The sequence below is a fragment of the Nymphaea colorata genome, chromosome 8 (assembly GCF_008831285.2).
Source record: "Nymphaea colorata isolate Beijing-Zhang1983 chromosome 8, ASM883128v2, whole genome shotgun sequence".
Classification (NCBI taxonomy): domain Eukaryota; kingdom Viridiplantae; phylum Streptophyta; class Magnoliopsida; order Nymphaeales; family Nymphaeaceae; genus Nymphaea; species Nymphaea colorata.
The window spans coordinates 12,712,870-12,784,739 of record NC_045145.1 but is presented as its reverse complement, the minus strand read 5'-3'; the positions used below and the strand labels follow the sequence as shown (position 1 = coordinate 12,784,739).

The 71,870-nt window shown below is 37.3% G+C and overlaps 5 protein-coding genes across 22 annotated transcripts in view; 3 read left to right on the top strand and 2 right to left on the bottom strand.

Moving 5' to 3' along the window:
• Window positions 1-1,647, bottom strand: part of LOC116259304 (uncharacterized) — a 10,321-nt gene extending 8,674 nt beyond the window's left edge. For 4 of the 5 annotated variants that reach the window (XM_050079270.1, XM_031637052.2, XM_050079271.1 and 1 more), the window contains exon 1: window positions 1,258-1,646. The gene's annotated coding sequence lies outside the window, so the exon portion shown is untranslated. Of the gene's footprint in view, window positions 1-1,257 lie in introns of all 5 variants that reach the window. The other variant, XM_031637048.2, reaches the window with a different exon arrangement.
• Window positions 1,648-17,711: 16,064 nt separating this feature from the next.
• LOC116258744 (probable 6-phosphogluconolactonase 2) lies at window positions 17,712-27,302 on the top strand. 9 transcript variants are annotated; one of them, XM_031636106.2, is made up of 5 exons: window positions 17,720-18,030; window positions 18,911-18,962; window positions 19,410-19,591; window positions 19,773-19,908; window positions 26,638-27,302. In XM_031636106.2, exons 3-5 carry the CDS (start codon window positions 19,419-19,421, stop codon window positions 27,127-27,129), a joined length of 801 nt encoding a protein of 266 aa, XP_031491966.1. In that variant the 5' UTR covers window positions 17,720-18,030; window positions 18,911-18,962; window positions 19,410-19,418; the 3' UTR covers window positions 27,130-27,302. The 9 variants fall into 9 exon arrangements, with proteins under 9 accessions (XP_031491963.1, XP_031491966.1, XP_031491968.1 ...); XM_031636107.2 differs by having other exon boundaries at window positions 17,721-18,030; window positions 19,357-19,591; XM_031636110.2 differs by lacking the exon at window positions 17,720-18,030 and adding an exon at window positions 18,068-18,612.
• Window positions 27,303-38,365: 11,063 nt separating this feature from the next.
• Window positions 38,366-43,690, top strand: LOC116259367 (folate synthesis bifunctional protein, mitochondrial-like). Of its 6 annotated transcripts, XM_031637148.2 has the most exons (5): window positions 38,366-38,513; window positions 38,606-38,829; window positions 41,614-41,700; window positions 41,908-41,984; window positions 42,127-43,685. In XM_031637148.2, the coding sequence occupies exons 4-5, from the start codon at window positions 41,909-41,911 to the stop codon at window positions 43,554-43,556; spliced, it is 1,506 nt and encodes a 501-aa protein (XP_031493008.1). In that variant the 5' UTR covers window positions 38,366-38,513; window positions 38,606-38,829; window positions 41,614-41,700; window position 41,908; the 3' UTR covers window positions 43,557-43,685. The 6 variants fall into 6 exon arrangements, with proteins under 6 accessions (XP_031493008.1, XP_031493010.1, XP_031493012.1 ...); XM_031637150.2 differs by lacking the exon at window positions 38,366-38,513 and having other exon boundaries at window positions 38,522-38,714; window positions 42,127-43,690; XM_031637152.2 differs by lacking the exon at window positions 38,366-38,513 and having other exon boundaries at window positions 38,553-38,829; window positions 42,093-43,686.
• A 4,060-nt stretch (window positions 43,691-47,750) lies between these two features.
• Window positions 47,751-51,435, top strand: LOC116259265 (COBRA-like protein 1). Its single transcript, XM_031636987.2, has 6 exons — window positions 47,751-47,988; window positions 48,868-48,947; window positions 49,144-49,600; window positions 49,748-49,907; window positions 49,996-50,273; window positions 50,804-51,435. Exons 1-6 carry the CDS (start codon window positions 47,919-47,921, stop codon window positions 51,094-51,096), a joined length of 1,338 nt encoding a protein of 445 aa, XP_031492847.1. The 5' UTR covers window positions 47,751-47,918; the 3' UTR covers window positions 51,097-51,435.
• Window positions 51,436-61,824: 10,389 nt separating this feature from the next.
• Window positions 61,825-66,135, bottom strand: LOC116258479 (uncharacterized). Its single transcript, XM_031635644.2, has 3 exons — window positions 65,833-66,135; window positions 63,685-63,948; window positions 61,825-62,199 (listed from the first exon to the last, which is right to left on the bottom strand). Exons 1-3 carry the CDS (start codon window positions 65,870-65,872, stop codon window positions 61,988-61,990), a joined length of 516 nt encoding a protein of 171 aa, XP_031491504.1. The 5' UTR covers window positions 65,873-66,135; the 3' UTR covers window positions 61,825-61,987.
• Window positions 66,136-71,870: the final 5,735 nt, after the last annotated feature.

Here is a 71,870-nt window from a genome sequence, read left to right as displayed (position 1 = left end):
TCAGAAATAGTTTTCGTAGGATTAATGGGAAAGACCAGTTCATGCTCTCTTTCTAAGCAAGAAAAACTAGACGGAGAAGAGGAAGAAAGAGCTGCTTCCACTAAAATTTAAACAAGAATAAAAAGACGAGAAATGATAAAGGAATATCACTACATATTTTAAGTGTCTTCGGCATAAAAGTTGCTGAGCATTCTTGTACTACTCCACGACCAATTAATAGGTTCACCATAAGCTTGAGTTTTTTTTCTCTTCCTTTCCAGTAAAATGATTGGATTGGAATGTCAGCCAAGTGACCATGAAAAGTTTGTTCATGTCTTTTCATTTCATTTTTTTAATCTTCATGTGGAGAGCCGTCCTTAGTTGGAGAAGTGAAGCACGTAACTTGTCAATGTGTTTCTGCAAAAGCCCATCTTGGCTGAGATGATAATTTAGAAGACTGCACGTCCTTATTTCTAGTGCTCCCTCGACACAGTGGAACAGCTTGAGATGATAATTTAGGAAAAGAGAAAGTTAATAGTGAATTAAAAGATACGCATCTTTGAAGATTTGGTTGATGTTCGTATATTAATTTATTTAAGAAACAAAAAAAAAAAACAGAGGCGTATACATATGCAGTAATAAGCCCAACACCTCCTTTCCCCAGCAAAAAGTTCAATAATGAGGATGAGATGGCCGAGCGAAGGTGATCTTTGGTGTCTAGCAGTGTTGGAAAAAATGCATGGTATGGGAGCTTGTTGTTGGATACTTATGCATCGATTTAGATATGAATAGGACATTGAAATGCTAAACATGATCTGAAGATTCCTCATGGACTTTAGGAAGCAAACATGAAGAGACCAAAGAAATTCGAAGAGACTAAAGATGTTCCAAAGTTGAACTTTTGCAGTTACAAGAGCTCGCACAAGCAGTCGTGCAATGCTATTCTAAATCATTGTTGATCAAAGTAGAAATCGGAAAGGCATAGTTCTAAAGAAGATAGTTGGGTGGCGGTTTTGCTGAACTTTACTGTGCAAAGTTTGACTTCTGTGATCAGAGGTGGCGTCTGTGGCTCGCCAGAAATACGCTTAACCCCAATCCCAAAACCAAATCCCCAAAAATCGAAACCCAAGAAACGGAACCATGAAACATTAGAAACCCAAAACAGCAAGCAAGGAAAAAATGTAGAACGGAAAACCGCCAGCGAACTCGAAACCATTCTCAATAGCAAAACAAAATCAAAGGGCAAACAAAGAGCAAGACGGCCGAGCGATTTCTTACCTGAAAAACACAAGCAACGTAGCCGCTGGTATGCTAGAGGGTTTAAGAAGCAGGTCGGATGAGTTGCCTGAGCAGTATGTCGCGGGAGGCCAAAACTATCTGCAGATTTGTCGCTCGCGCAGTGGCATCGGGGGGAGAGAGATCTGCCAAAGCAGGGGTCGAGGGCAGATGAGAGCTTCTCCAATCTGCGGAAGAGCTGCCGTCCCTCTTTTTCTTCCTCTCGCAACGAGACGGAGAAGCAAGCCCGCCAGTAATTTTCTGAATACAACGAACCGTTCCTTCAATTTCCCTTTGACACCTACAACATCGGCATGGGCAAGAAGTAACACACAAAATTTGAAGATCAACTACTACAGGGGCTTTTTAATTGCTAAAACAGCTACATACTGTTCTAGGAATCCAATCATAAAAATAGACAAATTTATCGACAGTGGACACATGGTTTTATAAATCTATCCAATTTTTAAGGAGAGATTCATAAAACATATGTAACTAACTGCCAAACAGCCCCAGAGGACAATGGTCTCTTTTAAAGAGATGAATTTTTTCAGAATTTCTTTCAAACACTATATCGGAGTCGCATGTCGATTCTTAAGTATTAAACATATTTAAGAAAGTAAACCTGCTCGTATTCTTCTTGCACACCAAACACTACAATTTACCGTTTAAAAAAAATTAACTTTAAAAAAAATTAACTGTGGTTTCTTAGTTTATTTACATAGCATGTATTAGATGTTTCACTATACCCTTTTCACATTTAGAGCATGTTTGGTTGGAAGGAAAGGGAGGGATTGAGCAATCCCTCCTGTGTTTGGTTGGCTAATTAGAAAGGAGAGAAATGGAGGAAAAGAGAGAAAGTCTGTTTGGATGGGAGGGGAGGGAAAGAAAAGGAAAGGATCGTATAGTGTAAATCCAATCCCTCCCAAATCGGACGGATTGAGAGGGAAAGGAAATGGAGTAAGTGCAAAAGTGTTGACTACCCACAATACCCCTTCACGTTTTTTTCTCCCTGACAAGCTTTTATAATCACCTCTTTCCATTTCATTCTCTTCCCTTTCATTTCCTTTCATTTCCCTCCCTTTCCCTCCAACCAAACAGGGCGTTAAAGGTGGATTTAAAGACTTACTTTTAAAAAAATCAATTTCATTGATAAATTGGTACAAGAATAGCTTATATAAGTGAAATATGCTTCTTCGAATACATATACTTTAATATGTAGAAGTTACGAATAATTTCTTTGAAAAACTAACACCACTAATGTATTTGTTAGCATTCATCTCCCCATTAACCAACCATCCATGTCTACCATGAAAACACCTTTATGCATTTCGCAACAGGGTCGCACTGGTAAAAGCATTGCCTAGACGAGATTCCTATAATAGAAGGAAGAGTACCATGATGTTGAGCAGAAAGAAGATGACCATGACAACACAAAATGGAAGGAAGAGTATGACTAATACGAGACCACCTATGAGAGAACGAGGTCAAGCACTGAATCTCAGGCGGAAAATAATGACTACTAAAGCACACCATTTGTGAGAGAGAAGATGACCATGAAAACAATGAACCAATGACAACCCAAACAAAAACATGCTTGTTCTCACTGCTCACATCTCAAGTGAATAGGACCTATCAGAGAAGGTCCCTCAATTGAGACACAAATATATTGTCTCCTTTCCACACTAATTATCAGGGGTCTACCCACATGTATCTTCAAGTCATAATATGCAAATTGTAGAAGTATCACTTAGTACCACACTATTTACTTTATGTTGCAAAGAAGAAGTTGGCTATAGAGGAAAATGGATGGCTATTTATGAGCTTGTGATGCCCTCAGTGTTGCGAACTTGGTGCAAGTAGAGTTTTTTAAAAGTCAGATGACATGGTGTAATAGGAAAGAGGGCCCCGGCTACACACACCCTAAGGAGGTGGGTCGCTTCTTGAAAGACATACTTATGAGTATGACTAGTAGGCCACAAGATGACTTGTACATGAATGACATTGCGTGCTTGCATCTTTGATCAGCTTTTGCTTATCAATTTGGCATACAAGCTATTGAAGTGATTAGTTTCTGCAGCAAGCAAAACATCATAGATTCTTCTTGGTGTGATAATAGAGAAAATCTTGGTTGATCTTATTCCTATTTCCCTTCTTTCTAATAACTATAACGGCCCTCTGATTAGGACTCTTAGAAAAAATGATTATCTGAAAGTATGCCTTGAAGATGATAGATGTTGTGTATAGGTCCATTCAACCTGTCATGTGTCCCAACCAATGTCCACTTTTGTGAAGGTACAAATTGCCACTTGCCAAGGTTAGGGTGAAAACTAAAAGGATCATGTATATGAAATGGGAGACTATTTCATTGAAAAGATAGTCCAAGGCAGGATATGATTGGCTTGAGAGATTTTGCCTTACATATGTTTATGTTTCCTCTTTCTTTCCAATCCCTTGCCTCATAGTTTTTTTCCAATAAAAAAAAAGTTTTCTCCTCAAAGTTGGGGAGACCATTGGTCTTCTGACATGATTTTGTATCGTCATGATAAAACGAATCAATCGGTTTATTTCAATCTCCTTTTTTCCTTAGAAAGCCAAGTGGTTTTGTTGTAGTTGCTGCCAATGATTGCCATGTATTCACCTCTAAACTATTATATCTGCAATAATAAAATATCCGACAATGTGTTAGAACGTGTGATAGCAAGCCAATGTCATTTATATTATTCATAGCATTTGGTGATTCACCATTACTTTATACATTTAATATTGTGTTTATTACTCATGTAATCTGCATATGTTTCATCTGACAACTTCAAACTTTACCAAACATGAGATGAGCATTGGTTATCCTCTAGCTTATCTATCGTCTAATGATGTCCATAATACATGACATGAGCAGAAGAGGGGGAACCCATCAGGTTGAAATTTAATGTTTAGATGAAGTTCTTAAAAGAGAAGGAAAGTGATTATGATGTTAAAAAGGAGAAAATTACCATGATATCACTATCATGATTTCACATGCGAAGAATGACTACAAACAATACCACAAATAAGAAGAAAACAATAATTATGATGCCACAAAAGGGGTGAATAACCATAAGATTATGATATCATTCATGAGATAACAAAAATGAATATTACAATTAATAAAACAATGACACTTCAAACATGAAGAGACATATACTAGCTCATCACATCTTAAGGGAGTGTGACCTACTGGAAAAAAGCTCCTTATAGAAAATACATATACCCTTCGTTTTTGTGCTAGTTCTTGTGATTTAAGCATACTTATGTCTTTTGCACAAGATACACATATGGCAAGAATAACATAATCTTATACCAACATACTTTCTTTTTTTGTACTTATATCCATAGGACATTTAACTTCAATACATCAATATACATACAAATTTCTTAAAGTTATAATGCATGCGACGTTAGTTAAAAATGTATGATAGTGAAATGATTTGTATTTGAAGATTTATTATTGCTCGATATATGCCTTGTTGTGTCTATTGTTCAAATAATTCCTACACATTAAGTTTATCAACTTCAAATTTACCAAATGTGGGATGAACATCAATCCTGCTTATCTACCATCTAGCAACATTTCCACCATGCACAATAGGAGTTGAAAAGAGAAGCCTTTGTATCAAAAAGCAATTCAAGAAAATGAGGATGTCTACAAAACTAAGGGAAAAAAGTAATTGTAGTAGCATTAACATAATGCACTTGGGAAGGAAAATATGACCTTAAGATGACACCATGCACAAGAAAAGGACAATTATGATGCCTTAGAAGGAAGATGAAGATAGCTAATGGCACCATTTATAGGAGGAAAATAATGATAATGCAACTAAAATGATGACATCACTATCATTGCTACCACCAAAACACCATGAATAACCAAAAGATGGAATCATCATTGTTGAAGTTCATGTTTCAAATGGCAAAATGAAAATTCCATTGTTAATATGATAGAAATGCATTGTATCTTTACAATATTGAGGACTTTTTTCACTTTCACTTATAATCAAATTACATAGTGAAACAACAAACAACTTCTTCTATTTGGAGATTGAAGAAACACGAACCACAAGGAGAGAGTAGAGAAAACACACACAGTATACGTGGAAAACCTCAGAAAGAGGTGAAAAACCACGGGGAAGCTCTGACCTAGGGGCAAACCGCAACCCTAGGAGAGAGAATATAACATTCACTTAACTCAACAATTACATGTAAGTGAAGAATATATAGGAGGGAGAGAAAGAGTGCCGCCTAGGATACCGAGCCTGCCTCGGTATCCGTGCCCCATAGGACCGGGTCCAGATATGGACCCGGTTCCCCATTACAATATATTCTAACACTCCCCCTCAAGCTTGGCATACATGTCAAACATGCCAAGCTTGCTAACATTTTTCTCAAATTGAGATGTACATAAAGACTTAGTTAAGACATCTGCAACTTGATCTTCAGACTTCATATAGGGCAGAATCAACTCCTTTGAATCTATGCGTTTCCGTATGAAGTGGCGATCGATCTCCACATGTTTAGTCCTGTCGTGCATGACCGGATTATTTGCCAGGTTAATAGCAGACTTGTTGTCACAATACATCCTCATCTTCTCTTCCATTTTAATCCCAATATCTGCCAAAAGAATTTTGAGCCATAGCATCTCTGTAACCCCCACAGCAACCGCCCTGTATTCAGCCTCAGCACTGGACCTGGAACAAACTTCTTGTCGCTTACTTCTCCAGACCACAAGGTTACCTCCAAGAAAGATGCAGTATCCTGTGGTAGACCTCCTAGTATCTGTGCATCCTGCCCAGTCGGCATCAGAGTATCCTTCAATACTTAGTCGATCTTGTCGAGTGTAGAGCAATCCTTTCCCTGGGTCATTCTTTAAGTATCCCAATACTCTTTCAGCACTTTTCCAATGACAATCAGTAGGGGCATGCATAAACTGACTTAACACACCCACAGCATACGTAATATCTGGGCGAGTAAGAGTGAGATAAATAAGTTTACCAACCAGCCGCTGATACCTCCATTTTCCTTCCTCATCCAAGATAGTCCCAGATTTGATACTTATTCTTGTGCCAGACTCCATTGGGGTAAGAAAGGGCCTGCATCCCAGTTTACCTGTCTCTTTTAGAAGATCCAAAGTGTATTTTTTTTTGCTCATAACAAGCCCAGTCTCAGACCGCGCGATCTCAATTCCCAAGAAATACCTTAGTTTGCCCAGATCTTTGAGATCGAATTCTGCAGCTAACGTTTCCTTCATCTTCCTTTTTTACCTTTCGTCGTCACCTGTGACAATCATATCATCAACATATACAAGTAGAAGGCTCACCAGACCATTTCTCTGCTTGATGAAGAGGGTGTGATCACCATTTCCCTGTTTATAGCCATTAGTCTTCATTACAACCCTTAGTCTTTCAAACCACGCTCTAGGGGACTGCTTGAGACCATACAAAGCTTTCTTGAGATAGCAACACTTCCCGTTCCGAGCATATCCAGGCGGCATGCTCATATAGACTTCTTCCTCAAGGTGACCATTCAAGAAGGCGTTCTTGACATCAAGTTGGTCCATGCTCCACTTCTTCTGCACTGCAAGAGCTAGGATGACCCTTACGGTCTTCAATTTCGCCACGGGAGCAAACGTCTCAAGATAGTCAATCCCATATTTCTGGCTAAACCCTTTAGCAACAAGGCGGGCTTTATAGCGTTCTACAGTGCCATCAGGTTTGTACTTCACATTAAACACCCACTTGGAACCAACTAAGTGAGTTCCCTTGGGGATGTCAACAACCTCCCATGTACTGTTCTTTTCCAGGGCATCCATCTCCTCTGTCATGGCCTGTAGCCATTTAGGATCCTTCCTGGCATCTTCCACTGACCTGGGAATAACAGCCATAGATAAAGAGGTAACAAAGCACTTGTAGTATTTACTGAGTTTAGCATATGAAACAAATCTCTGAATAGGATGACAAGTACATGACCTGGTGCCCTTGCGCAGGGCTATGGGAAGTTCTTCATTCATTGGACTTGGATCATCCTGAGAGGTCACAAGATTGGGAAGATTGGGATTGGCAACATCAACATCGACATCTTCCATCACATCCTTCTTCTTCCTGCTGTAAACCTGACCAAATAAGTGACCTCGAGACTGCTGTTCTTCCACAGGGCCCCCCTCCATCTGACTGTCTCTGTCCTTCCTGACAACGTCTTCCACACTTGGAGAACTAACTGTATAATCCAAGAAATCCATGAACTGAATCAACTGATGCGAAGAATACTCTTCCCTTCTGTCACCTAGACACTCCCCCTGAAGAGGAGTCGCAGGAAAGTATGCCACATGTTCATGAAAGGTAACATCCCTGGAGACATATACTCTGGAAGTGCTAGGGTCAACACACTTGTATCCCTTCTGAGTGGAGGAATACCCCAAAAAGACCGCTTTGATGGACCGAGGATCAAGTTTCTTGAGAGTGGGACTATAATCATGGACAAAGCAAACGCACCCAAACACTCGAGGGGTCAAAGGCCAGGGATTCTGAGTAGGCCACAAAACAGAATAAGGGGAATGACCATTCAACACACGAGTAGGCATACAGTTAATGAGATGAGCACTAGTGAGAAGTGCATCACCCCAGTACCGCTTAGGGACATGACGTTGAAACATAATGGCCCGGGTGACATTTAACAAATGACGGTTCTTCCTTTCAGCCACACCATTTTGAGGAGGTGTGTAGCTACAGGATGTTTCATATATAATACCCTTGCTTCGCAGGAAGTCATCAAGGGATTGGGAGACATACTCTCGAGCATTGTCAGTACGAAGAGTCTGAACAGGGGTCTGGAATTGAGTTTCAACAAATGCCACAAAGTTTTTGACAATGTCGGGAACTTCACTACGTTCTTTCAACAGATACACGAACGTACACCGGGAGTAGTCATCAATAAGAGTCATGAAATAGTGAAAGCCACGACAAGTGGGTACTCCCGAAGGACCCCAAACATCAGAATGAACCAAAGCAAAAGGACGGTTGGCTTTATTGAATGAAATAGGGTACGAGGCCCTAACATGTTTAGACAACTGACACACTTCACAGACGAAGGTGTCCAAAGAAACAGAATGAAACATCCTAGGAAACAACTTTTTAAGCAACGGGAATGGAAGATGACCAAGTCTCTCGTGCCAACGCATAATGATGGATCTGTCCTCCATGCCAGGCAACTGTCTACTGGTGGCTGAAATCAAAGCAGAAGCAACTTGTACGGGCAGTCTGTAGAGGCCATCAATAACCGAACCAATCGCAATCTTCTGCCCCGTCCCCAAGTCCTGCAGTAAACAATGATCAGCAGAGAAAATTAGATTACAGTTTAACTCTTTGGTAATACTGCTGACAGATAACAAATTGACAGGAATGTTGGGAACATGTAGGGCATTATGAATTCAATATTTGTTCAGTAATGATAAACTCCCTTTTTCAGCCACAGAGATAGAGGAACCATCAGCCATAGCCACACGCTGCTGCCCAGAGGTCAACCTGTACTCTTGAAACATCGTAGGGTCCCCTGTCATATGATGAGTGGCCCCACTGTCAACAATCCAATCACCGAGGGAGGAATTACCTTGATCACTAGTAGCAACTAGGGCCTGGGCTAACTTAGCCCCCTCAGAAGTAGAAGCATCATCCTGGGTAGACAAACGACTAATGTATGCTTGCAACTCTCTAAGTTGATCTGAGGAGAGCTTGGATTTTGCAACATTGGTCGACCCTGGACAAGGCTCGGGCACAGAAGGAGCACGGCGATGAGGAGGAGGACGACCTCGGACGAGACGCTTCTCAGGATGAAGATCCCAACAAAAATCAACAGAATGACCCACTTTGTTGCAATGGCTGTATCGTCGAGTAGGACGCTGCCCCGTCCCTGAAGTATGGCTCACAAAGGCTGCTGGAGAGCTCCCCTGATGGGAGTCAATATGCATAATCTGGCGCCGTTGCTCCTCAGACTCAATACGAGCATACACCTCTTCGATTCCAGGAATCTCATCACAGTTAAGAATCTGGCTCCGAATGGTTTCAAACTCATCACGCAGGCCTCCAAGGAAGATAAAGGTGCGGTCCATCCATTCCTTTTCTCAATACAGGGCATGATCTACATCACATTTCCAGTCATCATTTACATGATAGTCAAGTTCCTCCCATTTGGTCTTCAGGGCGGCATAGAAGGAGGTAACAGATAAATCACCCTGTTTAAGAGCATATATGCTACGTTTGATTTGATATGCACGTAAAACACGCTTTTTACGACCATACATACGTGCAAGAACAGTCCACATATCATAAGCAGTCGATTTACGCAAGATCAAAGGCTGAATATCTGCGGAAACGGAACTAATAATCCATACTTTAACCTGACTATCTTCCAAAGCCCAGGTCGGCCATTGCGAATCAGTTTTAGAAGGTGGAGGCTTCTCGCCAGTGATATAGTGCAGGCGACCACGACTAGTGATGCCGATTTCTAGGGCAGCAGACCACGAGAGATAGTTATCCTTGTTCAGCCGAATGGAGGTGACATGAACAGGCAAGTTCTCACCCTTGGTATTGCTACCCATGTCCAGGGCATCATCAAGCTTGGAAATCACTGCGTTAGCCATGGCAATCCCCAAAGAAGGTCACAACTGGCCGGCGGCGAAAACAAGACAGCCGGCAGCGACGCGGAAGAAGGGGGCAGCGGAGAAAACCCAGTCGACGGCGGCGCTGGGACCTGTGACGGCAACAGGGCAGGGCGGCGCTGATAACTACGGCGGCGCTGGGAGCGGCGACGGCAGCAGGGCAGGGCAGGACGACGCTGGGAACGGCGGCAGCAAAGAAGAGATCCACACCGGCGACGGCGCTGGGAAAGATGACGACGGTGGTGCCGGACGGTGACGGTGGTCCCTGGACGGCGTTCCTGGTCGGCGACAGCAGTAGAAACAACGACGGCAGCGGCGCTGGGAACAGTGTCAGCGGCGGTGCTGGAAACGGCAACGGGGGCGGCACGTGAACGGCGGAAAAACACTACTTGCACACCAACGATCTCACACGCGGTGGCTCTGATACCATGTAGAAACACGAACCACAAGGAGAGAGTAGAGAAAACACACACAGTATACGTGGAAAACCTCAGAAAGAGGTGAAAAACCACGGGGAAGCTCTGACCTAGGGGCAAACCGCAACCCTAGGAGAGAGAATATAACATTCACTTAACTCAACAATTACATGTAAGTGAAGAATATATAGGAGGGAGAGAAAGAGTGCCGCCTAGGATACCGAGCCTGCCTCGGTATCCGTGCCCCATAGGACCGGGTCCAGATATGGACCTGGTTCCCCATTACAATATATTCTAACAGAGATGAACATGCAAACACACCCTCATAACATCAAATAACTTGGCCATGAAGGTGGAGATGATTCATTGAATAGTGTGAAGCCTATAAGACATGACCATATCTGAATTCTATTTAGAACGTCAAATATGAAACTTCATAGATAGAGACTTCATGATGTTCAAATCTAACGGATATATTTTTTTTTGGATGACATGGAAGATGAAGTAATGAAAGAAAGCAAAATAATTGACGATAGTCAAAACTTTTCACTACTCTAATACTAGAAATAATGAGCAGATAAGGAGGATAGATTGAAAATATAAAAATGTTTTCCACCCATGATGCATATCATTTCTTAGAATGTAAAAGACATTGGCAAAAATAAGTGCGTAAGTTGATACTTGAGTTATCTTGTCGCTGTAAATAAAGTTAATGGCTAATGTGACATTCTTTTGCTGGCCTTAGTTATATATGTGTTTCAGGAATATCAATAATCACCTATGATGAAGTAGTGGAGTTGTCAACTTATCTTCCTCTAAAATTTATTTAAAATTAGTAACTACAATATCCAATGAACTTGTCAATAATTAGCCATAGGTTGGGTTTTCAACCAGCAAGAAGAGTCACATTTTTGTTAGTGCAAGTGATTGAATATATTTCCTTTTTCATACATCATTGATGTTCAGATTTAGAAACTTCTGTACTCACAGACATCTTTTGAGTTCAAAGGACTCCAACTATTCAAGACAAATGATATTTAAATTTTTTGTGATTTGTATGTATAATTGTTGATGTTGGGGATCATTGAAAGCAAATATAGCATGAAAATCCCTAAGTGCAAGCTCAAAACTTGGAATTCCTATTGTGCGGGGCATATTATTGAAAACTAAAGAAATATTACTAAAATAGTTGGCTAAAATGAGGACATTGTTTTGTTGATGAAATTGAATAACTATATAAAAGATTTGCACAAGTACATTAATGTTGGAGAGGAACTCTTTCAGAGCAAAAGTATTAAATTCTTGTGGTTAAAATGAGACATTAACACTCACCACTGCAATGATATTTTTAAGGAGACTTCAATTTTTTGAATACTTGTTCATTGATACCTCTAAGAGTCTTTTGAAAGGAAAGCTATTGCATTAGTTTCAATTGAGAAAACACCAAGCTGGTGACTGTCATAAACTTAGAAACAAAAAGTCTCTATTTAATACTAGAAAAATGAGAATCTATCTAGGTTAAGTTAGTTTCACAATGTTACTTTCAAAAGGCTTGGGCTATTATTGGTAGAAATGTTTGCACTAAAGTAAATGACTTCTTTATTCATAGTAAATTTCTCAAAATGCACAATGAAATGGACTAACAAGTTTAAGAATTTTAGACCCATCAACCTATCCAATATGGTTTACAAATATGTGGTAGAGGAAGTAGTGAATAAGGTGAGGAGTATTCTTTAAAAAAGTTATTGCTCAAAACCAATTGGCCTTTTTCATAGGTAGATATATCAAGAAAACATTTTGATTTTCCTTGAGATGGTTCATTCTCTCAATCAAAGCAAAAGGAAACATTTCTTTGTAAGTCTAACATAGTGCACGAGGTTCAAATAGAGATGGACAAAGTACAACATGTGTGATGTATTTCAACTGCCTATTCTTCTATTGACAGTCGTCATGAACCTTTATTTGATCTGTATAGCTCTCAAGTGATGAGTGCAAGTGGATGTTTATAGCAAATAGAATCAAAAGTCCATTGTTGATGCTACCATTCAGAGCCATGATGACATCACATTTTAGCTAGTCATATTTTCCAATTGCTACTTGAAATTAGTATGTTTGGCCTCAAATACTAATTAAAATTGGATCTCGTACACTAGTGATAAACTCAACCAATAAGATTGAAAAGGAGACATGAGAACATTGGAGGGTTAAAGAAATGAAAGAAGCTACTCCATCGGCATTGCTAATTCTCCATTTTGAATTATAGAATCTTGCAGATGAGCACACTTATGGAAACAAGTTCTAGAAGGATAAAACTCTCAGGCTGGTCCCTCATATTCTTATTCTATTGGCACTTTTTCTCATAGCATGAGTGCCAAACATGGCACTAGCAACATCCAAATTAATTATTAAACAACTTGATCACTTCCTAAATAAGTTTTTAACTTGCTAATCTTTTTCCTTTCTTCTTGCTCCCAATTGGTTTTAATTATGTTCACCTAGTTGAAAACAAACAACTATTCGCCATGGGCATCCCAGTGTAAACTTGTACTCATACCCTATGATTTGGATGGTTCTAAACCTAACATCACCAATCCATTAATCTAGATAAAAAGATTATTCCTAGTCTAAGTTTTTATTATCTGGTCTTGATAGGACTAGTTGCTTTTAAGCTTGATCATGTCACCCATGACTGATCTCATTCACATTCAAATTGTTGGCCTTAAAAACCCACTCAAAGGAATGATTTTACCTTGAGAAATTTGTATATTGCTTGTTCTTAAGACTCCATCATGCAATTAAAAGAAGAGATGTCATGTCAGAAAAGGGAAATAAGCAATTAAAATAATAGTGGCTGACTTGAAAAAGCCAAACTCATGACTCACAATCTTGGCACTGTTAGAATGCTTGTTCTAAAGATCTTACTAATCTCTACATTTTGAGAGGGGTTCTGTTGGAATATGATTCTCTGAGATACTCTTTTTCTACCCAAACCATGTTTTCTCATTTCTCAATTATCCAATTACATAGTTTATTGCTAACACATGAGACTTTCTTGGAAAACTATGAAACAAGTAAATTTGAGCTGGCTCCAAAAGCCAATCTATTTAGAAAGTGGGTAATGACTTCCCAACCATAATTTAAATCTTAATCCACAAAATATGAGCTATGTACGAGGAAGGTTTAGAGGTGGACAAGGTGGGTATAAGGCTAGAGGCAAAGGTAAATCTTCTACATAAGGGCCTGTTTGATTGTCGGGTGAAATTTAACGTGGTAAATTTACCAAGGTAAATTTTTCTGGAAAAATTTACAGGATGAAATTTTTCCCTCTTCCAATCTGAGGTCTTGATTGATGTACAGGAAGAATTTAACATGGTAAATTTAACCATGTTTGATGCACAGGAAGAATTTAACGTGGTAAATTTAACCCTGTTTGATGCACAAGAAGAATTTAACGTGGTAAATATTGTTTTTTTTTTGTCTTCTCCTCTCCAAATTTGACGTGGAAATTAGGGAAGCAGGCCAGGTCTGATATAAACATTACTGGATTTGACATAATCAGATTTTGCTATATCAAATTCAAGTTAGGTAGAACAAGCTAAAACATAATTTCACACTATCAACTAATTGGATGTGTTTCACATTTGAGGTTGGGTTGCAGTAGATATGTGGGGGGCACTCAATTGAAGAACTGTGTGGACTTTGAATCCAGCCACCAGAGCTACCATTATTCACTAGCAAAGAGATGCTAGATGCAATTCTCATCAGGATAACGAAGAGAAGCTAGATGCAAAAGGTTAATTTGCGTCCCCGGCTGGATGAGTAGAAAACGGAACCCTCAACTTAGCTTAGAGTTCGGTCTTCACCTTGTGGACAGAGGAAAGGACTTCGCAAGAAAAATGTTCTTTGCGAAGACGTTTCTGGTTTCTGAATAGCAACAACAAATCGCAATATACACGCGTGGTGACATCGAGACATACTCCAATAGCATTAGCAGATGAATAATGCAGAAAATGTCTGATTTAGTTGCATTTTTTCAAGCTGAAAGTTACGGATCACACACTCAGCAGATAACAGATAGGTTATGGGAACATTGCAAATCTTTTCTGTATTTCCTAAGATTAGTTTGAAGCATATCAATTTATTGCTTTCTCAAAGGAGAAACTCCAAAAGAAATAAGAGAAGAAAAAGATTAAGGGAGACTCTATGCCAAGGCAAAGTTTTATTTATACTGATATTAACTACTAGATTAACTTTAAAGTGACAAAACATAGCACTGGAAAGTGGAAAAAAACCATTTCCTGATACATATGCAGCCTAAAAGATCTTTAAAATCAAAACGAGACATCGTTTTGAAGATAAGACAAGAGGATTAACTGATCAGCTTGTTTCTCAAGGTTGAATTAATGAAAGAGAAAACTATGCAAATGAATCAACTTGGCATCTTCAAGCCTGCGCTTTTTTGTCCTAACAGCTGCCTTAATCTTCTTTTTATTTGCCCTGACTTCACTTTGTTTGCTGCTTTCAAGGCCTGCGCCTTCTCATCAGGTTTCTAAGCAGGAGCTGTACGCAGAAATTTCAAATTACCAGCAAGGAACATGAAGTAGAGAGAGAGACACAAGCTAGTACTAGTATACTACAAACTTAAACTACAATATGTAGTGTAAAGAAATGAATTGCACATCAACTCAGAAACAACGTGGACATACTTTTTGCAGGAGCAATTCTATCGCAAATTGGCTGCCTCAAAAGTGCTACCTGCAAAAGGGCAACAGGTTAAGATTTCAACATATTATAAACATAAGATCAGGACAACTTATAAACATAAGATCAGGTGACTTCTGTCAAGATTGCCACATGCACTGCAAGATCCTAAGAATTCAATAAGGAGCCGAAGATAGACAAGTGCCTCGCATGGTACTGGATCATAATCATAATCATCAAATACAAACATCAAAAGTAGATTACACTTGCAAAGAAATATCGTAAAGGAACCTTAACCCTCAAAATTCAGTGGGATTCTTAAACACCAGCCTCAGTAAGGACTCGCTGGCCATAAGTGGCCACAATCCAGTATAGAGGGAATTGCGCCTAGAACTTGCCACAACTTAGAAAGCAAATCCACATGACTTCAGTAAAAGCATAATGCGAGACTTCTGAAATTTGCCACAACTTAATGCGACATTTGCTCACTGAAGCATAGCGATGGCTCTCTGAAAGGCCTGGTTTCCATTGTTGGTCCTCCTCGATCACAAAGGATAGAGAGGAACCATCTGGAACCGATTGCAAGAGAGAGACGGAGAAAAACAAATTGGGCGTTTTTGAAAAAGGGACACACCGAGAGCAAGAGAAACCCTTACATGAGTGGCGACTGTGGCGTTGGCGAATCGGCAGAGGAGCGGAGCAGAAATGGCGGAGTGGCGACGTTGAGAGCGGCCTTTGGTGCGACGGTGAGAAGTTTCTTTGCGAGGGAGGAGGAGCTGCAGAGGAGGGAAAGGGGTGAAATGCGACGGGAGGAGAGCGTGTCGAGCGGGTGAAATTCCACCCGCTCTCTTTTGCATTAAACGGGGTGAATTTCACCCCGTTCGATGCATTTTTGGTCGGTTCGATGCATTTTTGGTCGGGCGGGTGAAATTTCACCCGTCCGTACCCTTTTTCCCCTCCTCTCTCATTTTACCCCGTTTATCAAACGGGGCCTAACTGACAACAAAATTTTGATGACAAGCAATAGGTAACATGATGAGTTGAGAAAATTGGACATAATGCTAAAATGTGTATATTAATGTCGAATTAATTACTCTTCTACATGTTCAGTTGTTTGCCAATCAATTGAAACAAGTGGTGATGAATTTTTCTATCCAGATTTAGGTGCCTCCCATTATATATTGCTTGGTTAAATCTCCTTGTCATTTCATTTAATCTACAAAGGGTTACTTTGTTAAGGTGTGCAATGACAAACGTCTGTAAATAGTTCATGCTAACTCAACTGTTAATTTTGATTATTTTTGTGTTAATTTTACATGAATGACATTCTGTATGGGCCACTTATGATTTAAAAACATTTATCCATTCAAAATTTTTTTAGATATTAACATTAATTTTTGAATTTGTTTGAAGAACTTGCAGAGTCAAAGATGGCTGCAGCAAGAAATACTTGACCGGATGAATAAAGATGGTTTCTATATCCTGAACTTTGAATAGCTTAAGCAAATATTGCATTAATTCATTGGAGCAGAGGTACGATATGATATTTGGCACAAGGTATTAGACCATGCTAGTTTAAAATTAGTAGACCACATTATTATACGGTCTCGATGTTTATATGAGCTTTACTCTTTAAACCTCTGTATACATGCAAGGTTGGAAGTCTCGTAAATTTCTTTTTACTGTATTGATCACTCTCGCCTATGTTTTCTCTCTCACTTTTTCATTTTTTAGTTTTTTTTTTTTAATTTTACAATCCTAAGGGATTTGAGAATTCAGTACCATTTTGCAATTAGTTACACACTAACATACTTGTGTCCTATGCAAATACAACTTTGTTGTCAATGATTATTCAGAAATTAAATAGCTAAATATGTGTAATTGATTAGTTGTAAAACAATAGTTTGGATAAAGTATTTTAAAAAAAATGGATAAGGTACTTTCAAATACCAATATGTGCTTTTTAAGGAGGTGAAAAGGCAAGGGTCATCTGGTTTGGATTTGGGCAATGCAAATTTCAAGTTTCTTCTTGTAATATAATAACTTTCGATCAGTGCATGCATTTTAGTAACAAAAATGCCGAAGTATTTAAAGGTTTAGATCAAACAGAAGGATGACTTGTTACGATTTTGGGGAAGATTGAATGGGGCCTAAGAGAATCGTTTGTAATGGACACATTTTCTTATGAGAAACTAGATTAAGATTAAGAAACCTAATAGTTCTTAACAACTCTATCTATCTATCTCTCTTCATTAATTGCTATCTATACTAGAAAAGATGTTACATTTGCCATAGTCAAAATTTAATTTCACTATAGAAAATGTAGATAGGAAACTCAGTTTTGGTCAACCATCAACTGAGCACTTTTTTTTCAGAAGTCTAGCCAGCTGCAAGATGATAAAAGATTGGTAACATATGATTGAAAATGAAAACTTTAGAAGATTGGATGTCTATATGGGATCTTATAATCGCAAAAAGCTAAGCCCAACAATGTTAATGTGCTTCCAAAATTCAATTGAAGTATCCAACTATGTTCCAAAATAAGATTTTTGTAAACCGAAGAATTCATATAAACTGAAGGCCTCACCAATCTCTCGAGGGTCCACCTTCCGGGGCCATGGCACGCAATCATGCAGCACGGATGTGGCCATAAATGCCATGGCCCATGGCGATGAAGCGCCCATTCATGAAAGACGAGAAATCCTGTCATTTTCTTCCAAAAGCGATTCATCGAAGGGTCACCATCACCGCATTTAATGGTTAAAATGAATATACCGTAAATGGGAGGAAGACAATGGCGATGACGCCATTGATATTGATGATTGAGAACGAGAGTAGAGAAAATCATACAAAGAGACAAGAGGACTGAGGAAGTGGTGGATGGTCTTGCATCAACTCCAAAAGAAGGTCCAGTTTCAGATGGATTGAGTCACATATTTCCTCACATCTTTGTTCAAGGCTCAAAAATTTCAGGTTTTAGAGCCCTTTTTACCATTTTTTTTATTTAGCGCTCTCTCTCTCTCTCTGTATGCTTGATTCTCTTCTAACGTTTTTCTGATAACAAAATTGAATTGATTAGACCATTTGGTTTTTGTTCCAATTGGAGAGCCAAATGAAATCATACTTATTTCCGTTGTTTTTTTTTCGCCTTTTCAGATTTTTGTTTTGGAACACCAATTTACAGTGCAACACCATGACCCTATCCTTTCCTTTTTGTCCTTCACAAGGAAGAAAAACTACCCTTGATTTGTTCGACTTCGACATATACACACAACTATTGTTACGTCGAAAGCGCTCTTAAGAGAGATAAAGAGAGGGATGACACGAGATCTTCCCTCATTCATTCCCGTGATCGTTTCTTGATGTTGTTTTTCTTGTCCGTCCCCTCCGGAGAAAATATTGATTGCTTGATTGCACCGTGGGCTTCGTATCTTTACTTGTGTGTGTGTGTGTGTGTGAGAGAGAGAGAGAGAGAGAGAGAGAGGCAGAGTTTACTGATATCTTCTTCCGCGTAAAATGAGGAAGGTTTAAGGCATGTCTACGCCCACTGACCAGGTACGCTTATTGTATTTCTAGAGACAGCATGTGTGGTTAGATGGTCCGTTCCCGTGTGGGAGCACGCATGTAGCAGCAAGGTTGGAATTATTGGCGCGTCTAAATAGATTGGAAAACACTAACCTTACTATGCAATTTTTTAATAGGTTCTTGTTTTCTCTCTCTCTCTCTCTCTCATACACACACACACACACACACACTTGTTTGCTAATTTAATGCTTTCTCATGTTGGGGCCTACTTAATTGCTTTCTTTCCTTTTGTTAAATTTATTGTGTTTGTCTTTTTGCTTCAATATAGAATTGGGGAGAACATAAAAGATTTTCAGGGTGCTCAGAATTGAAGTTAAGCGGTTAGTTCTCTGTTTTCTCTTTGTTAATTGGGCTATGCTCCTGATTTTTTCAAAATTTGGGCTTTGATTGCTTTTTTGGCAACGTCAGTATGTTAGTTTCCAGATGTCCGGGGCTGGTGGTTTGCTTTTTCATACTCTTCTTTTTTCCCTTCTATTGACGGTCGTAGAACGGAGCATGGTTTGGTTTGTTGATGTGTAATCTGATCATCGTGAATTAGCTGTTCTAATTTGACTTCCATGCTTCGATCGTGAAGAAACCCAATTTGGGGAACTCTCTCTCTCTGCTTGTCCATGTTCAAGTGGGAAGCAGGATCTGTGCTAGATATCTTGATTCACAACTTTTTCTTTCCAGCAGCTTAGCATAATATTTTGGGGTTTTCTTCCTTTTCTTAAGATTGGTTCAGTTGCCTCTTGAGGAGACTCATTGGAGCTGTTCTCCGATTGTAGCTTTTGGAAATGGATATTAGCGGTGAAATTAAGAAGAGAGGAGATGTAAGAATTTATGATACTAAGGATGACCTTGCCACAGACTTGGCTGATTATGTCGCTGAGTTGTCGGAGATTGCTGTGAAGGAGAGGGGTTATTTTGCCGTTGCTTTGTCAGGTGGATCCTTGATCAGCTTGATGGGGTATGCTCACAATTCTGAATGAATATACTTTTATCTGCTTTTTCACTTGATCTGATATTTATAGCTACCCTGGATATCATTTTGATTTTGGGATGCCTTTTACTTTTCCGTTCCATTTGTTGATCTCGTTGTGTGAACTTTATGGAGCTTCTAAGTTTTACATTCTTGGGTTGATGAACAGGAAGCTTTGTGAGCCTCACTACTATAAGATCGTGGATTGGGCAAAATGGCATATATTTTGGGTTGACGAGAGGGTGGTAGCTAAGAGTCATCCAGACAGCAATTACAAATTAGCAAAGGATGGGTTACTCTCTAAGGTACATAGTAATAATTACTATCCTCTGTTCGGTAGATCTCTGGGGAACTCATATCTTTAATTCTTCTATTGGATAATGAAGATTTTTGATGAAGTGTGACATAAATAAATTACCAACTCTCCAGAGAAAGTCTGATAAACTATGTAAAACCCAGGAAGCAAAGATGACCAACAGGTTGGTAAGCATAAAGTTTGTCATTGCATCGAAAACGCGTTTGTCATACTATCTTGACTAGATGCTTATTGTTGAACGGTTGATTCATTCCTTGGTTGAAGCTTGTATAGTCAAAATCTTGAAGCCTAACTATCGAGCCAACATTACCAGAAAAGGGCTTAATTTTTGTTTTTCTTGTTTCTTTCCCATAGTTGTTTCCCTGCTCAATGCAATTGACTAGATATGGTAGCTCATATGAGTTTGATGATAACAATTGAGTTATTCATGCTCATAGATGATCTCAGTTTTGAAGTTTGAACCAAATTTGGATGCCTAGTTACACTTTTCTTCATGTTGGGAAACAACGAGGGTTGCATAACATGGCTACCTTAAGATGTCTCCTGTTCTGTCCTGATTTGGTTCAAAGAACGTAAGCCCTTGATGGCCTGCTCCCCGTATCAACAGAGTTAAGAGAAATATTTACAACCAAGCTTTTTCCCCCCATTATCCACTATGGCTCCTACATCAGTCGCCTAATATAGAAGTGACATCATACATGCTGGAAAAATTGTGATTTGGCAAATCTGCTGTCCCATCCGTGTGACATAGAGTCCAAGTTTTAATAAGAGATAATAAATAGAATATAAAACTCACATTTTGGGTTTGCTAAGCTGAGGCATTCCAACTGGTAGCCTTAGTATCTGAGAGGGTATTGTTGATGTCTCTGGGCTTTAATTGGATGTCAACTTGGTTACTGCATTGGTTTTTTATGGGTAACAAAATTCAAAATATCTTTTCTGATTTTAAAAGCTAAAGGTTCTGATTTCTGGATTGCATCTGCTGCCACCAAGGATAATTTAGTATTTTTCTGGAAACATATTTAGAAACTGCACGTGAGAATGCACAGATCCTCTTATGATGTATAGTTGTATACCAATAGATTAATTTACTAAAAAGCCTGTAATGATGCATTTAGTATAATAGCACAAGTTCTGGACCTTGACTGCAGCTTTCATATCATAAAGCTGACCCTTTTGGTTTTGGCGGACATGAACATCAGCCTTGCACTTTATATCTTTGCCCTTTGACTTTGTAGGATCTCATGTTACAAGTGATGTAAAAGGCTGTTCCCATCTTCAACATCAAATATGCCTTTGAGTCGGCTGTAAGGCAGTCAGGTTTCTCAGATAGCCAAGGATATAATGGAAGCCTCATCTGACACATAATACCACAGTAGACACTTCAATTTTAGCCTGCTATAGGATCCTTTAGGCCCATATCCTGCTTCTGTTTGGAATTGATCATCAATTGCAAAATTTAAACTACCAAAATCTCAGTTTCATACATATAATAGCCACTTCGGGTCCTAATCTGTCAGAAGTCTTGTTTGACAATTTTACCACCTCTAAAGACAACTGCAGCATCTTTTCCTGCTCAAGCCTGCTCGTGCAAAAGGGTATTTTTCAATGCCAATGGTATGAATGACTGTTGTTGAGCCTGTTGGCCATATATATATTGTATCTGATGTTGCTGAAGTATTTTTATTATATGCAAACCTTTTTGTCCCCATAATGTACACCTGGGTGATTCTTCCTTTTTTTTTCTTGATTAATGTTACTCATTCTTGCGGGACAGTTCTGTTTTTCTGATTTCTTGAACCATTAGGACCACTTTATTTTGAGCTTTTTGTTTATCATTCATCAAAGGAAGGAAGTTGAAAAAAGGCAGTACAACTTATGTTCCACGTAGGTGCAAGTTCTTGCTCTCTTTCCTAGTTTATCTTAGAGTTTGTTGTCTACAGTGGTTTTGTCACTCTAGGACTTTGTACAATTTTTAGACATAAAATTGCTACAAACTTTCTTCCTCAAATGATTACCTGAATGTAGCATATGTGATATGCAGTTTCCTGTAGTGCTTACAACAGAAGCATGGGAGTCTACTTGACAGAACTACTGTAGTCATCTATCTTAAGTTTGCATTTTTTTCTCCCTTCTGTTTGAAGTACCATTCTTAATCCATTTTTTTCTCTCTCTTCAAAACTTACACAAGGTTTCTTTTGGGCAAAATTATTTTATTTTTTATGAACTAAAACTGATAGGATGCCTAGATGTAGTCTGCATGTTTTGCCAAGGTATCGTTATTTTTTTTGGGTACAAATATCATTTACTATTGAATGATATTTCATTTTCAAAGATATTTTGTGAAAACTGCAGCACATTTTCAGTTAATAGCTTGTTAGTTTGTGGCTCTTCCTGCAAGCATTGAGTTGGATCCCTGCATATGTTGCATTTGCTAGTGAATATTTGAAACAACATGTAAGGACCTTGTGACCTGTTATTTACCAGTGAGTCTTGATGTAACTTCTCATGCTTATGGAGCTTGGGAGCTAAGTCACATAGGTATTGGTACGGGTATGGATACGGGGAAGTGGGTACTGGTAGGCAATTTTAGAAAATCTTGGTACAAGGGTACAACAAAAAAATGTGTGTGTGTGTGTATATATATATATACATATATATACATATATATGTATACATGTATATATGTACACAACACATCATTAAGACAATTTCTAATAGCTCCTTTCATAATTTCTATATATAATCTCATAAAACATAAATATACTAACAAAAAATATGCTTAAAATGTAAGAAAACATGAAAAAATATGTGGTTTGGATCGGTTCCAACCCGGAACTGATCAAACGTACCACCAACATACTACCATACCAGCATTGGGCATACCATCGTACTGGTACTGGTGCATGGGCATAACCCACTTACCAGTGTGACTTAGCTTGGGAGTGATCATATTTCTACAATTTTGAAAAGAATAGATGGCTAATGGACTCCTATTAGTATCTAGTGTCCTACTTCATACTTTATAGCTTTTTGAGTGGAAAATTGAAGTATAACTTACAAGGCAGGTTGGAATTTGCTAGTTGGGCACTCAGGTGCAGTTTTAAAAACAATTGTTACAATTGATGTTTAATTTTCAACTTTCAAACCTGAGATCTGATACATGAGAATATGTCTTGTTCCTTAAGGAGGATACACTGGAATTTCCAATAGTTGAGATTTTCTTGAGACTTGAGAGTAGCCATGTGTCTAAAGTTTCCGAAAGGATAGACTAAACCAAGTTTATTACTATATTGCATTGTGGTTTGTGGCCCTTTTAGTTGCTGGCTGAAGCAAACCACAAGGTGGCTTGCAGTCTTACCAAACTAAATGCTTGGGTCAGTTGTTGACCGAAGTGTTAGACTTGGCAATTGAAATTGTGTGTGAAAGTAAAACATGATATCTATTGGGGATTTCTGGAGACATGCATGATATATTTGTGCATGCATTCAGCATCTAGACAACCAAACCAACCTATAATTATCATTCTCTAGTAAAGGAAAAGCTTTCATGTACAACAATGAGTACAGATAGAGTTGATGCATAGAGAAAAAAGTGAAAAAGGAAAGTTGTTTTCTTTAAGGTGAAGCTACCTCTGATGCCTTAGAGTGGGTTGATCCCTATTGACATTTCACTAGGTATGTTTTCATTGGAGAATGAAGTGCCATTCCACTCTAATACTACAATCCAAGCCTTCTATGGCTGACGGGTTTATTTACTAGGACCTATCTCTCAAACTCTTCTAGACAATGTTGTAAAAAGCATATCGTAAGCCGTATTGGTCTGGATTTAAGATATGCCAAATCGTAAAATATCGTAACATATCGTAACCATATCATTTAAAAAAAATTAAATCAGAAAAAATAGGAAAAAAAATCGAAAAACTCATAAAAAATAGTAAAAATCAAGAATAATATGTTTTTCATAAAAAACATGTTTTACAGAATGGTAGACTTATTATTGCTATAAAATTATGGTTCATCATTCGTAAACATCAAAATTCATAACAATATCAATCTAGAAAGCACAACAAGTCAACAATTACATAACGTATATCATAATTTCATAACCATAGATACATAAGTCATAAGGTCCATAAGTCTATGAGATACCACATCAAAAAACAAGTTTTAAATGTTATGTATTACATTACAAGATGATAATGAAATTGTGAAAATGTTCAATGTCAATACTTATAAAATGAAAACACTGTTGACTCTCATTCATAATTTTCATCATATTCATTTTCATCCTCATCTCCAGCTTCTTCTTCATCTTCATCTTCATGATTTAAAAAAAACCCTTTCCTCCCAACGGGAATCAGCCACCCACACACAAATCCATGGTTTAATCGATGATTTCACAGTGAAAATCGATTGATTTCCCTCTAAGGTGGCACAATCTCTAGGTTACAAATGAAGAAGGGGCAGGTTTTTATAAAGGAAACTCGAAAAAGGGGGGTTTGGGCCCCCTTTTTTTGAAATCAACCTGTATTGCATCGTATCGTATGATACGGGGGCCTGTATCGTTCGTATCGTACAATACGGGGGCATGTATACGATACATCCCTATTTATGATACGTGGGTTGTATCGTATTGTATTTTGTAAACAATATGATATGACCCCGTATCGTACGATACGTACAACATTGCTTTTAGACGTGTATTTGAGACTTAGGTCAATGTTGGGTGCTCCACAAATCATGGATATGATATTGTAGCTATGTTAGATGAGACACAAACCATGACTTTATTGTGTACTTGCTAGGTACTTAATGTACAAAGCAAGGCTGGAACTTGCTTTCCTTTTCCTAACCTGATGTTGTTGGATGGTGCAAAGAAAGATGATAACCGCGTGTGACATATAGGCTGGACTGATAAGGCAGAGTTCATTTTTTTATCCAACTTGTGTTCCTCTAGAGTGTAGGTTGATATTTTTTGCCATTTGTGTGTCTAGTGCAAATCTCCAATTAACTATTGAAGTTTGCTCCAAGGGAAAGTCATCACCTTGCATCTTGCGGTGATCAATAATTGGAAATGCTATTGTTCCACAGTTTCTTGTTCCTTCTTGGTGGTTCCCTACATGCATATGTTTAATGAATTGAAATAATCAAATGCCTGAACTCTGCATCAGAATCTATTGGTTGACATATAGACATCTATGACAATGTGTGTATGTGACCTTCGTGTGACTTTGCTATGGATCAGAACAGCTACTGTCTGGGCCTGAATTGCTGCATGTTTAAACCTACAATAAATGCACTTTACGGAGAACATAAGAGAAAAGGAAGATATTGATCTTTCATTCAATTTAACATCATATTCTGGATATGCTACTGCCAAAAATTAACTGAAGTATCTTTCTTGGCATGAAATAGGCAGTGTCCTCTATTCCTGTTTGGCTGATTTATAATGCATTAGCAAATCTATCCATGCTTTAACCAAAGAGTCTGTCAGTGGTGTTAATCCGTTTAAATTTTATTTTCTTTTTGGTGTTAGGAGTTATCTTACGAACTACAATGTTTTTCTTTTCTTGAAATGCACTAAGAAGCTATATGTTGGACCGGCTTTTATATTCTTCAAATATAAAGTTAGGAGGTGCTTCAAGCATTCAAGGATTTGTATTAATGTAGGAGTGCATATTGTAACACACACACCGTTCTTTCCTCTTTTTCCAGATGTAGTAAATCCTATTATGTTAACTATTTGATAAACAAAATAACATGACACAGTTAAGAGACTCCAAGTTGTCATCAGCCTGGATATTTTAAGAAAAATTAACAGCGTGGCCCACATCATGGTTATCTAAGTCTATTTTAGTTGGAAAATGATGGTAATCTCTCAATTCTTTAGGCACATTGGTTTTTCACCTTGTGATTCTATGACTTACACAGAATCTTGTGATTCCCATACGTAGAAACATCATAGGCTATACAAACGAGAAAAATATAGCATGTAGTTCTTCAAATCCCTTGTTTAAGTAAAGGCCTTTTGTGATTCTTAGAGGCTTCTCATCAAAACCACAGATCGGAAATGAAGGTTGACTCCTTAGCCTGTGATTTCAATGGAGGAAAAAACGGGCTTGCCCCCATATTGATCGGTTGTCTGATAGCTTTATCTTGTTTGATCAACCACACACCTATTTCATTTAAACCAACAGTATGTTTTTGCCGCTGGGATGTGCATTAGTGTCTGCCACCGGAAAAGCAGCAGGTTGGGGTTTTCTCAGTCGTGGTTCTCTGACTAAGCTTTCAATAGGTGAGATGTAGTAAGTTCCTAAAGAAAGGAAAAGCCCATTGAAGATGTGTAGAGGCCTTATTGGTAGCAAAATTACAGAAAACAGCAACCTTCCTATTGCACATATGTGATAGGACCTTTGCTTAGAACTTTATTGTGTACTTTGCTGAGTGGATAACAAACAAAGTTTCCCTTATCTACTGTGAGCAGACTATACTAATGGCAAGTTTGGTGAGGGCGGTTATGAAACTCAAGTTTAAACTTGGCCTAGAGGAGTCTCTTGAAGATGGTCCAATCAAGTTCTGAATTTTTAAAGATATTAGGCCACCAATGAATCTGTGTATTGATCATGCTTAGGGCACACTATGCAAATTACGTTTCTATACTGAAACGTTACTTTCACAAATTTCTGCTTCACCATGACATCCTTATTTGACAACAGGTTCCAGTCGTGCCAAGCCATGTATACTCCATCAATGACACTCTCTCAGCAGAACAGGCAGCAGAAGAATATGAATTCGTTCTACGGCAGCTGGTGAAGACGCGGACTGTGGATGTTGTGGAAAGCAGTGACTGCCCAAAGTTCGATCTGATTCTTCTAGGCATGGGACCTGATGGACACATAGCATCCCTCTTCCCAAACCATTCAGCAATCAATGAGAGAAATGAATGGGTGACCTTCATCATTGATTCCCCTAAACCACCACCTGAGAGGATCACATTTACCCTGCCGGTGATCAACTTTGCCTCGAATATTGCATTTGTTGTGACAGGAGGTAATAAGGCTGAAGCTGTTCGTCTGGCCATCAATGAGAATCCAGAGCACATATTGCCAGCACGTTTGGTCAGTCCAAGCAATGGCAATCTGGTTTGGTTTTTGGATAAGGAAGCTGCTTCAGAACTTGCTGCTTGTCAGTCTTCTGGGGGATCTTGATAAGCCATGAAGGAGCTTGATGTGGACTTTAGCACTGTTCTTGTGTCCTCATTGTTAGTTTGATATTATATTATTTCTTTCTTTCTTTTTTTGGTCATACCATCCTTTCTACCTCCATTGTATCTCTGTAGGAAGGCATTAATAAAGCGGCCAAGGAAAGGCTTTTGAGAACATGTTTTCCCTATGATCTTTTATGTCTTGTATGTTCTTGACAATGTTAACCCGCTTGTATGCAATGAACGGATCTGTGTGATCCCCATAAATAGTGGTTGTGCTGAAGATTTTGGAAACTGGAGTGTCTCGCTGTCTGTTCTTTCACTGACAAGTGACAACCCATAATGTTTCAATAGTGAAATCAAACGATGGGCAGCCTAAAGGGTCTGAGCTTACAAGTTTCTGAGTTCCTTGTGAGGAAGGTTGCTGCTTCTCTTTCCATTTGGTTCAGAAGCAGTCACTTCACTGGTGGAAGCATCATTTTTCATGTCATTGCCCTTGAATTCCACCACAAACATGCTCTATGAAGTTGGCAATCATCCACGCACTGGCCCTTTACCGATAGCATAAAACTGAGAGGTGAAGGCTCTTTGAACAATAAGAACCATTTAAGGCCAGTTTTCTGTGAAAGCATGGAAACAGTTCACCTTGCAAGATACAGGTGGCCCACATTTCAAAATATATCTTCTTTTTTGGGTGATTTTTGGATAGCATGTATGGTTCCAGGTCTTACTTTGGAAGAGGTAGGCTTCCTTGTTACTACTCCTCCCTACCGTTGACAAATCTGTTACCAACGTAAGAGGAAAATCTTCCCGCTGGTGGTTCGGCTAATGTTGGCAAGATTCAAAGCAAATCCTCTTCACAGATCTTGCCTACAGTTATGAAGAGAGATTTTGGTAAAGAGTTGGCCTGCACCAATTTAGCGACAGAATTTTATCCTTCTGAATGTAATAAAGAAAATCGTGTAACCGTTTGTACAAGACAAAAGATAAAAACTATTGCTCTTGACTCAATAGAATCTGCTCCTCCTTACCGTGGACGTAGGCATGTTTCTGTGGAACCACGTATACATGTGTTCTTATACTTCTACCTATTTGAGTAAGATTTTAAAATGGTATCAGAGCCATCAGTGCATGGAGTGATTCTGCGATTCTGGAGGGTCTTCTTCATCAACACATCGATTGAGTTGCCAATACCTCGAATCTGCAGTATTTTCTAAATGAGAAGCTGTGATCGTCTGATAATTATTTATTATGGGAATCTCAATTTACTCTCATTCTTATTGCATATGATCTCTATAATATTGTTCACGGTAGAAGACTATAAATACATAACTAGTGCTAATGGAAAATCAATGGCATTATTATAAAGTTCTAATTAATTGCTTGTCATCATGCATCTATCCGCACTTAGTAAAAATTGGCAGAGATATGATCATTTAAAAGAATGAACAACATCTGTTACATGGACCAAGTCATCATCATGTTGTCTTGTGTGTCTGTAATTGGCTATAAGAAGAGTCGCATCCCTTCTAGTTTTCTTTCATTATTTAGTTTCTCATTGCCTGTGCGTTCATCTGATTTGATTCATGTGATTTTCTATCGTATAATGTGTTAGTTAATTGTTGAAGTGTAATGATATGGCTTAATTCATGTACTTTTCTATCTTAATTAATCTAACTTAATTTTTTTATAGATATTATATATTTCAAATTGCAGCCATAAAACCTACGTTTTGCCCCACTTTGGTTCACCTCGCTTTACAGGCTCCATGCTTCGCTTCACCTCATTACATTTAACAACATTGATCAATAGTGCTGAACCCTGACTTTGTATCTTGGAGATGTCAAGATCGACTCTTGCTTGGGTGGATAATCAGTTTGTTCACTCCACAAGTGCTTGCTCAAATTGTTGGTTTAAAAGCTTCCTATAAAGTATGGAATATTTTGAAGGAGATACATGCTGCTCATTCTCGATCTCGAATACTTCAGTTAAAGGAGCAATTGCAAACTTTAAAGAAGGGTCCAACTCTGTTAGTGAGTATTTCCAGTGGCAAAGTCTATTGCCCATCAACTCTCCTTGGCGTCAAAACCCGTGGCCGATGAAGATCTTATTCTTCATATCCTGCGTGGCCTTCCTTCAATCTATTGCTGCCTTCAAAACGTCCATCACTACCAGAGCCGAAGTTACTTCTCTCAATGAGCTATTGAGTCTAATGTTAATTCAAGAGGCTCAGTTGGAATTGACTGATTATGAAAATCAGCGAGGTGACAGTAACATTTCCACCAATTTAGTCCAAAATAGCTATGGAGTAGATTTCAGTTGAAATCAATTCAACTGTGATCAACAAAAACGGAACTTCAATCAGAATCGCAACTTCAAAAGTAACTGTATAACTATGAAGGAGGGAGACGTCAGTATAACAATAAGAATTCGATTGTCAGTCCATACTGCAATAAGCCAGGGCACACAACGTGCTCATGGTTTTAGCTTAACAAACCTGGTTCCAAGTCGGAGAACGAGGATATTTTCATGCTCAAGCCTATCACACATCTGCTCAGGACAGCGACGACGGAAGTTGGTACCCCGATTTAGGGGCGACTCATCACGTTAACAACGACTTGAATAATCCTTCTATCCATGTTCCATATCAGGGCAAAGACAACGTGCATACAGTCGGAGGATCAGGTCTTTAGTTATCTAATGCAGAAGTTTTTCTTAAAGATATTCTGCTTGCTCCCAAAGTGACTAAAAATCTATTATGTGTGAATAAATTTGCAAATGATAACCATGTCTTTATACTGATGCATGGGGTTCTTCTTCAATAATTACTATGGACAGGTATAGATATTATGTCATTTTTGTTGATGTTTTTTCTCGTTACACTTGGATTTTTATGATTGCGCACGAATATGATGTTGCTAATGTGTTTTGCATATTCAAGAACAGAGTTGAGAATCTGTTTGAAAGAAGAATCACAAAATTTTAATGTGATGGAAGAGGAGAATGTACTGTTCTAGAGTCATGCTTAAAGGAGCAAAGTATTGTGCATCACATTTCATGTTCCCATATACAGAACAAAACGGATCAGCTGAGCATCTACATCGTCACATCATTGACATTGGTTTGTACTTAATGGCTCAGTTTGGAGTTTCTAAAAAGCTAAAGAGTTATGCTTTTCATGTCGCCACTTTTCTCATGAATAGAATGCCTAAAATGTGGGATTGTGAATGGGTCAGATCTGGATCCTATTAGCCAAAGATCACCTGAAAGAGTTGTGCTTCATTTAAAGACAAAGATGGATTCCCAGGTCCTTGCATCCCTAGAATGCCTTCTTGTTTAGCTGCATTTCACCAATTGGAATAAGCATTGAAAGCTTCTTTTAATACAATGACAAGAGTGAAGAACTCTAATCTTTGCATCAAGGTGGCATTAGAGTTTGTGTTTCTCCTCCATTTTTGAGATGACTGATGAGATAAGGAGTGATCCATTAGATTCAATAACGAATAACAAGAAAATTAGATGAAGTACTCACATAGATTGGTTGAGCAGCATCAAATAATCATGACAACACAACAACATCATCACCATCTCTTCTATTTAAGAGAGGAAGATTGGGGGTACGATCCATCCCTGATTCACTACTTTATAATGATCAAGTCAAAATGAAGCTTATCATTTCACTTAAATAAAGACAAAGTAGTCAAGACATCAATATCAACTATACACATATTATGAAACATTTGATCATAATGAGTAATTCATAAATACATGCACGTATAAATAATAAGGAACGGTCATCAGTAAAGGTTTCATGCAACCAAATTTGCAAATACAGTCATATGCATGAAATTGTACGTTATTCTGTTGGCATGCTTGCAACTGTAATTAAGTTTCTCTTGTCAATTCACCATGCATGAATTGCAGAACCAAAGGAAACTGAATAGCATGACAATGCCATCAAATTCTTTCCATAAGTAACAATTCACTTGGACTGAAGATATCAGTTCCAATAATGTCCATCATTTTATGAAGTCACTACATACAAGTACATGTTGCAAACTGTACAAACAAATTAAAGCAAGCCATGTCCAGATCCACTAACATGCAAGCAGATAGATTCCAAATGACTTAGATCCAGATCAGTTAGATACCAAATTAAAGCAATTTGAATCAATCGTGAAGGTAAGCATCAGACATTAATTGAGGAAGCTTAAGGTGTTGTTACTCCTTTCCCTGAATGTTCATTATGCTTTTGAATTCTAATCTAACACATATTTTAAATGATTAGCTTAGATGAAGGCCTAGATCTCAGGCCTCTCTTCAAGAACATTGTTAATAAATTAGCCACCAGTCGATTAGCATTTTAAATATAGGAGTGCACTTGTCCATGTTTTTCTCCTAGTAGAACTTCGTTTGCTACCAATGCTTCTAGTTTTGGTAGGAGGGTTACTGAAGTTATTCTTGTGGATTGGAGGCTGAAACTACTTTCCTTCGTCTCTAGAATCTAGAGAAGTGTTGAGACTTGGTTGAACTTATGGTTTTTTTAGATTAAAGGTTAAGGTTTGTCACCGTTGGTAGTTCAGATGACCAGTGGTCATCAAAATCGAATTGATATTGGACCTTACTTGGGATTAATACTTATTTTCATATAAAAAATATCTTTCTGTTTCATTAAGTATTAATAAAAGTTTTTTGAGAATAATTTTCCAAGCCATCGAATGGTGAAAAGGTGCCTAAATTCTGGACGAGTAAAAACATCACTACTCAAAAGTTAACAAATTGGTACTCAACTTAAAACAGAAAAAAAGAAAAACATTACACCCACTTGCTGTTAGTTTAAACTGCGGTTAGAGTTAAGTGGCAAACTTTAGAACAAATTACAAATCAATGCCTAATAAATAGGCCTATATAAAAAAACCGCTCAACTTTTGGCAGTCATCAACGAGGCCCTCAACCTAATTCTCAAAGAACTGCTTGCCTTCAAAAATTATTAAAATAATAAAAGAAATACAACTTTCCCTTCTCAAACAAATTTCTCTTAAAAAAATACCAAAAAAAAGGAGGTCCTCACTTTCGCCGTCCGGCATGGGGGGACACTTCCTTTCGTTTTTCCTTTTCTCACAATTCTCTGCACAGAAGAAACTCTAACTTCATTGGCAAATAACGCTAGCCAAAAGGACGATACAAAAGGGAAGAAGAAGAAGAAGAGCTCCAGCAAGAAGCTGCTCGTCGTGCCCCACTCGGTGGCGATGGAGGCGAGCGCATTAAAGCAGAACCTCTTTGAGAGCACTTGGATGTAGCAGAAGTTCGATGCCCTCGGGAAGAAGTGGAAGGGCAAGGAGATTAATTAGCATCGGTTGGGCTGGATCTAAGGCAGTTTAGAAGGCGAGTTATTGCTTCTTGATTGTGCGTGATAAAATTAAAAGAGACGTTGAGAGATCTTTTGCCCCATTCAATGATTGACTGAATAAGGCAGGAGCATTAATTCTTGTGAACGTTGAATAAACGTTTCCTTTAATTTTGGCAACTCCTTCTCTCTTAACGTCTTTAGCCTCTACTTTATATAGTATTCAATTAATGAAGAAGAAAGATTGATCTCTCTCCGTGGACGTAGGCTACAATAGCCGAACCACTTAAATTGTCTTCTCTTCTCTTTCCTTAGCTCTATTCAAATTCTGTTTTATTTCAATTCTTCATGGTATCAGAGCAGTAAACCTTCATCCTGAGGCAGACTTCATCCTGAGGCAGAAAAATATCTCCAAGCAAGAAGGAACCTATGGAGCAGGAAGGGGGAGCAAGACATGATAATGAACAACACACTATTTTACAAGGCAGCGATGGATCTTTGCACAGGCTTGTCATGCACGAGCAAGGTAATCCCAATCTCAAGATTACTAATACCTTGCTTGATGGTCTCAATTATTTACCTTGGTCTAAGGCAGTCACTCGATTCCTTAGTGGAAAATCTAAACTTGGATACATTGATGGTACCACAAAGAGACCACCACTCAATTATTTGAAATATATTTAGTGGCGATCAATCAACGACACTGTTGTGTCTTGGCTCATCAATTCGATGGAGCCCAAGATAGCAGCCTGTTTTAATTTTCTAGACACCGTAGAGGATGTGTGGCAAGCCACCAAAGATCTTTATGATGAACAATATAATATTGCTCGTATGTACCAACTATCTCAAACAAAAAAAAGTCTAAAAAAAGGGGAGTGCCCCCATTAATGAATATATTGGCACCTTCAAAGGAATTTGGGATGAGATAGATGTTCATGCTCCTTTGACTACCGATCTTTCTATAGCCAAGAAGCAATGTGAACAAGAGCGCATATTTGAAATTCTTGCTGGACTTCCAAATGACTATGAGAATCTTCATAGTCAAATTCTCATGGCGCATGAGCTACGTTCGCTAAGTTCAGTTTGTGCCCTTCTTATAAGAGAAGAGTCAAGAAGAAAAGCTATGGACACTTTGAACTACAATGATCAAGATGTGTCGATTGATGAAAAGACTGCATTTGCTTTGAACTTTCATGGTACAAATAGCAGAAGTTTCAGGGGTAAACGTGATGAAGGCAGAAATCTTAAATGCTCACATTGTAAAAAAATTGGTCATTCACGTGATACATGCTGGTTCATTCATGGAAAACCTCCTAGAGGTATAAGTCATACCTCCAAAGGCACCTCAAATGGGACGTTTAAGAAGGAGAACAATGTTAGTGGGAACATCAAGAAGGAAAATAATCAGACCAGCATTATGACTTCTTCGTCAGACAAGCCCATCACATTGGAGACTCTTGCTGAAATGATAAAGGAACTCCAAGTTGAAATAACTGCAGGTATCTCCATCAGCACCTCTGATCACGCTAAAGGTATGGCCTTTATCTCTTGTTTTGATTCCAGCTCTCATTGGATAGTCGACTCAGGAGCCACTAATCACATGGCTAACCAATCCACTCATCTCTATTCCCCTTACTCTATTGACGACATTGGGCCTGTTGCTGCAGCCAACGGAACGCCCATTGCTGTCAAAGGAAAAGGAGAAATAGAATTTTTTAACAAAAATTATACTAGTGAGATTCTTGTTATGCCAGAACTTAAGTTTAATCTATTGTCGGTAGCAAAAATTACCAAAGAATTAAACTGCAATGTGGTTTTTTCTGCTACTAACGTTGTATTTCAGGATCGAAAGACTCAGACGATGATTGGTGAGGGGCGCCTAGTGAATGGACTCTACCAAATTAAAGCTCCTGATCAAGTTTTGAATGTGACATCTTTGAATGAAGGAGAGATTTGGCATCAACGGATGGGTCATCCATCTTCTCGAACGTTAAATTATATTTTTCCCAAGTATTATTTTGATAATCATACATGTGATATTTGCAAGTTTGCTAGAATGACCAGACCTAAGTTCTCTTTATCTGATTCTATTAGTGAACAACCATTTGATCTTATTCACTCTGATGTTTGGGGCCCTGCGCTTGTAGATTCTTTGGATGGATTTAGATATTATATTATGTTTATTGACAATTTTTCCAGATCTACTTGGGTTTATTTTATGAAAAACAAATCTGAAGCTCTCTCTCATTTTCAAATTTTTTATAAGATGATTGAAGTTCACTACAACTGTAAAATAAAATGCTTGAGGTCTGATAACGGTACTGAGTTCAAAACCTCAGGTTTTAAAACCTTCTTAGACGGGCATGGCATACAACATCAAACATCATGTGTTGACACACCTCAACAAAATGGCGTGTCTGAAAGAAAGAATAGACATCTATTAGAAGTTGCTAGGAGCATGTTATTCCAAATGAATGTGCCTAAAAATTATTGAAAATATGCTATCTCTTCTGCTTGCTACGTGATCAATAGAACTCCCAGTAAGCATCTTAATTATGCTAGTCCTATTGGTAAACTTACGGGGCATGAACCAAAACTGGATCATTTGCGTGTGTTTGGTTGTGTGGTTTATGTGTGGCTGCATTATGCAAAAAGAGACAATCTTAGTCATCGTTCAACCAAATGCATTTTTGTCGGCTACAATTCACAAAGTAAGAGGTATGTATGTTTTGATCCTATTTTCAAGAAAACTCATATATCTCGTGATGTTTATTTCAATGAGAAACAACCCTACTTTGGAGTCAATAATTGTGATATAGGACGGGGGGAGTCTAAATCTCCTAACTTGCATGATTTTAATGATTTATTTTTCACCATAAGTGATGAGCAGGTCACTAGAGAAACTCTTCAAGAAATTGGGAGTCACACAGAAAATCAAGAACCTGTTATTACAACCGATGGTGACGAATCCTCAAACCGGGAACTTAGAAGATTTGAGAGAACTCGAAGATTGCCCTCTCATCTAGCTGAATATGAGACTTATTCCTGCAGTCACTATCCCATCAGTAATTTTATTTCTTACGATAAGATTTCTGCCCAACATGTCAACTTCATAAAGAGTATTGATAAAATTCGTGAGCCTCAAACTTTTCAAGAAGCTGAGAAGGACTCAAATTAGAGAAAGGCAATGGATGAAGAATTAGAGGCCCTAAAACGCAACAAGACTTGGGAGATAGTTGCAAAACCAAAGAACACAAGAGTTGTTGGCTGCAAATGGCACTATAGAGTCAAATACAAGAGTGACGGCTCACTAGAAAGATATAAAGCATGTCTAGTAGCCAAGGGATTTACTCAAACAAAAGGACTTGACTATGACGAAACTTTTGCTCCTGTGACGAAAATGAACACTTTGAGGATTCTCTTATCTTTGGCCTCTAACCTGAATTGGGGACATCATCAACTAGATGTGAAGAATGCCTTCTTGCAAGGTGAACTTAGTGAAGAAATTTACATGGCACTTCCTCCAGGACAACCAAATGAAGGGAAAAATTATGTATGCAAACTCAACAAAGCTATCTATGGTCTGAACAATCTCCTAGAGCGTGGTACTTGAAATTAAGCTTGGCCTTGAAAAATTTTGGATATCGTAGATGTCACTTTGACAACACACTCTTCATAAAGAAACACAATGAACTCACCAATGTCGTGTTGATTTATGTGGATGATATAGTAGTGACAGGTGATGATGTTGAAGGCATACACAATCTCAAACACTACTTGAGAACCACATTTGACATAAAAGATTTGGGAAAACTCAAGTACTTTCTCGGAATTGAAATAGCCCAATCACACAAAGGCATCTTTCTCTGTCAAAGAAAATATGCACTTGACATATTAAAAGAGACTGGGAAGATGGATGCTCGTCTAGCCGACACTCCGTTTGAAACAAATCTCAAATTGGGGCCATGTGAGGATGAACCAGAGGTCAACAGGGAAGTATTTCAACGTCTAGTGGGTAAGCTCATTTATTTATCTATCACTAGACCTGACATTTCATTTGCTGTGAATGTGATTAGCAGGTACATGCAAAGCCCAAGAGAATCACACATGAAAGCTGCTGATCGCATTCTTCGATACATCAAAGGCTCTCCAGGACAGGGACTCTGGTACAAAAGGAACCGAAACTTAGACATAGTAGCATTCACAGATGCAGACTGGGCTGGAGATATCAACGACAGAAAATCAACTACAGGATATTGTGTTTTTGTTGGTGGTAATCTAGTAGCATGGAAATGCAAGAAGCAGAAAATAGTATCTAGATCCAGTGCCGAAGCAGAATATCGAGCGATGGCCGCAGGAACAAGTGAACTTGTATGGACTAAGAACGTGATTGAAGAACTGAGTCTTGAACTTTCAAAGCCTATGCACATGTTCTGTGATAATCAAGCTGCTATCTATATTTCGACCAATCCAGTCTTTCATGAAAGGACCAAGCACATAGAGATTGACTGTCACTATGTCAGAGAAAAGATTGAATCTGGAGATATCAGAACTCTTCACATAAGTGGAGTTGAACAAGTTGCATATGTCCTAACTAAATGAGTCACAAAAGCAAAACTCCAACTAGCAATAGACAAGTGGGGATGTCATAACATCTACTCCCCACTTGAAGGGGAGTGATAAAATTAAAAGAGACGTTGAGAGATCTTTTGCCCCATTCATTGATTGACTGAATAAGGAAGGAGCCTTATTAATTCTTGTGAACGTTGAATAAACGTTTCCTTTAATTTTGGCAACTCCTTCTCTCTTAACGTCTTCAGCCTCTACTTTACATTCAATTAATGAAGAAGAAAGATTGATCTCTCTCCGTGGACCTAGGCTACAATAGCCGAACCACGTAAATTGTCTTCTCTTCTCTTCCCTTAGCTCTATTCAAATTCTGTTTTATTTCAATTCTTCAGTGCGCTTCATCGTTTCCCTTTGTTTCTCCGTGGTTTTTGTTGAATGTCCAACCATTCATTAGGTTTTCATTCTTGAATTTTGGGTCTACAAAACCTTCCATGCATGGAAGAGCTTCAAGTCAGCTACCTGCTTATGGAAGTTACTGCAGCCTGCACGCTGCTGAACAAGATTTGAAACAATAAGTCGACATTTCCAGATGAATAGTAATGGATAAAATAATCGACAAGGAAATGCTTGGTTTTTCATAAATTAAATAAACTTACAGAACAGATTGCTTCAAAGTTCAAACGCGACGAATCTGAAAACTTGAAAAAAGGAAGTTTTTGCTGGTTCGTATTTATATCAATGAAATAACGTTTTCCAAAATACAACCAAAAGATTCAATTAAGGGGATTGGTACCTGCACATGGACAGTGCCATCTGTGTAAAACTAGGATTAATAAGCTGCCGCAAACACGTAAAGCCGTAAAGGCAACCCACATTCGATGTGGAGGAGATTTCGTGAAGAAGGACCATGGAAGGCTGGTCCTGCGGCGCACTGATTCTACCTCATTGGCACTGATGGGAATCGGAAGGCCGCTGTCAACCCTCACCGGACGGCGAGCCTCTAGCCGGCTTTTTTTCTGTTCAACTTTTCTTTAAATTATTTGATAAGGGCAATTATGTAATTTATCTTGGTCATGTTAATTTCTTCCATAATAAGGGGCAGTTGTTCGAGAGTTACATGCCAATGTTCGAGGCCTCTTTGATGAATTTTAACCGTTGAGAGGTTATTGGATATTAGCCAATTTGTTAGGCACTTATTTATAGTTTTATCCCAAAATTTATTGAGTTCACTCTTCTACTCAACTAAAGATTTCTTGAATATTACTGCAAAACGCATATAAAAGAGATTTATATACGCATCTAGGGGCTGCCCACCGTTGCTCGAAGTTGCACATGTCTTAGTTCTCGCTCTCTTGCATCCATTCTTCTTTAAATGCGTCTCGTTTAATTGAATTCGTTCTCTCTCTCTCTTATTGCCCGAAAATTATATTTCGAGAAAACGAAACCGAGAATCGGCTACCGAACAAGATGCAGTAAGTAATCTGGACCCCACTTTTATTGCGGGAAAGGTTTTTTCGCCTTTGGAGTTTGGGGCTTATCCTCACCGCCGGTCTTGTCACTGCAGCGGCCGATGCACTTGGAATTAGAAGCTGCCATCAACACCATGCTCATTGCGTCAAGGAGGTCGTCCTCTGCCACTGTCCCGATTGCTCCCTCCGCGTCCTCGACGGACGGTTCGTTTAATTCACTCCCATCAGATGCTTCTCTCGACTCAGCTTAGATCCGCCTCGACTCTGTTCTGTTCCGTTCACTTCTTCTTCTTGCGTCAGGATTAAGATTGGATTGTTGGTACGCTTCTGTTTCCATTTCTGTGTAGACCTTGCTCGACCTGGGTTTAAAACTTTAAAGACAACCCTGTACTGGTGACACCAAATGATGTTAAAAACCTGGTTTTTGCGTCAAAACATGATTTATAGCAAGTTTCAATGCTAAAACTAGGTTTCTAACAAGGCTGGTACGTTTCTGCTTTTCTCGTTTATGAATGGGAATTACAGAATGTATGTCATAGAGCATGTGCTTGAGTATGTTCTGGTGGTTGGCTCAGGAAAAGTGTTTTGGGTCCTTTTCTGTTTTAGTTTATTGGAGAATAGAAGGCTTTTGTTTTTTGCCCCCTTCTATGTTTTTTAAATAAGTGATAAACGGTGTTAGTTAATAATTTTCTGAAATCTGCATATATTCTGTTTCCTCTCGATCTTGTTCTAGATTACTCCACCCCCGCCGCACCCTCCGCCCCACCCGAAAACGTCGCCAAGATTTTCCCAAGAATGATATTTGTGACAATGGTTGAAATACTTACTATTTAGGGGATGCCTAACTTAAATAGTGAAAATCATCTGGAAAGAAAAATGAAGCAGTTAACACTGCATCACCAAACATGCATGCTTTATTGTCTACCAAAGATACTGTTATCACCCCAAATTTTTTCAAAAAAGACTGTATTTTATTTTCACCCAAACGAAATTCTCAGTTATTTGTATTTCAATTTTTAAAATTAAGGAATAAGGGTTGCTGCATTTCTCAGATGTCGTGAATTCCTTTTGTTAACTGCTTATTGTAATTGGTATCCAAGGAATTTAATTTCTTAGTTGTTCCTTATCTTCACTTGGTTTTGTTGTCATCATTTTTATTACCGGAGTCCTATTCTATCAAATTTTGTTGCACATGGATGTTCCTAGTGATCTTTAGAGATTCTACCAGTCATGCCTCTCTCTCCCGCATGCTCTCTCTTTCTGTTGCTTTTGAAATTTAAAACATCTTTCATTGATTAGTTTAGCAAGTATTTATTTTGTTATTTGTTAACAAAAAAAATGAATGGCAGCTTCTGTTTCAAAGTCATCGGATATGTGTTCCCAGCATGGATATCATTATGACATTGCCCAAGAAAGCTGAATGTTGACAATTTCTTTTCATCCTTTTCCAACACTGAAAGGGTTTTTATGCCTGAAAAACTTTCTCATCCCCCTCCGCCCTTGATAATGTATTTCTGAAATTGTTTTTCCAGAAGAAAATTTTCTTGCAATACGAAGAAGTTGCTGTCACACAGGTGGATGTTGTGAATAACTGAACTGCGTACCTGTAAAACAAAGAATAAGGGACGTTTTCACTTTGTGATTCCAAATTGTTTCCGGAGTTTATGTCATTCCTCATGACATGCATAGAAGAATTGTCAGTTATGCAAACACAGAAATGCCATATAAAATCCTGTAACACTTGTGATTGATGGTCACAGATGTGGCCCTATTTTCAACATTCGTGGGGTGAGAAAACATATCTGTGGTTCTTCAGCTTATGGATAGATAATGGAGTTGTGATGTCAATAACTAAAAAAAATGGTGCAGAGTTGCTGACAAAGGCAACAGTTTAAATGGAAGCAGTTCAGAGATTTCATGCTCATGGATGTGATGTCAAGGTCTTCTTCATTCAGCAGAGAGAGAGAGAGAGAGAGAGAGAGAGAGAGAGAGAGAGAGAGAGAGAGTATCAGATTCCAGCATGAATGGAATTGCTGCTGCTGAATGGAGTCATCAAAATTAGGGGAAAGACATTAAGACTTAACAGGAGTATTCTGTAAACTCTCCACCATATTAACACTTTCCATCCATTGCTATCTGTGAGGTGGCTCTTAGAGAATAGTATTCTTAAAGTGTTGATTTGTAATTTCTCCATATCTAGGTTAGTTGTCATTTGCCTAAAAGTTGGGTGGCTTTTGAGCTTTTTGTAATTTATTCAAAACCCAGAGTTGCATATTTTGTTTCTCATAGTGCAGAACATAGGTTCTTTCATTTTGGACAATTTCCTTTGCTAGGTGAATTTTGTGAAATAACGTTAGCCATGGAAAATAATGAGTACTGTAATTGATAGGTATGACTTTTTCCTAATCAACAGCTCACTTGGGGGATAGACCAACTTGCAAAACTCAGAACATATGTACCTCTTTGTTTCCTTACTTATGTTTAGCTCATACTCTGTGTTTATCCTTGCGTCCTTGATTATGTGTAACAGTGTAAGTTGTTGAAATTGAGATTTATTTAATATTTTGTATTTGTTTAGGTGACTGAATTAATTGATTCATTTGATGTTTCTCTTTTGTCCTGGATCTATCAAAAAATTAATGTCCATTTGTGGTTAGTGAGCATTTATATATTTACTATATACAAATGTCATAGGAAATATTTTTTTATTATATACTGCAATAAGAAATGAATTAGGAACTATTATTTTGTTACAGGAAATGAATAGCCAGTTACATATTTGATGCATGGAATATATTTTTTTAGCATATTTTGTCACTGAAAAATGAATGGCCAATTATGTGCTATTACTTGAAACCTTTTGTAGATTATATATTGTGTAGAGAAACATTTCTTTGAGTATGTACTGCTGTCATTGATTATGTTTATTATCACATGATATAATAAATTGTTAGAAGATATATACTGTTGAGGATATTGACATAAGAAAATTAAAGAAGTAGGCATGTAGATTGTTGTTGGTCATATACTTATCAAGTTCTTTAATTTTAATACTAGAGCATGGAGTATTTTATGATTGGTCCCCATTGTCCCCTTCTGCCAGGTCTCCCGAGTACTCCATATCCGAGTCAAACAAGTTAGCTCAGTTCCTCATTCAGCATCCTACTTTTTCTTGGTTATTTTTTCCACGGTAAGGTCCTCCAAGCCTTATTTGCAGCTGTATGTATGCAGTTATACCGCTACTCTTGCTCTGTCATTCATTCTTTCACTTGTGGTGTTGTAGGATTTGAAACACTATTATTTAGAGCCAACCAGAAACCAATCTTTTGGTTGATCTTGCACAAATGTAAAAAATGTTTATTTCTGTCTGACTTTTAGTATAATGTCTGTTTGGCAGAATGAAAACCTTCAAAAAGGTACTTCCTCGAGCTACATATGCATTGAGAAAGGCTGTTCACTCCCGCCAGTTTTGTGGTAAGACATTTTCTTCCAAAGCATCTAAATGAAACTTCTATTCTGATTGAAATTTGAGTTACTAATTTTGCTTTGTCTTGTTTCTAATCCTCCCCTTTTCTTTAGCAGAAGCCAATATTCTCTTTTTTTCATGTGTTGCCAGATTTTATGGTGGAAGTGCATTCCCCAGAGGAAGAAGTAGTGATTGCTCTAGGGAGCAATGTGGGGAATAGGATCCATAATTTTGACAAAGCTCTATCTCTAATGAAAAAATCAGGTATTACAATCACAAGACATGCTTGCCTATATGAAACAGAACCTGCTTATGTGACTGAGCAACCCTTATTCCTTAATTCTGCAATCAGAGGCTTCACCAAGCTTCAGCCACATGAACTGTTAAGAGTTCTTAAACAAATTGAGAAGGAGCTGGGTCGAACAGAGGGCATTAGATATGGTCCCAGGCCTATAGATCTGGATGTGTTGTTTTATGGCAAGTACAGTATAAAATCAGAGATTCTTAGCATACCCCATGAACGTATTTGGGAGAGGCCATTCGTGGTTGCACCTTTAATTGATCTTTTGGGTACCTCCATTGACACAGATAGTGTTGCTACTTGGCATTCCTTTTCTGGTCAATTTGGTGGTATTTCAGAAGTATGGAAGAAACTTGGTGGTGAATCTTCAATTGGAAAAGAAGGTCTCAGAAGGGTTTTACCTATTGGTGACCACTTGTGGGACTGGTCAAAGAGAACCCATGTGATGGGTGTTCTGAATCTGACACCCGATAGCTTCAGTGATGGCGGCAAGTTTATTTCAGTAGATGCTGCAGTTTCCCATGTTAGGCTAATGATCTCGGAGGGGGCTGATATTATTGATATAGGTGGACAGTCCACACGCCCTTTAGCACCAAAAGTTTCTGCTGAAGAAGAATTGAAGAGGCTGATGCCTGTTTTAAAATCAGTCATTAACATTCCTGAAGCAGAAGGGAAACTTTTCTCGGTTGATACATATCATTCAAAAGTTGCATCTGAGGTGATAGCTGCTGGGGTTCATTTTGTTAATGATGTTTCTGGAGGTAGGTTAGACACTGATATGTTTTCAGTTGTTGCTGGCCTTGGTTCACCTTACATCATGATGCATATGAGAGGGGATCCAAGTACCATGCAGAACAAAGAAAATGTGTCATATGAAGATGTATGTAAAGAAGTGGCAAATGAGTTGTACTCCAGGGTTGAGGAGGCAGAGCAATCAGGAATTCCTTCATGGAGAATCATAATTGATCCTGGTATTGGTTTCTCTAAAACTGTTGAACAGAACTTGGAAATTCTCATGGGCATGCAGACAATTCGTAAAGAAATTGCCCATAGAAGTTTAGCCATTTCTCATGCACCTATGTTAATTGGACCTTCTCGAAAGAGTTTTCTAGGTAAAATTTGTGACCGATCAGACGCTACAGAGCGTGATCCTGCAACCATTGCTTCTGTTACAGCAGGAATTTTGGCTGGTGCTAACATTATAAGAGTACACAATGTTAAAGACAACTTAGATGCAGCAAAGGTCTGTGATGCATTACTATCACAGAGGAGAACTTGATGTATTGGTTACTCTTTGCTTCTTGTTACCTCCGAGTTTTTCATAAAGTAAATTTTTCTGATGCAGGAAGAATCATTTAATTTAGAAATAAGTTTTAGATCGTTTGATGAGTTTTCAGAAGCTTCTTGATTGTGGTTCGTTCAGTGAATATGACAATTTGCATATTCGAATCTGTAGCCATTATCATGCAATAATTGTTGAGGACAGACGTTCCAAGATAACAAAGTAGGAGCGGAGGATGGAATAAGTGCAGAAGGCTTAACTTGAGGTAAATCAATAAGGCTTTGGTTTATGCCGCAACATATAGATTTTGATCTGATATTTCTTTTACTTTAAAGCGCAATCTTTTTAATATATATATTTTAAAAAAAATTTCTGGTGTAGAACAAGCTTGGTTTAGTCAAATCTTTAACAGCTCACAGCAATTCAAGTGAAACTTCTCACAGCAATTGACCTTGCAATTCTTGAAGACCATGAATCCACTCTTATGACTTGTTCTCCCAGTTTTTGTCTTCTATAATTTTATATGCCTGGACTTTTGCAACAGTTTTAGCACAGAAAATTTTGTTTGACTCTAATAAAATCTTGTAAACTAAGTAAAATTTTTGTCGAACTCAGAGCCCATTTGGATACGTCCTCAAAACGTCGTTTTTGAAAGTGTTTGGATCGCATCAAACTGGCTTCTCAAAACGACGTTTTCGTTGCTTTTTTTTTTTTATCTATAACGATATTTTCTGACGACATTTGTCAATAAACCCTACCAAAGATCATCAAATTCATGCCACAAAATAAAACATACAGACAACGTGGCACTATTAATATTGAACAAGCAGTAGGGTACCCTTACTGAATGTTGTTTTCATTTTTTTCCTTAAATAAATGCCACAAAAAAGTTATCAAATTCAACTTTTTTTTTTCTCTCTTTTCCTGTAATAATAACAATAAAATAAAATAATTTATAGGTAATATTAATAAAGGCTTCACAAAGTTTTAAAAGCACCATTCAAAACCATGTTTTAAAATTGAAAATCTGGTTTTTGTCAGGTCACTCAAACACATAAGCCAGGTTTTAAAACTCATTAAAGAAATTGGTTTTCACAAAACCCTGCTTTCGTGGTGTCATCCAAAGAGAATTCTAAGCAATATAAGGTTTATATTTTATACTGCTCCACCACGTGTTATCCTCTCTTTGGTAATTTGACTCTTGATGTCAACACGAAATTTGGCAACACCGTCGGATTACTGTTTGTTTACAAGACAATGGGCATTGCATTAACTATTTTCTGTATAACGTGTTCTTGAAGGGTGAAAAACCAATGGCTTGAGTACTACCGTTGATTGATTAATATTCAGTTTGAGTACACGTTATTTAAAAGGCCTCTCTCTCCCTTTCTCAACTTTCCTTTTCCTCTAGTACCAGCCCACTTGCAATTGCTACCCTCTTTCTTTTTATTTTTTTATTCTCTTTCTTTTCTTTCTTTAATTTTTTATGAACTTTTATTTAAATATTTCTCAAATTGAATTGTGTTCTCTGTTATGTTTAACATATTTTAGAAAATACAATTTTTTTCCATTCGATTATTGTTTTCATATTATTAATCAGCTATATTTTTATCATTTTAATGGTTTTTCTTTGCACATTTTCATTATTTTTATTAATATGTATGATATATATCACTATTCTTATCTTGCAACTTAAGCTTCAATTTTTTAGGGGGTGTTTGGATGCCCAAAAGTTTGGTTTTACAAAAACCAAATCTGTTAATGGGTTTTCAAAACTTGATTTATTTTTTTGGGTGATACACCTAAAACTTGGTTTTTTTATTAATAACGTGAAGAGGTCAGTCTTCTCATTTCCTTGTGCAAAAACAGGTTTTGTCAAATTGGATTTCCTCAAACACAATTTTAAATGGCACCCAAACACTCCTAAAAACCTGATTTTGAAGGTCAAAACGGGATTTTACCTTTAAAACCTGGTTTTGGAGTGTCATTCAAAAACTCACTTAAACCGAGATCTTCGCTGCTGATAACAAGCTTCTCGAATGATTTAATAACATTGAACGCGGGCGTGTTCTTATAAGAACTGGAAATCGCAAGAACAGGAAATCGGACCTTCATAGAGCGTGGTTTTATTTTGGAGTGAGGGCCTAAGATGGTCCGCGTTCCGGCGCCAGATTACCCTCCACTGGCAGACTTGCTGATGAGCCTGCCGACACTATCCAGCCATCACCGGCCGCGCTGGAACCAGCCTTCTGTAGAAATACTGGAACAGGACCCACGTGGCCATCCCCCGCCAACGTCGCTTTCCATGAGCAAGTCACGTTGGCCGTGACCGTCCATCTTCCTCAATCTACGATGCTCGCCTTCTTCTATCTCAGCCACATTTTTTTGTTTTGCCAACAAGCGGGTCCCACCCATGTTGAATTCTTTAGAAAAATTAGAGATCCTGCCCAATGACATCACTCTAACAAATTTTTTTTTCTTCTTATTTTATTTCATATTTTTAATGAAATAAATGCCTTTGCCGACGCATGCCAAATTCCATAAAATGGTTCTAAATTGTGATGTTTATGTCCAAAACGGTGACAATAAATTGATGATAACTAAATAATTGTGGAAAAAAATATTATATTATATTTGGTTCTCAACTACTATGTTTGGTGTTACAGTGAAATAAGTATATTATATTGTTAATTATTAAGCTGCCCTTTTACATAAACTTAAGGCTCTCCAATTTAATGTAAGCAATGAATGCTATCAAAGCGTAGAGAATATACACAAAGTTGGTTCTTTGGCGTTTTATACTGAATCCCTTGTCTTACATATTTAGCTGATAGGGTCCGGACCATTTATACCCATTATTCTGTCTTTCCATCTTGTTTTTGTGTTTGTATGTGTTCAAGCTCGTGTTTGTGTTGCGGAAAACGATAGCACCAAGAACAACATATAGAAGAGTTTAGGCAACAAAATGCCAATGTTGAGATTCGATTCAAGGTCTTCAACTTGAAACCCTTGTTTTTGGACTTTATTTGGGAGGAAACTGGCTTGGACTGAGAGACTTTGTCGCTCACGAAGAGCATAAAAACCTTGAAGGCTATCTTTTCACACCTCAAAGTCCTAGCATGTGCTAGCTTTCACAAATGGCCGATAACATTTGACTAGCCGCCTATTAACTGACTACATTTCCCTTCTATCCCAAGAGTTTTTTTCACACTACCCCTACTTTGTGGGAAAAAAGCTTGGGATCTAAAAGGTGCTAAAGAGAGTTGGAGTGGTTCAACAACAACAATTAAGATTCCAATTTTGTTGCTTCATATCTTTAAGGTTCAGTATTGCTTTGAAACTTGAATGCTGGATAGTATATCCATCAATTAAAGTGTCGTGCATCTATTGTTTGCAGTTTAAAAAAATAGTGCTTGAAAACATCAAACTAAGGACCAAACCCATCAGAATCAACATAACACGCAAATCCCTTATTATACACCTGCTTGGTTATTGATAGAGTGAATAGATCTGCCATTTCTTGAAATCTCTCTTGCGACATGTGTTTCACATAAATCACATAATGAGTTTTTGTTCAAGAATGAGATCTTATTAGAACTATCCTTATCCGGTTCATCTTTCGGAACCATATCACATCCATGGTCCGATGAAATATGATGAATTGAGATGGTGTTTTATAAATAAGTAATTATCTTGAATATATCAACCATTTCTTTTTTTTTCGGTCGCCAAAGACCCTTTATTCTAACCAGCAACACTATTATGTTGGGAATTCACTTGGCTATAAACCATCTTCGGCTGCGGTCTTACACAAGTCCCTTACAGTCCATGCATCAAAATCAGATGTAAATGTCCTGAGAGATTGAGAAAGTAAGTTTGAGATAATCCTGGATAAAAATTTGCACTTCGCCGCTCGCGTCTCGCAGGACTCAGAAAAAGGTAGTGTTCATTAGGAAGGCTTCATGGTACCGACGCTTCTGTCGGTGCCGGAGGCAGGAAGGGTATTCTGGTAAAAAGGTCGAAGACAAATGAAAAAGAAAAATAATTTTTATAGAGCAAATAGAAACGAGCGATACAGCTAAATATTATTTAAATAAAAGTCAGAGAAGGAAATGAAAATTGAGAGGAAATTAGAAAGACAGGAAAAAAAAGTGATGCCTGCAATAAGAAAAAAGGAAAGCGTGTTAAGGTTGCTCCTCTTAGATCTGAACTTAAGATCTCGAAGCCATCTCTCTGGCGTGAACTGGAGTCGAGAGAGAGAGAGAGAGAGAGAGAGAGAGAGAGAGAGGGGAAAAGAAGGGGCCATTCCCTCTCTCCTATCTGCGCCATCTTGGTTAACGGAGAAGGGAAGGAATCAAAATGAAGCTCCCCACCATCTTCAGTCTCACTGTCTTTGTTCTGCTGCTTGGCTTCACTATCACTCCTGCAGGTGACTGCCCAATTCCTATGTTTTATGGATTGGCTTTATTTAGATTGTTTTGCAATCTGGTTGTTCTTCCGTTTTCCTTTTTTTAGACTCGGATCTCATGGTGGTTGGTTCTTTTCTGTTTCTTAGGTGGGTAATCAATGGATTTCAAAGAGAGAGTGTGTGCTTTCTTTCTCCTCCTCGTGGAGTTTCTTTTTGGTGTCGAATTGGTAGATGGGGTAGGGTGGGTTGTGGATTCTTAGTGGAAGGGCTAGCATTTGGATTTTAGAAAGGAGATCTAGGGATTCCTGGGATGAAACCTCGGATAGTCGTCCGAGACTGTGGAGAAGACACTTTCTGATTAACGCGAAGTTCTTCTTAAAAGACGCTTTAGTCAACCTTTTGAGTAATTATTGTAGCATAATTTCGGAATATGGTGGTCTGAAGTTGTTCAAAACTTCTTATTTCCACTGAGATTTGTGGGAGAGATTTCATGCCGTCCAACTTCTGAAAAATTTTCTGTCTCCTTTTATTTTTATAGGAAATCTGGTTTTTCCCGATTGGGAGGTATCTGAGAGTGCCTTTTTCTTTTCTTTCTTCTTCTCCCCCCTGCTCATTTGTGACGGTGACAAATTAAGAACAATAGAAAATCAAGTTGGCTAAGGATGTCAACTACAGATCCAAACGATTTTAGAAAACCAAGATCAGAAGCTGGAACTTTACTGCAATTGGTATGGAGGAGTAGCTTACTGAGAGGTTTAAAATGGTGGACTTTGCTTGTTGGTGGGAACTGATCTGTTTTCTGCTTTAGTTTCCAGCATGTTGTATGGAAGATCTGGTCTGTGAATCAATCATTTTGTTCATTTTCCACCCTTTTTTACAAATACCGTCTTTTGAATGCAGATGCTTACGATCCGCTTGATCCAAATGGGAACATCACAATAAAGTGGGATATTACACAGTGGACAGCAGATGGATATGTAGTAAGTCTACAGGACTAAACCACTTTCTTCTTCCCACTCTGTTTCGCTTTTTTTACATGGTATATAAAGAACAGATAGTAAAAAAACTACCTTTCCAATTTCATGTATTGCTATGATGTTGTAGTTTGATTTCAGTGATGCTCATCTAGATTTCCCATTTCCTAATAGATTTTTTATCAAATGTCATGGCCAACAGGCAACTGTCACGATTTTCAATTTCCAACAATACCGCCATATTCAGGCCCCTGGATGGACACTTGGGTGGACATGGGCAAAGAAGGAGGTGATCTGGAACATGGTTGGTGCTCAAACTACTGATCAGGGAGACTGCTCAAAATTCAAAGGAAACATTCCGCATTGCTGTAAAAAAGATCCCACTGTTGTTGATCTCTTACCAGGAACACCTTACAACCAGCAGGTGGCTAACTGCTGTAGAGGCGGTGTGATTAACTCAATGGTTCAGGATCCATCTGCTTCAGTTAGTTCGTTTCTGATAGCTGTTGGTTCTTCCGGAACTAGCAACAAGACTGTTAAACTTCCTAAGAATTACACACTCAATGCACCTGGCCCTGGATATACTTGTGGTCCTGCAAAGAAAGGGAAGCCCAGTGAGTTCTTCACAGCAGATGGAAGACGAAAAACTCGAGCTCTTAGTAAGTTATTTTATCCACAACAAAATGTCTACAAGTACAAATGCTCTTTTGAATCCAAGTTTGGAACTTGTTCATCATATATTTTTCTTTGGTGCGTTCTTGTTATCTTAATATGAACTAATTTTGGTGACCTTCAATATTCTGCAGTGACATGGAACGTTACATGTACATATTCTCAATTCTTAGCTCAGAGGACCCCCACATGTTGCGTATCACTATCTTCCTTCTACAACGATACCATTGTTCCTTGCCCAACCTGTACATGTGGCTGCCAAAACAATATAACTAATCCTGGAAGCTGTGTAATGTATGCATTGGTGTATCTGCTGGTCTTTTGTATGTTGATTGATTTTGTAACTGTGGGAGCTGATATTTGTCATGTACCTTCCAAACAGGGGGGATTCACCATATTTAGCTTCCGCAGTTGCAAGTGGAGGAAAGAATAACTACAATCCACTGGTTCAGTGTACCAGTCATATGTGTCCTGTCAGGATTCATTGGCATGTTAAGCTGAATTACAAGGAATATTGGCGAGTGAAAATTACAGTGACCAACTTCAACTACAGGATGAATTACACACAGTGGAACCTTGTTGTCCAGCACCCAAATTTTGATAATCTCACTCAGATTTTCAGCTTCAATTACAAGTCACTCTCTCCATACGGACCATTAAGTAAGTTGATAAGTTATTTTTTTATGAATTCCCTTGATGCTCTATGTTCAGGCTTACTCGATTGTTATGAAAATGCCACTTACAAAAGTAGTTGTTCTGTCCATAGCCTATAGTAGTCTATGAGCAGGAGATTAGGTAAAGTGGAATCTTAAGATGAATTCTTTACTACTTACTTCCATGTGGCAAAGCTGGAATTTGATGGCAAAGTTTGTGAGATATGTGAATAGGCATTGATGATTTATTTAAGGTGGCTTGTATTGAACTCCATTTATGTTAATCTTTTTTCTCTATATTTTCTCAACTTAATAAATGCTTTAAAACATACCAGTGCATTAAAAATTCTATCGTCCATTTTTACCTATGATGACATCATATGTTTTTCCATGTTAGATATCCCTACTCATGCTTTTCATCTACTGTTTGTTCTATATTGACTTGTTCCCATATGGTGTAGGTTTTTTTTTTCCTGGTTATGGTTTGTTCATCTTTTTTTCATTTGCCATTCTCCATTTACCTTTTTTTTATTCTAGATGACACGGCCATGCTTTGGGGGGTCAAGTACTACAATGACCTCCTTATGGCTGCTGGACCACTTGGGAATGTGCAATCAGAGCTGCTTTTCCAGAAGGACCTCTCCACATTTACATTCAAGCAGGGATGGGCTTTCCCGCGGCGAATTTACTTCAATGGTGACAATTGTGTCTTGCCATCACCTGATAACTACCCGTGGTTACCGAATTCCAGTCCTCACCGAAGAGCTTTCTCAATTTTCCAGATAATCACAACCGCTTTAGCATTCTTGTTATCCTTTATGTGGATTTGATTTTTTCAACCAGTTACCATTGGTTGCGATTGAGCTTCAGTTGCATTCCTCAAAGGATGGTGGAGAATTTGCATTTGGACACGGTTAGTCTTCAGCCGAAAAGTCAGGCTAAGGTGTGCATTGCCGAAATATCCGTGCATTATGCAGGTCAAAATTTGTCACTTGCAAGTGTCTGGTTGAAGAAATCCACTATCTCTTGCAATACAGTTAAGGGTAGATTATTGTTTTGGTCTTGTGAGGGTAATAGTCTAGTGTACAATATTTATTTCATTGTCAGAGAAGCAAACTACTGTTGCCTTATTTTGTGAAGTTGTAATAAGCATTATTCATGAACTTGCACCTCTGTCTTATACAGGCTGCTCCTTCTTGTATTACGATAAAAAGGAAAGGACAAATAGAATTTTGAGCCATTTAACATCAAATATCTATTTTATCACTCTATCTTCATGGAAAACTGACCTGTTAAGAGTATGTCTTAACTGTGTTTCAGAACATAATCTGCGGTGTCTTATACAGGTTACACTATACCTCTTTATATTATGATTAAAAAGAAAAGATCAGTAGAATTCTGAGCCGTTCAGAGTTACAAATTTGTTTTATCACTCACGTTTGATATAGAAATACCTATAGAACAGGGCACAATTGTTTATATTTTGATCGTGTTTTGAAGGTTGGTCTGTTTGAATGAAGGATACTCCTCCAGTGATCTACATACACCATGGACAAAATGCTCTGGTGGCTCGTGTATGCACCTCGAGATAAAAATGTTGTTCAGAAAAGCTACAGTTAATATTACCCATTTTTTTCAGGTTATTTACACATATATGAGACTGTATCCTGATGTCCTAGTCTTACACTATCCTTCATGTCATACCATTTCAGCACAATTCTGTCGGGTGCCTTGGTGGCATTGTTGTGTGACAAATTCTTCGGACAAAGAGATATATGGCATAACATCCTTGTTATTTTTCGACTTGTAAAAAGAGATGTGAATTGTGTGATATAGCATGTACTTAACAGGATTAAACTTCTTATCCACCGAGTATGAACTTACAGAACCACACAGAGAAGAGGCTTGTAATCAGGACCAAGCCACAGCAGAGAAGAACCAAGCCCTGCGACTTGTTTAGGTTAGAAGCTGAACCTCTAAGTTAATTAGTTGGTCGTTGTTGATTATTGTTACCAGTTTCAATTTTCTCAATAAGAAAAACCATTGAAAAAAAAAAATTGTAACTGTTAACTACGATCTGCCTGTGCGGGTAGTTCTGATGGTTTGGTTTTACTTGTCAATGAACGCAGATTACTGCATGTTCTGCATGCATTGAGACAGCGGCGTATTATCATTCCTTGGCAAGAATTTGGTAACTCTCTCCTGTTAGGATCCGATCTTTCTAAGATCTCAGATAATTGTCAAATATCCATTATGTTGGGCGGTGCGCGCGTGAATCTACTTTGTCATGTCCCCGGACCCCAGCTACTTTTTCAGTGTTTTTTTTTTGCTAGGAAATTAGAGAAAAAGCTAGACAGGCTTACTTGGTGCAGTTGCCATCTTCTGGATCAGGAAGCAAGCAATTTGAGCTCCTTCATGCAGTATCCTCTGTTTGCACGTCCAGGTTTCATCTCACGCAACTTGAAATTCTTTTCGAGTGTTCCATGCAACTTGAACTGCAGAAACAGCATTCGTTTCGTTGGATAAACCGTCTTTGTCAAATTGGTAAATTTCAGATTTCGTGGAGTATTAGTAATGAGGTCCACAACCATTGGCTTCTCTTTGCAGCAGTCTGATATATTTCCCTGGAAATGAGAGTAGTTCTACCAATCTTGTCCCTGTAGAGCCACAACTCACCTGATCACTGTCCAACTGAGGTCATTATAGCTGGATAGGTTTGAAATTTTACATATTTAGAACTGTTTGGGGGAAACCAAAGTATCAGCAGAACAGTGAACTTATTATTTCCATTTATGCTTGCAATGCTAATGACATGGTGTTATGGCTACTGCCTCCATGTTTGTACAATGGGAAGATTTTGACTTCAATAAGTGCATACTCGAATATCTATTTCTCGCCCATAGTCACAAGGATTTATATTTCAGTATCTATGAACTGTATGAAGGTTCAGTACATGTTACTGCAAGTAAAAAGACAGGCGAGGCTGATACATACCCACAAGATCTGTGCCCATGGGAGGTCCCGCTCCATGCAATACATGCCATTTTTATCCAATTTCTTGAGAAGCGATATGCAGCTCCTGAACTATTACTGTCAAACTATGAACTTACCAAGATTTTACCTGCTGTTATAGCACTGAATGCCAGTTTCAAAGATGGCAATAACGGATAACCAAATATTGAAAAGGACAGAGCGGAAGCCATGAACACCACCTTTTACATCATTGTATTACCCAATGCAAGTAGGAACGACTATCAGTAACCTCACCAGGCGCTCGCAGATTTTCCGGCTTACAGAAGTGGTGGAGGAACAATTATGTAATCCATATTATCAAGTGAAGGGATACATATCTTGGGATTCTTATTCCAGAAGAAGGAACGAGTAGGTTGATGCTGTATCCCAGATGTACCAACATTGGTGGGGATGTCAACGGATTAGATTCGGATCGGATACATTTTCAACCATATCCGTTTTTTCGGATATTCATATATTCGGATTTGGATTCGAATTCGAATTCGGATAAAACAAAGTCATATCCAAATCTGAATCCGAAATCCGATTTTACAATCCGAATCCGAATCCGAATTTTGAACCGGATTTTGCCATTTTCAAGTATTAGATAGAGGATATTTGTCTAAAACTGAATCTGATCCGAATCCGTATCCGAATCCGATCCGATATTCATGTATATCCGAATCCGAATCCGATCGGATGTCATTTATTAAATCCGAATTCGATCTGATTTCTTAATTGGATATTAAATTTTTATCCATATCCGATTTTTTCGGATTAGATCGGTCGGATATCCGATTCAAATCGGATATATTGACATCCCTACTAGTTGGTGTTGAAAAGAAACTGCAACTAACTGACATATTCGTTTTCACTGTTACGGACTTACGGTCACTCTGTTCTCAGATTTCCCTTTGCCTGAGATTGAAGCAGTGTTGGAAGAGAGAGAAAGATGTTTAAATGCTGAATTATAATGAGCATCTAAACTTGTAGATATTTATTTTGATTATTTACAAATATACAGAAAAAGTAAATAACAAAAAGCCACTTAAATTGAACTATGAAATATGCATTTACATGGAAACATTTGCAATTATGTTTTGCTTTGTTATTTCACAGAAATTTAGGTGTCATTACGTACCTGTGTACCGACACGGTAATATACACCTACTCATATGACTTATACATTATTATTGACTATGTTTCTTGATATTAAGTTTAGAAACATGGTTATATTTGAACTTGACAAAAAACTTCAAACAAGGTTCGAACCACATGCAACTCTAGGTGCCCCCTCTTGTCACTAAAAGTTAAGTCTTCATGTTGCTTTAGCTTTAAGACCAAAAAAAAAAAAAAAAAAAAGTCTTAAGAATTGGAACATTAGACCTTCAACTTAGAAATTTCAACTCAATTGGCACAGGTACGAATGAGCCCACAGAAATTTGTTTCTATTCAGTCAGATATTCTAGAAAGGGCATGATCTTCCAACTCAAAATACATTCTTCAATTCCAAATTCTAATAAATTAAATTAATCACCTTATTGAGTAATCGATAAACACCTGACCACTTGGGCAAGAAACAATAATCAGATCACTTAAATTTGCCTAGAACATTATTTTAAACAATATGTGAATATCCAAGTGTGTTAATAAACACTGTTTTCATATAAATTATGTTTTACTTTAAGTTATTTTTGTAAAAACAATTGATTTTTCTACTGTCATAATTTTGATACATTAAGAGCCGTTCATTTTTTTATTATTAAAAACATCATTAAAATAAAAAAAGAGACTAATTTAGGAGATGTTTATTATCAGATCACTCTTATGTTACATCTATAAGGCTAGATTACAAAAAACATTTTAATAATTAATTTAATGTGTTTGGTTTTTGTGGCTTACCAAGGTGGTAAGGTATTTACCAAATTCTAAGTGAATGAACCTCAAGGGGATAACATAACTGGACAGTAAGGTCTCCCACAATCAAGGGACCTGATTGAATCTTGTGGTTGCTGCCATGCACTTGTCTAGGCTGAAAACAATGGCTATCATGATGCCCGAGTTGAATGTTGGAGGCGTAGGGTCAGGGGAGGAGTCAGGATTTTTTGGAGGCGTAGGGGAAGGGGCGGAGTCAGGATTTTTTTCAGGGACGGACTGACAGTTCAACCTCTGGATCTGGATAGGGCCAAATTGAATTTAAATCCAAAAAAATACACAGTTCAACTAAAAAATTATATTTTGTTCAATGTAATTTTTTTTTCATTGGCTAGGGTGGGGTCATGGCCTAGCCCCAAAGTTAGCAGTTCATGAGATCATGTTGCTATTCCTAATTTTTATTTTTAAGGTTGTGTCTTAGTCTGGGTTAACACAGTAGGCTGGACCTTGGTTCTCACGCTGTGGATCATGTTTCAAATCCTATGGGTGTCATTTATTATGCAAGCCTTTGTTATAAATATACAATCTGGAGTGGGGCAGGGGAAGTATACTTGGAAAAAGAAAAAACAAAATGATTGTTGCTCCCAAGAGGGTCCTCTTAGGTCTGAGTTTCTCTCTTCCTTTGAACATCTTTAAAAAAAGAAATTCTGATATTGGCCAGCTCACCTGACAGCAACCTCAAACAGATTCAAGCCAAACAGAACTCTAGCTCTTTAAGTCTTCAATTTATTTATTTTTTTCTTTCTTTTCCCATTCTTTGTGTTGTTTCCAGGCTGTATGTGGCAGATTGGAGAACAGCCATATTCAAAATATAATATGCCAACATATGATTATAAACAAATGTTTGTGTTTGGACTTTCTTGAAGAGTCGCATTCTATTTTGTTTAGACTTTTCTCACTAAACGCAGGCGAGCTCAGTAGGCGATAATGAAACCTCCATGTTCATTATTTTATAAAAAATGAAAAGTTGTCTTTAACAGCTTCTTCTCTTCTTCTTTTTAAGGGTGTATTTGTTTCACCATGGATATGAGGTCCACGGCAAGGGCGGAGCCAAGGGGGCTACTGCAGGAGCTACGGTCCCACCTCAAAAAAGTTTTACATGTAAATTTTAAAAAATTTTACTTGACCTATATAAAATTTTGAAAAAATGATATTTCGACCCCTGTCAAAATTTAGAAACTTTAATTTGACCCCTCTTTATGAAAAATTTCTGACTCTGCCCTTGATCCACAGTGATCTTTCAAAACTATGGATGTAAGGTAGAGACCCTCCATTTGACCTTAGATCCATGGTGATCTTAACCAGGATCTCAGATCCTTGGACTTAAGGTTAGACACCTCCCATCCAACCTTGGATCTACAGTTTTTTTATATGTAATGTGGATTTAAGATCTATGTTACTAAGATCCTCAGTTTAAATGAATTTTACAGTGCATACCTTCTAACGCAATCTCGGATCTCAGACTTGAAACGACTATCAAACACTACCTTAATGTGAGGTCATATTTCGAGCTCAACTTGTTTGACTTGACTCACCTATTACACAAGTCAAACTTGATTTCTAATGTCTGGTCATATTTCGAGCTCAACTTGTTTGACTTGACTCACCTATTACACAAGTCAAGCTTGATTTCTACTCAGTGGCAGTGACAGAATGATAGGGTATTGGCTAAGAGGCACTAATTAAAAAAAATCAAATATATATCAAAATGATTGAAAAACTCCACATATATAAATAAGTAAATGCTCAAAAAGGCTCCTTATGTACAAATATGCAATAGAGGAATCTTGTAGAATTGTATAGACAACAACTGGTTACTCAAGCCCATACGTGGCTCCGCCCCTTGTCTATGACCGTGTTTGTGACGGAGCTTGGGACATAACCTTCTTCAAGTTGGATCATGTTACAATATTTAATTAAAAAAAAAACTTGTAAGTCACTAAGCAAATACTGAACAGTGTTTCTTTCACTTCCATTTTAATAGGGCCTGTTTGATGGGCAAGATATTTTCTGTAGCATTGGAAATAAAATTCAAAATTTAAAAAAAATTTCTTGCTTATCAAACTTGGGATGGAAAAACTTACCGTTGGGGTTGGTTTTCAGAATTTTTTTTCTGAAAATTTCATTCTATGTGGAAAAAAAGTTTCAGGATGAAAAAAGTAACCGTTGGGTTCTCAAAATAGTGGTTAATCCAATGACTATCTTTTTTCATCTTTCATTCATATCAAATTGAGAAATTTATTTCCTAAAATATAAACCCAAGTCCAGGAAACACAAAGAGGTTTTGGAAATCTGGATTTTGTTTTCATTTCTTCAATTCAAAGTTTTTGAAAACTTCTTTTCAATTCCATATTTCCAATACGTCAAACGGCCTCCCAGCAAAATTTGAGTTGCAGCCACCAATTAATTAAACACATCTTAGTCAGGCAAAAGTTGGATATTTGTTTTAAGTAAGCCAAGCTGGCTTGTCTGACAACCTTAGATCGCAACTCAAGAAAGGGGAAAAAGGGCTCATGAACAAAATAGTTCTAATTTTTTAGGCTTTTTAAATTAGACATAGAGGAGTATGCTGCTGCCTAATTTGTACTCTCAACTTTACTGTCGACATCAAGTCCTCTCTCTCTCTCTCTCTCTCTCTCTCTCTATATATATATATATATACATGAAATTTGAATGACTATATACATAAAAATTAAATGATGACTGTAGCGTCACCCAACCCTCTAATCAAGGTACCCTTGTACCCCTCCCATCGTTGGGCCTCCAACGAGACGAGAGCTGAGGCAAGTTCTTTTAGTTTTGCGTTCGGACTGATAGATAATATTGCAAGACTAAGCTATGGTTGTGTCAAGTTGGCTTGGCCCGGCAGTTTGTGCCAGTGCATTATGGTTGGCTGATCACGGGGTCGAGCGACATGGGCATTTGGGCCCTTAGCCCTCTCACTACAAATGATATTTTACAGTCTACTTGGTGTGAGAAAGCTGCCGAAGGCAAAGGGGGCTCAGCAATTGCATGTCAAAAGATGACATTATATTGCTCTACATAATGAGTTACAGTGATTTAAGTCGAACAAGAACGGTGGGAGAAAGATTAGTGTTGTAAGCACCATTAGATTGAAATTGGAAAGAGACTCAGGAGGAAGAGGAAGCCTTGTAGAGACAAAAAATGAGAAACAAATGGCCTATTGGTGGCCATCGTCATAATTGTCTTCAAGCTTCCCTTTTATGATGTTTGAGGAACATTGAAACAAATGGCCTATTGAAGACTCATTTCCTTGTGCAATTATGTACGTAAGTTCAAGACCAAAGATCATCACTAAGCACATCAAAATCATCTCAAATCATATTGTTGCTAATTATTAGGAAACATTTCTACCCTCAAGATGACATTTTCCTTGCCCATGAAGTACGCAGTCGGTGTTTAATAATTGGGCATCTTGTTCATGAAACTCTATATGGCCAATGCTTATGACCAAGTTAGCTGGGATTTTTTCTTTTTTCATTCTTTTATTTCTAGTATTGCATCTCTTGTCCGTTCAAAAGCCTTAGATCAGACGTTCTTAGTGCAATTATTCCTCAAGACAAGGAATGGTACTACACTTGCAAACCATAGAAATCTCACCATCTCAACCCAACAGGATGAACTCTGCTTCAACTGGAAGCTAGTGAACACATTAAAGTAGTAATGTATTTTGGAGATTATTAGGAGCAAATTCAACCAGAAGAAGGCAGCTCCTGATCTCGAACTACATGGAGAAATTTCATTGCCAGCGAAGAATGATGTCTGATCTGTGACAAGCTTCAATATTGTTGGAATTCAGCTGGAGAATTGTTGTATAATGTCCAATCTCCAGATAGTGACATATATTTATTTCCTTTTTTTTTTTAAAGCATGAGAGCTGATACCTAAGAAATTTTGGAGAAGCTAGCGGGCAACCTTGGATGTCGGAAATTAAATGGAAAATTTCCTCTTAATTCAAGAACAAGTGGTTATGAATCTTTTCACTCAAGCATTTTTGTGATAATCTGAAGCTTACAGAGCAAGATAATTCATCAAGATCATGAAATTGAAAAAGGAAGCTCGTTTCAATCATCCAAGAATACACTGCGGACATCATGGAGTAGAACTGCTGGTTACAATGGGGAATCATTACCATACTTGGAGGAGTTTTAAAGTAGGAATGCTTGGAGTTTAGATTTTCTTTGTCTTAGAAGGTGGTAAAAGAAAGGCTATTTTTACTATTCAACAACGGACACAATAGGAATAGTGAATCGGGTTAAGTCCTCAGGCCTGAACTTCAAATGTTGTGAAGGGGATCTAGAAGTGGCATCACTCTATACTACTTCAATGTAGAATAGTATCTCTCTTTCTTTTGGCACTAGAATAGAAATTATGGGGTCTTCCCCAGCAAGTTAACACTCTTCTCTCTCTCTCTCTCTCTCTCTCTCTGTCTCTCTCTGTCTCTTGCAAGGAAGCACAAATGGAAAATGGAATTGCAGTTTTATGGCTTTCCCAACTTCCTGGTCAGGTGAATGTCTTGGCTTCTCTCCCTCTCCTTCTCTTTTCCCAATTTCCTCCAAGCAAGAAACATGCAAAATTTCTAAGGCCTGGACTCTCTCCCTGTCAAGCAGCCTTTCATACTCTGCTGATAAAAATATAAAAAATCTACAAACCCCTGAAGATTTTGAACTGCTGGATTTTCTATTATTCAGAAAACCTTATCTGCAGATGTGGATAAAAGTGATCAGAGAACTGGTCTTTAGGCTTGAAACCATGAAACTCAAGTATAATTCTTTTTTTTTTTTTTATTAGAAGAGAAAAAGACTTAGATTGCGCAGTTTTTAGGATGTAGATGGAGATTTTAATGCAAAAAGATTCATAAATGATGCAATTGTTGTTGACAAACATGTTTCAAGTAGCTTGAGTACTGATGCAAACGAATGCCATTGACTAGTACTCAGATTGTTTCTTTTGGATAGGCCAACGTTCTAATAACTGATGCCAACGCTTTAATCACTGACTGCGCATCTGCAGACCTGGTTGGTGAAAGCCACTGAAGTACCCATTACTCACAGGGGAGCACATCCAGTTTGGACTTTGCTGCAAGGAACAATTCCTGCAAGATTTACCCCCACAGCTGCCCCCTTGCGACCCAGGTGAAGCTCTTGCACACTCTAATCAAGATAGACAAAACGAGAAATTGAAAATGCACCGTAAGTATATGACATCATTCTTAGCATACAAACTAGCAGGTTGAGGATCGAATCGAATGATGTAATAATCACATTTGAAACCAAAATCCTCTTCTGCTACCGAAATTCTGGGATCATCTTCAATTGAGAAAAGCTTTGCTAGGACAGTTACCTTCACCAATGGGTGGGTGGGGAATGACATCAGAAAAGATTTTTCATAAGCCTTCCTAATTATAAAGATGGGATCAGTCTGGCAGAGGAGTTCCTTCATCCTGTCACTTGCTGCAGCAGTTTAGCTCCGTGGACCAGAGACAAAAGATGTGTTTTTTTCGAAAAAAACAGGTTCCCATGATTATAGTAAGAATTAACTGAAATTTCATAGCACTTAGCCAGCAAACTTCATGCACGTGGATTTATTTCCTGCAACATCAACACATCCATCAATCTGGTCATTTTTTCCTATATACCTGTACCGTTCCTGTTGCATCATTCAAGTTCAGAGATAGCTACTTCCTCTTTAGTCAGCTGCTTTATTGCATGGCTAAGAATTTCCAATTGTGAAAGCCTGAATTCATTATTTGACATCAAATAAATGTTCTGGGCAATTGCACTCCATGCTTTACTAAGTGCAACAGAGAAGCTATATCAATTGTTCCATAATGAGATCAACCACCATCTTCTTTCATCTGTGACTTCATGTGCTGCTGTGGATAAACTATTGCAAATATTGATAGCAACCAGAAGTTGATTCTACATTGGGAGAGGTTTGTAGCTATCAAACCTATCAATATTTAGTGGACATCCTCGAAGGCGTGGCTTGAATCACTATCTAGGCAAAGAAGATGTACAGAAATCTTCAGCACCAAATTGAAGGAATTATTTCAGTTTGTTTTATAAAGAAATATAGATAAGGACATTACTAGGAACTCTGGTAAACTACGAAAGGACATTCTATGATAGTATAACAAATTAAGTGAAAGTCACTAGCAGCAAAACGAAACTATGGAAGCCGATAAAACCAGACCTGACATTATCATGAAGTTTGTAATGTCAGTCCTTTTTCAGTCTGTGACGTTTAAGCCAAGAAAGATCAGTCAGCCACCAAGTGCGGTCTGATTATCTAAGATCATACCGCTAAACGGAAAGGAGGATGCCTCACATTTCACCATCAGGCATTCATTTTCTATGATTATCAATTTAAACTATTTCTCAAAAGGTACCAAGAGAGCTACATGAACATCTTGACCATACATAGCTGAAGATACTCAATTAGACAACAACAAAAACAACTTAGACATGCTAAGAAGAACCAGTAAACATAAGATCTAAATGCTGTTCTAATGTTTCTGTCCTATCAATAGAAACTAGCAGAAATTTTATAGAAAACAAGCAATAACATAAAAAGAGGAGAAAAAGAAGTGAAGACTAATTTCCAGAAGTTAACATCTTGCTCATTTTTTCATCTCAAACAAGTCAAAAGGGCCTCTGATGGTAAATACTTGGATACAAAGTGTGCAACTTGTCTTGCATTTTAAACAAACAAGACATGCTTAACACTATTAAGCACTAAAAGCCGAACAAACTAGCTGTTCTGTTGTAGAACCTCAGCCTCTGCCATCGCCATTGGGTCATTCTTCACTTCTGGTTCTTCTTTCTCACCTTCCCGCTCCTCAGCCAGCTTTTTTCTTCTTGCTTCCTCTGCAGCTCTCAAAGCAGCATGGTTTTCAGCTTCTAACTTTTTCATCTCTTCCTCTCTTTGCTGGCGCTCGAACCAAGTATCAGCATCTGCCCAAACTGAAAAAGCAAACACACATAAAATTTAGTACTTGGATCAAACTATCCTCTGCATTGATTACAAACAATCTGTCATAACATTTCTTTCAACCATCTTGATTTCTAACAAAAATAATGTCAACAAAAGTGGCATGTAGTTTACAATTGAACCAGGGGAAGAAATTCCAAGTAGAAAAAAGGAAGAGGGAGCAATTTAATTTCTCACAAACCTGTATAAAAGAACAGATCAATATGACATATGCTCAGTCCTATTGTTGCAGGAGGAACACCAAATTGTAAAATAAGAAAATAAGAAACTACTAATGAAGACTATCTTGGATCAAACAGAGAGAAAATCAGGAATAATAGAAGAACAAACAAATAAAAAAAGATAAAAAAGGCAACTAAATATGCACAACATAATGCTACTAGCACCACCATTGAAAAGGAAAGATTAGACAAACTTCACAATGAAAAAAATGAGCAATCATATAATGAATTACATAAGCTGGAGATAATATCATAATACTCTTTTATCCAACTAAACCAAGAAAACAAACAATAAATAGAATGTCTTGCAGTTGGAAGATAACCAAATGAAGCAAGTAGCAGAAAAAGCAATGGGTTTGAAGGAAAAAAAAAAAAGCAAAGCCAAATTCAGGAAGTAGAAAACATATTTCAAATGATAAATTCACTAATCAATTATTATAAAATTTCATACTGGAAGAATCATCCCTTCTATTAGATAATTTAACTGGAGATAATCTCATAAGACTCTTTTATCCAACTAAACCAAGAAAACAAACAATAAATAGAATGTCTTTCAGTTGGAAGATAACCATATGAAGCAAGTAGCAGCAAAAGCAATGGTTTTCAAGGAAAAAAAAAAGCAAAGCCAAATTCAAGAAGTAGAAAACATATTTCAAATGATAAATTCACTAAATCAATTATTATAAAATTTCATATTGGAAGAATCATCCCTTCTACTAGATAATTAAACTGGAGATAATCTCGTAATTCTCTTTTATCCAACTAAACCAAGAAAACAAACAATAAATAGAATGTCTTGCAGTTGAAAGATAACCATATGAAGCAAGTAGCAGAAAAAAACAATGGTTTTGAAGGGAAAAAAGGCCAAAGCCAAATTCAAGAAGTAGAAAACATATTTCAAACGATAAATTCACTAAATCAATTATTATAAAAATTTAATATTGGAAGAATCATCCCTTCTATCATCTAATCAAATAGAAACACCAAGGACCAACGGGAACTGAATTAGCAAATGGCAGCACCAACCAATTAAGTGAGGTCAATGACTGATGTATTCTACTGTGATAACTAGCCAACCAGCACAGGAAGAATGTAGAAACCTAACCCTCATATAACAAGAACATCGTAACAAAGATGCCTTTTCAAACTCAATTATATAGACATCAGGACAAATCACAACATGGAAGACCATCAAAACACCTCAACGAATCAGTAAAGGAAAATGGGAAAACTTACTAGGCTGAGAAGCCCAGCCCTGTTCACCACCCTTAATCCTGATGGGTTGTGCATAGTTCACAGTGAGGACCCTTCCATAGAGCTCAGCATTGTTCATGTTGTCCATTGCAGCAGCTGCATCCTCCTTCTCAAGGAAAGTAACAAACCCAAATGACCTGTGCTTCTGGGTCGCCTGATCTAATGGCGTCACCACATCCTTTATGTCACCAAAAGGTATGAATGCAGCGTGTAGAATTGCCTCGTTCACCTCTTCTGCAAGACCACCTATGACACCATGTACTTATGCATTTAGGCTACATATGCCACCACACATATGCATATACAAAACGACACCAATATATACATACTGCTACTACTACAACACTAGATACTACTACAAATGGGCAATTTCTGCTTAGATGCACATGCACCATAGGACCACTCATGTATGCATTCAGTCCTGTCCCATACATGATGACAGTATACACATATACACATATATACATATATGTTTCGCAATAAGAAAAAATATTCACATCTCTAAGACAGCTTCTTCATTTCAATTGTTTGTGATGAAGAAACAGAACGTTAGTTGGCTATTCCTAGTCCTACCTTTTTTTACCAAAGATGACAGAAGAAAAAAGGGAAGCAGCGATAAAGTAGCATGTAACTTTACAACCATATTGAAGTATGAACATATTTAAGGCGGGGAGTTTCAGGAAACACCACATGATACGCAAGGCAGCAAAATGCCGTTGAAGAAGACCATCATGTATTCTTCATCTGCATTAGGCAAGTCTCGGTGCACAAAAAGATATATGACAAGTGAATTTGCGTCTTCAATGCTCGATTTGACCTCTTATTTTGGTAAACTCAACGAATTTTGAAGAACTTATTCTTCAAGTAAGTGAAGGGAATCATGTACCTTCTGCCATTTGTAACATAAACTACAAAACGGCCTTTATCTTCGACTTTAGAGGCTTTTCTTTTGCTGCTGCTCTTGTAAACACTACCAAGTGAGATTTTCTTTCTCCCACTAGTCGCCCTTTTCCGCCACTTCCTAGCTATTTCTATCAGACTCCTTGTGCAGATCATTCTCAAATATGATGCTTCCAGGATACAGCTTAGACCTTATACAATTTTCCTACCCTCGATGCTTCACTGCCATTGCAAGATGCTAACCAATTAAGAAGATCATTAACGTTGTTCAAATGGTAAACCGAAGCTCAATCACTGAAGGCAATCAAGCTCTGGTAGCTGAACATTGGTATATATAAATTGAAGATAGGTTTCGTTTCCTGTTAATGTAAACAGAGAATTGGATTTGGGTTCTTCATTTTCTTCAAATTCAAGTGGGACCTAGTAAGCAGGTAGGGGACAACGCCACATGGCCAACATACGGGTTTGCTTTCAGCCATGGCAACGTAGGCGTAATCTTACTGTAAATGCATCAAATGAATGGACCTTTGAATTGGTATCCAATGATATCTCTTAACTCTATGTGGCCAATGCCAACCACATGTAACAAAATAGAAGCCCAATTTTTTATTGTGGTAAAATTACAGGTTGAGCCAAGAGCAAGAGGTTCAGTCATGGAGACCAACTAGGACAGAGCTAATACGAAATTAAGAATTCCACCAAGAAGCCGAGTCTCACAATAGCATCTAAAAATTTAAATGATGAAGGGTGCAAGCATTTGCATTAGAATCTCTTCAAGTTACTCTCGTTTAGCATGTTGATGCCTTGATAGCGTGTTCAGCTTTCACAAGACACAAGCCAACAAATTGTCCAATACTTGCACATGTGTGCCGCCGTGGTTGTTCCTACTCATAGGTTGGATAGCTTGCCACATGAATAAGAGCAAAATTCAAGGATGTAATCACGATTAGGGTAGCCATGGATGAAAATATGGATAACTGAAGGACAACAAATAATACCCAACTCAGAATTTTCACGAATATACGCGCATGATGCACCTATACAACAATATAAAAACGTACATGATATGGATTTGCATCCGCTTGTGCTTGAACTGTGAATCATAAACATCAAATACAACATCAAGGGAGCAAGAGGGCTTCTAATCTTGTAATTTGAAGAACCCAAAATATGGTTTGTGGATGTGTTTGTGCGTGTGGATATCTGGTGGGAAGGGAAGGCGTACCATACCTACATAGAGAGTTGTTTTCTGATGGGGTTCGACGGCCATTAGAGGGGCCTCTCAGTGGCGGAGGAACGGCGGGAGGGAACTGTAGAGCTGCCTTAATCTGCGCCGGAAAAGATTTATCTGTGCATCGCAGCTGCCCTTATATGAGACTCTCTCAGCACCAAATTTGTAATAAAGATTTTCGAACTCCCGCTCTCTCTCTCTCTCCCAATTTTCATTTGGCGGTCAATCTATTACAATCTTCCATGCGGTATTTCCATCGATGTGCTTAGGGGTCGAAATTTAGCAAGATTATCCTTTCGACAAAAGGGGGACTCCACTGGGGGCGGTGGTCATAACTAGTTTTGATGACCAAAATATTTTTATCGACATCTTAGAACAACTCGTACTCTACTCGAATTCTGTTCAATTAAATTCAATAATTTTGAATGAATCAAACTCTATTAATTTAATTAAAAACTTGAACTTATAAAAGAATAAAGTTGGAGTTATATGTACTAGACTCAATTAAACTGGAAAAAAACTCTTCAAGTTTTTTTTTTTTTTTATAATTTCTAAACTTAAACCTAAAGAAAGAGATCAGGTTAAATGAAGAGTTGGTAAAAGAGCTTAAATGGGTGGAGCTGGAAGCAGAACTCAGTCTATTAAGTCGAGCTCAAGTAAACCAATATATAAGTCAGTGGAGTCTGACTTGACTTGATGGAACTTGAGCTAGACTTGGTTAATATGAAAATAAAGAAAGAAACATTGTGTTGTGTTGGGGAGTAGGAAGTTGCTCACATGTGGCAGAGCTAAGCGGCTCCGCTGTTGCAACTTTCCAAGCAAGGAAACAATTATTTCTCGCAGTGGGCGGATGAAAACTACAGTGCATAACCTTAATTTTCCTTCGTTTTTGGAGCACAGATCGAGAAGAGTATGGCCATGGGTAGAGCAGACGTATGGTCGACAATAGACTTTGGTACCGAAAGCTGTCAAGAACGAGAAGAGTATGAGTAGAGCAGACGTATGGTCGATAAATCGACTTTGGTACCGAAAGCTGTCAAGAACATAACTTTCTTGCTAAGATCAAATGAATGTGTAAAATTAAGGAATTAACACTAATCCTCTAGTCTTCCCAAAGATCTGAAAGAAACCCCTGTGGCTTGCTTGCTATTATCAACGCAAAGAAGCAAACTTTTCACTGGAATTATGACCGCTAGATTTTGTGATGGACAGCAGATTTTGTGATGGACAGCAACCAAGGGATCGCTGGTGGATTTCGCTATCCAATTAGTCCTTGGGAGATAATATCCCTTATCCTTTGCTTTTAGGGTTTAAGGTCGGTTTTGGAACTTAAGTAGCGGTGGTGCTAAGGTTTACAGTTTCAAATTCAGAAGTGTAAAACGGAATTCTTGTGATAGTTTGGAAGCCATAAATCAAACTCTTTAGCTTATGAAATCCTATTTGGACATTAGAAAAGATAATATTTAAATGTTTTAGCACAAAAAATCACAACTTTGAACCTGCATGCTTGGTTAATTTAGTTCACCAAAAATAAGGAAAAGATCTACCAAAAGATGAACACTTTGGTCATAATTTCAAATACAAGTCTCACATTTAGGATTTTCCTAACAAAGGCCTCACTTTTTCTGATTACTTATGGAAAGAAGCTTAAAGTTTATTTGTGTCATTTCGAAACGTGCGAAAATTTATGATTCCCAATATCATCTTTTCAGTTGAAAAGCAGAGATTAAACGAGCTTTTCTTCACTCAAATCAATGTTTTAACTAAAAGGATGTTCATAAAGACAACAGTTGTCATTAAGCGGGAGACCAGATCAGAAAATCAAAATACAACTCTAGGCTTTGGGAATATGGCCAAAAGATAACTTCTTAAGTAGAAATTTCTCAAATGTTATGAATTCTGATAGCTGTGAGAATTCAATCCATTCATTATTTATTAAGATGTGGTTAAAGACAACATACATTCTTTGAACTACAAATTATGTTAAGCCCAATCCTCCTTAAAAATAAATAAATAAATAAATAAATTTTCAAGTTTCAAGTGTATAGATGACACTTGCGTAGTTACAATTATGGCAATTATTAAAAGTTTGATTGGAAAAAAAAATGAAGTTTATATGCAAATATTTAGAGCTCACCACATGCCACTTCATGCCTAATATCTTAGGAAATGGTATAAGAATAGTCTTTAGTTTCTTTACGCACAGGTAAATTTTGTAATTTCAAAATTGTCAGGAAATATGGATACCCAACTAAGGGAAACGCTTGTTGTCAAGTGAGTGTTATCATTGTCCAGTCCCAATCACTTCTCCCTATTTTCCACATGATAACAACATATTTATTACCTCATCTTTCTGTTTATATAGAAGGCGTATTTAGCAAGCAAAATCCTAAACTTTGTGAACTCATTTATGTTGAAGAATATGATTTTTCATGCTAATTTGAGAAACAACTTTTTTTTATTGGAGCCTAAAATTTCCAAATGTTCAACCTCCATTTTTATCTTCTTCATCTTTTTCTATTGGCTACCCAAATATCTCCACCACATCTTGGGTACAATAAATGAGGCGGTCTGACTCATTATCCTAAGCTAAATTATGGAGGATGTTCAGAATTACATTCTCAACTAAGGGAAAATCCTTCATAAGTTTGCTTTGCATCTGTCAACTTCATGCAAAGGTCTCCATCCACCCATAATTCTATGTTTTTAGGCTCTTCACCACAATCTCTTCTTGCCATTTGTCAGTCTAAAAGTTCACCTTTTGCCCAGCTTTTATCTTTGAACTCACTTTGTCTTCAGTCTTATTTCATCCCAGGTACCAAAAAGATTTTCAACTCCACAAGTCCTTCTAGGTCTCCCTCACTGTCCATTAGCGTTTCTCTTGGGCCTAAATACTGTTCTTTTAACAAAAAGAACACTAACAGTTCCTAGTCATAAGTGCCCCATTCTACTTGCTAGCAAGACACCATTGGTTCCCTCTATTCCCTCCTTCCACTGTTGGGTGAAAATGTAGTTTTGTGCATGTTTGCATTCCAAATTTGATTTTGGTTTCTGAAATGCTTTAGAAAAATAAAGTTTTATTTTGAAAATAGAGAAAAAGAGACTTGCCTGTTCGTATGAAGATTAGTCATTTTCGGTGCCTTTACTGGGGGTAATTAATCCAAGGGTTAAGCATATTCTTGATGCACTTCATTTTTACTTAAACATCTTATTTACCCTGAATGTGCTATAGTGCTTAGAAGTAATGTTCAAGATTGATGGCTCAAAGACTTTTGGATGAAAAAAATTTGAAGTATATTTTGAGAAACTTTCAAATCAAGAATTCTTTACAAATACTATTTGAAAATCTTTGGAAACCAATGTAAGTATTTTAAAGATTTCTTTTGGAACTAATTTTAGTGTTTTCTTAGTATCTTAAATAGGGTTAAGATTTTGTTTTAATTCGGTTACTACCTAGTTAGTGTTCCATTTCATCATGTTTAAGTTTTCTTAAAAAAGTGCTTGTGATCATTTGTAAATTTTATAAGTGAATGTGAATGCACAGATTTTATATATTGAAAATAAATTATTTATTCAGACCATAACATTAATTTAAAAGTATTCCAAGCATCACATACATCTAGATTTTTTTACATTGTTTGCATACTTTCTATCATTTTGTCATAAATTTTCTTGTGAGAAAAGAAGAGTTTTTGAAAGTAGAACAAGGTTGCATACCATCAAGTATGATTTCAATATTGGGTTCTTACTTGACTTTTGGTCTTAATGAATTCGATAAAAGAAAATTAAACATATGGTCTTAAAAAAAAAGATATTTACATGCATGAAAGATGATGCATATATATATATATATATATATATATATATATATATATATATATATATATATATATATATATATATATATATATATATATATTATATATATATATATATATATATATATATATATATATATATATATATATATATATATATATATATATATATATATATATATATATATATATATATATATATATATATATATATATATATATATATATATATATATATATATATATATATATATATATATATATATATATATATATATATATTATATATATATATATATATATATATATATATATATATATATATATATATATATATATATATATATATTATATATATATATATATATATATATATATATATATATATATATATATATATATATATATATATATATATATATATATATATATATATATATATATATATATTATATATATATATATATATATATATATATATATATATATATAATAAATATATATAATATATATATATATATATATTATATATATATATATGCAATTACATATGATCGTTGATAAAAATGGTTTTAAGGTGAGAGAAATAGAGAGAAAGAGAAGGGAAAGCGATTTTGAAAAGAAAGAAAAATAAGATTTTAAAAAGGAAAGGAGACGTATACATATATATGTATATATATTGTTATATACATACATATATGAAAATCTATATAGAATAAATCTTAAATCAAATATATATATACATATATATATATATATATATATATATATATATATATATATATATATATGAATATTTCTCTCTATCTTTCTTTTTTTTATTTAACATCTTTTATAAACTTTTGTAGGTGTATATATATATATACTATTTGTCCCTTTCTCTTTGATATATATATATATATATATATATATATATGTATGTGTGTGTGTGTGTGTGTGTGTGTGTATTTATATATATACGCATATGTAAATATGAAAATTAAAATCAAGAGATAACTTGAAGCATTTTCGACTTCTATTTTTTCTATAGGTTGGAGAAGAACTTGTGCTCATGAAAGAGCCTAGGCTAAGAGAAAAAAAAAAACCTCATTAAAGAGGGTTCTTATTTTTGAAATTCTTTAGAAAATGAGATTCAAATATTCTTATATGAGCATGTAAAACAACAAGTATTTCATCTATTACAAGGAAATTTATTTCTCCCACCATTGGATATGAGGGAAAATCAAACATAAAAGAAATGAAAAGTTAGTAACATAAGAAAGCTCTCATTAGGATCTCTAATCGGGTGATTGAAAGAAATGCTAAACGTAAGAATGTCATGAAAATACATTTTAATATGTACTCATTTGTAAGGGTTTTCTCGGGTTGAACAAATCTCAACATTAAAAGTCAACATAACAACAATGAAATCTCAACACAATCATTCTTACCATTCATTCACATATTAATTGAAAAATCAATCAACTATGCATAACCAACATCTCAAAACATTGAACACATTCAAAAAAGAAAAAAACATATTTTGATCCTAAAATGAAATTTTATTTCACCTTGCTCATGTTCCCGATGCATTCAAGAATAGGTTTTGACTCCAGAAAGGAGATTTGAAGGTTATCTTGTATAGTCATGGAGAGATGAAGAAGAGAAAAAAAGAAAAGAAAAAGATTGAGATATTGATTTCATACCTCTAATGACAATGCTTGCAAATATGATTATTCTTCTTAGAATGATCCTAGAGTCTTTTGAATGAGCCTCCAAGGTGTTGATGTTGAGGAAGAAGCTTGCACCCTAGGAGGTTGAAGAAGAAGAAGAAGAAAAAGAAAAAGAAGAAAAAGAGAAATAGAGAGAGAGCTATGGGAAATATTTTAAAAGTTCCAAATGGAAAAGCTCTAGGAGCTCTCCAAGGCTTAGCTCATGCCCAAGAAAAAAGATTTAGGCGGTCTTTATAGAGACTTATGGAGTCAAATATCAAAATTTAAAATTTTTAAATCTAATAAAATTTTCATGCGAATTCTATTTTTTCGAATTATTTTTCAAATTTTTTAGTAGACCTTGACTCAGCTCTGCAAACACGAAGGGCTACTGCCCCCCTAACCAGGCCAAAACCGCCGCTCTGGGGGCAGTTTTTAGCTCAAAATAGGGTCACTCTCGGTCATGCGCCCTAGCCAGAGCGCATGGCCCTGCTCAGCCAGGGTACCCGGGTGGCGGCAAAATGCCCC

Bases quoted from the DNA above. Each gene is read 5' to 3' on its own strand.
- LOC116258744 (XM_031636103.2), top strand. From the start codon at position 17,938: ATGGTCTTGCATCAACTCCAAAAGAAG. The intron at 19,592-19,772 runs GTATGCTCACAA...GTTGATGAACAG, and splicing joins TCCTTGATCAGCTTGATGGG to GAAGCTTTGTGAGCCTCACT. The intron at 19,909-26,637 runs GTACATAGTAAT...ATTTGACAACAG, and splicing joins AGGATGGGTTACTCTCTAAG to GTTCCAGTCGTGCCAAGCCA.
- LOC116259367 (XM_031637150.2), top strand. From the start codon at position 41,909: ATGAAAACCTTCAAAAAGGTACTTCCTCGAGCTACATATGCATTGAGA. The intron at 41,985-42,126 runs GTAAGACATTTT...ATGTGTTGCCAG, and splicing joins TCACTCCCGCCAGTTTTGTG to ATTTTATGGTGGAAGTGCAT.
- LOC116259265 (XM_031636987.2), top strand. From the start codon at position 47,919: ATGAAGCTCCCCACCATCTTCAGTCTCACTGTCTTTGTTCTGCTGCTT. The intron at 48,948-49,143 runs GTAAGTCTACAG...CATGGCCAACAG, and splicing joins GGACAGCAGATGGATATGTA to GCAACTGTCACGATTTTCAA. The intron at 49,908-49,995 runs GTATGCATTGGT...CCTTCCAAACAG, and splicing joins AATCCTGGAAGCTGTGTAAT to GGGGGATTCACCATATTTAG.
- LOC116258479 (XM_031635644.2), bottom strand. From the start codon at position 65,872: ATGGCCGTCGAACCCCATCAGAAAACAACTCTCTATGTAG. The intron at 63,949-65,832 runs GTATGGTACGCC...ATGGTGTCATAG, and splicing joins GAAAACAACTCTCTATGTAG to GTGGTCTTGCAGAAGAGGTG. The intron at 62,200-63,684 runs GTAAGTTTTCCC...TTGCTTTTTCAG, and splicing joins GGGCTGGGCTTCTCAGCCTA to TTTGGGCAGATGCTGATACT.